Consider the following 50,609-nt stretch of genomic DNA (forward strand, 5'->3'; position numbering starts at 1 on the left):
AGGAGATTTGGGGAAGGGGGAGATGTTTTGGGTTTTTTTCTGGTGAGATTTCTAGGTCTAATTTAATTAGCATCCAGAATCTATTGTGGAGTATATTTGTGAATTAAGGAAGTGCAAACTTCTGCTTCTGAAGAAGAGCAAGTGAAGTGGTATTAAGAGATGGAAAAATGCTGCTTCAGTATGTTTTTGTCTTTTTACGTAGTTCTAAAATGAAAGGAAGGCTTGAACATAAACTTTGGAAGACATTTGTAATACTTTACGATGCTCTAAAAATCTGTCCTTTCATTCTGAGAGCAAATATTTCATCGAGAAGTTTATTCCCCTCACTTCTAATTTTTCCGAAGCAGGCCTTGCACACCAAGAAAAACAGTGTTCCCACACCAAGAAAAATGACCTTGTAAAATGCAGTAACAGAGCCACCAACAATATATGCCATAGCACATGAAGTCAGACTCTCCACTGCAGTCCTTGCAGCAGTATTACATTAGCCTGAAGCTCGGTAACTGCGCTTAAAACTTAGAGCCATGTAAGAAAACGTAATTTGAAAAGGAGCACAGCGCTGTAAACAGATTTTTTTTCCCTTTAATCGCCCTGCTCCTGTCCTTGCCCCCCTCCTCAGTGGGCATGTAAGCAATTACAGCGTGTCAGAAACGTTCCCTGAGCCCTACCAGGAGGAACACATTCTGCTGCTTACAAATGGTTGCACAGGAGTCTGCCCCTTATGGAGCTGAGCTCTTAGATTTTCCCTGAAGATCCACAGCTCAATGCCACGAGAGGCTCAGGAGTGGTGTGTGCTGTCTGCTGCCTTCTCTGCGGTGCATTTCAGTCTTTTCAGGGCCTGTGCGTTCTTGCTGACCCTCGTTCTGCGTTCAGGCAGTTTGCAAAACGATCTCCAGTCGGATACAGTGGCAGATTTCAGCTTTCTGGCTTCCCCGGTTAAGTAGGACTCAAGCTGTTTACTTTGGGAGAGTTTTAGACTGAGTTTTTTTTAAAGCTTATTTGAGCTCTGGAGCTTTACGTTTGGTTAGTTCTAATAGGAACCGATCGTCTAAGTCATCCTTGAAAAACTGTCGACTCCACGTTCTGCATTCCCGTTTTCCAGACTGGCCTTAGCCTGCGTGAGGTGCCAGTAAGTGGATGTACATCGTGTATCTAATACGAACACTAAATCCTTCTCTGCCTTAAGAGCAGTTCATGTGAATAACTCTCAGAGCAGGTGGCTTGTGAACGAGGCAGGCTGACTCTCTGCAACCCAAAATCTCCTTTGGTGAGGTGGTGCCTTGTCACAGCAGATCCTGTTCCCTGCTTTTTGACAGGGACAGTAAAACCTGCCTGGTCTCAGCAGGCTTTGCTGTGTAGGCTCTTAGTTAAAGCTCACCCTTTTTGGCACGTGTTCCTCCAGTTGTGCTCTAAGCTTTAGGAATGGCTTGGGCCATGTGCAGTTCATTCTCTCATCTCCCAGGGGAGAGAATTATGTGTGCTCTTTAGTGGTTTTGCTAGTGGGCTGTGGCTTGTTCCAGGATCGAGGGGGAGGGAAGAGTCATTAGCTTACGTGTGCTGCTGCTGCATGCATGGAAGCAAAGGATAAAACGGAAAACAAGGATGAAGGATTGAGACTGCTGCACTGAGCAGAGGACCATTTTCTGGCATCCATTGCTCCCAAGAGGGATTCTTTCACCTTTCCAGCCTGGCTTCAGAAAAACTCCAGAAAGTATTAATTAAACTTCATACCTACCACTTTAATTAATTTCCTAGCAAACTAAAGCATCCTTGGTGGAAAAAGAGCTACCACACCTTCAGGGTAGGATGTGACAAGCTTTCTAGTATCTCAGAGTACCGCAGTAATTCATACCAGGGATCCAAGAATATTGTATTTGGTTATGGCTGCAAGGAGCATTGTTAGGCAGGTACGAAAGGAACTTCCTGCATTAAATTTGACCAAGATGTTTGGATGAGGCATATTTTGCTGAGCATCTTTTCAGCTCAACAGCTAACAGTTACTGTACTGCTCATCTTGGTTCATCACTGATAAATACCTGGCATTAAATCACAGGGTGGCTCTCAACTTTGTAACTATAGCTCAGAGGAGATTTTTCCCAGTGCTTTATAATGAAGAGCGTATTTGAGTTAGTTATTTATGATTTGAGCAAGATTTAGGGTCGTTTCCCTTTATGGTATTGTGCTATTTGTATGCAAAAAAAGAAGAGTGGGTGTTGTTCTAAATTATAAATTCTGGGCCATCATGGTGTTCTCATGTCCATTCCCATGGGCCTGGAGCCAGCCACAAACCACAGTGACAACTAGAGGGAGAGAGATCCCAGAGACATTCCTCCTTTTGCCTTTCCCTTCTCTCAGTCCATCCTTACCTGTGCTCTGGGGCTGTGTGTGAAGGGAGTGGTTAAAGGGAAACCTGCTAACAGGGGTTCTGAGCCCTGTGGGGAACAGGGGACTGACTCATGGCCATGCAAGGAGTGCTGAGTTTGAGTCTGGTCCCTGGGAAAGTAACCCAGGAAAGCTGTGATGACCACCCTTGATGACAGTGAGAGTAGAGAGGCTGGGCATGGGTATGCAGAGGTCCTGGATGGAGCTGGGTTGGTACTTTGCACATTGGTTCATCTAACTTGGACAGTCAGCACTAGTTCTGGAGTAGCTTTTATTTTGTAGACTTTGTTGATTGTGTAGAGAAGTTTATTCTCCATAGAATGACACAATTGGTCCATCACAGCTATAACAGTGATACAACCACATTGCTGCTGGCCCTTTGCTCTTACTCGATTGGCACAACCTCCTCCAGTTTTGGCTGTCAACCCTTAGGTTCAGTCAACCTTCCCAGCCCCTTTCCTTTCCTAATTCCAGCTGTCCACAGAAAACAGGAAGCCTAGAGCTGAAGCTCTGCTGTTTGTTTTTACGACCCCAGCAATTTCATCATCTTTGTACTGTCTGGTGCTGGTCACTGTGTACTCCCTTGTGATTTTTAACATACACCTTATGACCTGCTAATAGGTAACTGAGCCCCAGGACTTAAAGGTTCAGCATACTAAGCTTTTCCACACCTTGCCCTGCTGTGGAATTCCTTTGCTGGGGGGAGACATCTGTTTAACCAATCCAGGTTGCATCGAATATAAATCGGGAACCACGGTTTGAATTCAGCATTGTTCTTTTGTCTCTGCTCATATCTACGGCACCTGTGTATTAGTAATCAATGCTGAACTGTCCCAAAATGGTGAAAAACCTCTTCAAAGAAAACAAGGAACAGTGAAAGGATGATTGATTAGGTGAAAACTGAGGGGCTGTGCTGTGTTTCACATCTGAAAACTTCGCAGAAAGTGAAGCGCAGAAGACAGTGGGATTGATAATGATGCAGATGATGCAGGCTTTGCCTGCCACTTACATACACTAGGCATGTTTGAAAAGCTTTCTAAAATCACATGTGACAGACAGTCTTTGGTACTTATTCCAGGGGGAAGGAAAAATCAGTTGGAAAGCCTCTTCTTTAAGATGCACAGATTTGTAAATATTCAGGCTTTAGGATTTCTCATTTGTTTCCCTTCATCACGTAGAAGTGCACAAAATGCATGGTGGGAAGTTATTTTGCCATACTTTTCTTATGCTGACATTTTTCTGTGCCACTTTAAAATCTTGAAATGCACTCATACCTCAGACATAAATGCAGACAATCGAGATGTTCCCTTACACAAGCATAAACTCAGAAACTGAAGCAATTTAGTTTTTCTCTGTGCTTGCATCCTGAAAGTGTAGTGATAGACTAGACTTGGCAGGTTCAGCTGTCAGAGTTGGTTGCTTTGTGCTCTTCTGTGTGTTTTGCCAGTCCTCCTTGCAAATGTGGTATTACCCACTTGTGCCTCATTTGTTCTGTTCACAGTGTTGGTTAGTGCTTGTTTTGCCCTTTTGTTACAGTTCTTATCTTGCTGTCTGCTTTAAGGCTACACTAATTAGAAGCTCTTTGGATTGACTGAAATACGTTCTCCATAAAGGATGACTTTTTAAAAGTGTTGTTTTTTCAGTGGCATTGAGCCTTTTTCTTATTTCATTTTTAAAATCTCGACCCAGGCTTATTGAGGTTGAGATTCCAGTGTTGTGGTGTAGCTCGTGAACAATGTGTAGTGTAAAAAGGGTCTCCAGCCTGAATGGAGGCTGTAGGCACTGTCACAAGTGAATAATGGAGTGAAACTTTTAAAGAGAAAAATACAAAGTGCTTTAGTAAGAGGCAGAAGAAAGCATTAAATGATGCAGTGGTTATTCCTGTTGCACTTTAAGACCATTGTGCCTATTTTACAAGTTTTGAAGACAGTAAATGCCAGGCTAAATTCATAGTAGAGATGAATAACATTTCCAAGAAGTAGCGTAGTGAGCTCATTGATACATCAGCAAGAGTAGAATGTTTCCAGTGCTGGTATTTCCATGTACTTTTGATTCGAAATACCAGAAAAAGAAAGAAAACAAAGTAAAATGTAACTTATTATTGTAATAAGGGATGGCTCACCACAGTGGTCGGTTGTGTGGCACTGTAATGCTTGGTTAGAGGAGCTGGTGTGGGCGGTACTGGTAAGCAGTTCCTTTATCCTTTTGTCCTTGTTTTTCAGTGCTTGGAGAACTCATGGCCGTGGGTCATATCTTTTTCATTCCTCTCTTCTAGCAGTCAGCAAGATGAAAGCAGGCCTGGAGTTGTTCACCCCAAAGCTTTTGATGTTATGGAGGTGTTCCTAAAGATGGGAGAGGAAAATCAGAGGTGAAATCTTTCTCTCAGCTCTCTTGGTGCAGTTAGTGCGTGTTGAAAGGAGAAGCTCAAACATCCCTTGACTTTTACTCTGCCGTGTTAGACCTGCAATCTCAGCGTGCTTAAATTGACCTCGCTCCACTGACTTCCACAAAATCAGTGCCCTGTGCTGGCTTCATATCCAAAATCCTCTTGAATGTGAATCTTTCACAGCTCCATTTTTCTATAGAACTGATAGGCACTTACTAGAGGGGACCTCCATCCCTAAAGGCAAGCTGGGCTTTGGCATGTGGCTTTCTTCTGACTGCGTAAATTAATTTCCATCTGTTATGTTTCATTGTTGGTTTCATACCCACTAAGCAATCCTGGACTGTTTGTTCCGCAGTAGTTGCTCTTCCTTGGGCATTTAACATTTCCTCTTTGCCTGCATGGCTGTTGAGATCAGTATTTGAGTACTCAAACCATTTAGTACTGTGTAAATATCTGTAGAACCCACCCAAATAGTGTATCCCAAAAGTGGATTCCTCCCTTTCTAAGGAGCAGTTGGAGCCTGTGTTGTCCATGGGCCAGGTTTAACTTCCAGAAAGATTCCTTTGCATTCCCATTATGTTGGGCACTCAGGTACTGAACAACTAAAACACTTTTTCTCCTGCGTGCCCAGGAATGCTGAGTAGGAGGTGAGGTCCTTGCAGCAGACGAGCTTTGCTGTAGGAGGTGATGGAAAGAGGAGGTGATTGAAGACAGAGCATATTGTAACAGAAAGAGCAGGGAAGAGGACTTTTTTTTTTAAGCTAGTGCTTCAAAAATTGGTTACACAGCTTTGGTATCTTTATTGCCTTAGAACTAACCCAGCAACAGCGGCGTTTGCTGTGAGGAAACCATAATTACTCCACTGGAACCAGCTGCTGAAGTTTACTATGGGTGTTACAAAACATAAATTTGCCTGGTTTTACCTGCCACGAACATCAGTGCAGGATCTTAAAATCAGTACGGGATTGGTCTAGATATAACATTAGTAACCAGCTATTTACTAATGTCTGTTTGCACAAATTACCCAAATAAATGAAAAGGATTAATAGTTAAAAAAAAAAAAAAAAAAAAAAAAAAAAAAAAAAAAAAAAAAAAAAAAAAAAAAAAAAAAAAAAAAAAAAAAAAAAAAAAAAAAAAAACCAACACCAACCATAGCTACTTAACGTGGATTCTGTAACACCCCACTAGACTCACCTCCTACATCATGTGAGTTGCTTATACACTGTTTAATTTCATAGCCAGAAATTAATTAGCCTCTATTTAGCAATGCAACAGCAATAAAACTGTCCCTGACTTTAATGTCTACAGGTACAACCCTCATCTCTGAGAGTGTCTCTGGAAGTTACCTCAGTAATCAGACTGGAGTTTTTAAGATGCCACGTGTATATCGGCGTTTTGTGCTGCTGATTTTAAGATTCTCTGGGCTGAAGAAGTCTGTAAAGGTTCACTGCACAGAGCAGGCTGTAACAAAGCAGTTAACGATTCTTGTGACATGAATGCTGCCATTTCAGTTTATCTGAATGACACTGGCATTCTGAATTAAATATATCACTTTTTATTAGCTGGTTGGGTTGAGGTTTTTTTTTTTTAAACCAGCTCAGTATTAGGCATGGATCTGCATCTTAGCTAAACTATAACCCAGCCAGCCCATACCTTTTGCCCCAAGGAGTGCCCGGGGTTTTTCTAAACACGTAACCACAGTGATATTTTTATAAAGGAATGTTCACCTCATGGGATTTTTTTGAAGGTGTTCTATTTTTTTTTTCCAAGTTACAGCTTCACTTTATTGTACATGATGTCCAATAAAAAAGATATATGTCTGCGATTGGACTTTGAAAAAGGGCCATGGTGCCTATTCCATTTAAAGGGAATGAAGTCAAGCAGTAAATTTGCTGGTCGCCCTTTTCATATTGACTGTATCTCGGCCAGCAGTTGGTCTTTGATGTTGTAACAATAGAGCAAAGACAGAGGAGGAGGAGGATTAGGACCTCCATAATATAAAAACAAGCCTGCATTCATCATGATTTTTATAGAGCACAGCCCCTGTCTATTGGAGGTTTGCAGTATGGACTTAATGGTCTGCAGAAGAGTGCGGCAATTCTAACATTTGCAGGTGGTTTACAATTCATCCATCATTACTCCTACCATCTCTTCTTAATTCAGTTTGTTTAGGTGTTCAGCATTTAACTTTTCCTATGTTCTTATTCCTTCCTACGATAGGAAAACAGATGTTTGTCAGGACAGAGCTTCTGGAGTATCGTTTTCCATTACAGGGATTGATTGTTGTGTTATTTATGAATGGCTGGCTGCAGCTGGCCAGTGGAGTATCTATTCCCCACCTTGTGCTTTAGAGTCCAAGCTTTTATTGGGAAAGAACAGAGGGGTGAATATGTATATGTCAAACATTTTGAATATAGAACTCAGAAGGGACCTAGGACAGCCACACTGTGCCTGTGTCTTCAGGCGAGCCGGAACAATAGTGCTAAAGGTTTCAAATGAGCTGTTTAGCCTGATAGAGCCCTGGAGCTTTTGATATGCAGTTAAATGGTAGCAGCACTAGCTCCTGATCCAAACATGCAGGAGGAAAATGCTCATCCACTTCCTGAAAATGTTTAAGGTGCTGAGTTGCTCTGAGTGCCGGTGGGAGCAGGTAGGCTTTGAATTGTGAGCAGAGCTTGGAAAGGGCAGAGTAACCTATGGTGTGCTGTTGTAGCCATGTGTGTAGCGTAGCAGACATGGAAGGCAGGATGAATGGAGTGTTCCCAGGGATGCAGAGATGGTGGCAGCAACAAGCCTGTTGCAAGGGGATTCATGTCAAGCCCAGAGGCAGCTCTCAGGAAACCATCCAGGGATGCATCAGGTGAAATTGCTTTACTGCACCCAGTTCCACTGGCTCTTGCTTAAGGCATGATCCTGAAGTGTCCCAACAAGGCAAAACACCTGGAATCTTGTCTACCAGACTCCAAAGACACCTGACCCAAGGAAGGGAAGGAGTGTGTGTTGGGCAAGCCAATCTGTAGTTCACTTGACAATGCTGTACTTGATTTAGGGTTGGATCCTGTGCCTTCTGGGTGTTCAGATTAGACCTGTGAGTCCAAACTCACTGCTTGCCAGCTGAGCTGCACTAGCTCCTTAGATGTCTTATCCCACCTTCATCCCACACAAAATGTGAGGTGACTTGATCAGCAAGTCAGCACTGAGCAAACGATCCCTGCCCAGAGCTCTCACCAGGCTGACAGTGTTCTGTCCTCAGCCATGGTATTGCTGGTCACCTAAGGCACAGCTCGTCAGTGAGGAGTTGTTTTTTCAGTTAACATCTACCATGATGGCCATTAGAAAGGCAACATCTGGTGCAGAAAATGCACACGTGCTGTTTGTGTGCTCTGCTCTGTGTCTCCTTCATCGAACCCAGATACAGCAGTGTCTGAGCTGTTTCTGCCTTCCCCAGCTGATGAAAGCAAACCACGTAAGGCTCAGCCGGTATAAGGTGGGAGTTCTGGCTAGTTAGAGGCATCACCTAGTGTTTAAAAGGGTTTGCCCTTGAGAGATCAATAGCTCTGAAAAAGCTGCTGAAATCCTTCAGTGGCAGTGAATTTGATTCCTGCTCTTCTTTGATCTGGCATTCATGGCTCTGCAAATAATGCAGATCAGAGCTGCCTTTCTCACCTACCCATCCCTCTTTCTTCTTCTCCCGTCTGTCTCCTAAGAGGATCATTTTTTCATGTTCTTAGACTCTGGCTGTCTTAACATCAAGATAAAATGAACTAATTATCTGCATAACATCAGAGTAAGGGCCAGATTAATACCACCTCTCTGATTTTTTTTCCTTTATCCTATATAAGTATTCCCACAATAACATACAAGAGGAGTATGCAGCTGAAATCATGTGTTTGCACACACATGGACTAAGTGGGAAGAAAGAACTGCATATACCAGTTCCCTGATATGCACTACTGCCATTTGTGAAAGGAGCCACAATTACATTGTAGTCAGGTTATAAACCCCATAATACTCCCATGACAATTATTGCAGTTGCTTGTAAGAGCTGTATGAGAAGAAAATATATGTATTTATCTCTCTAATAGAGTTAAGTAGCTGGAAGTGAGTTCCGTGCCACAGCCTACCAGGAATTGCTCCTCCAACCTGCTCTGCAGTGTTTCTGCTGTATGTGCTTTGGGATCTCTCTTTCTACAGAGCTGCTCTCCCTCCCTGGGATCTGGCATGTTCACCACCTCTGTACCTCACCAGAGGAGGTGAGGAGATCTCCAGCCTGAGCTGCTTATCTTTCCTCTCCTACCTTGCTGTTGTGTCAGGCTGCTGGGACTAATCTAGAGATGCATTTGGCCTGCTCCATGCAGTTTATTGTCAGTGGCGTCTGGGTGGCTTCAGGCACATGCTAAGATTATAACAAGTTTGAAAAATAAAACCATTTATCCTAAAAATAGCTCAGAACTAACTAGTGATCATGGGGCGGAGGGGGAGACAGAAATGAAGATATTTTCATTTCACGTAAGTGTCAGATTCAAAAGCATCTGCCTTGTTCGGTGCATGTATGGTATTCATTTCCTGTCTGCAGTCGATTGGAATGCCCCCCGAGTCGTTTGAAATTGAAAATCGAGTCAGGCTTCTTTAATCAGCTCTAGGAAATAGCCCTCTCCCTTACTGTTCTAAGAAAATTTATATATACATGCATAGAATTCATAATGCAGAGAGCCCGCGCTTCTCTCCAGGGCAAATCCTTTCTCCCCTCCCAGACAGGGAAGGGTCTTCACGTTATCTCACCACGGTGTGCTGCCTGTCTAATCCCTTGCTCTTCTTCCCCGTCATGTCACTGGAGGGAGGCCTTTCTCCTGAGTATCTGTTTCCTCTGGTTTCCTGATGTGTCACTCGGGCAGTTCAGGGAGATGTAGAGAGAGGGCACAACGTCCACTGCCGGTGGCTTGATACGAAACCAAGGCAAGTGGCGCACTGCATGTGCAGATGCCATTTGTGCTTAATGACTTCCAGTTGCTCTTGTATCACTCCCCAAAGTTTTCTGTTTAAATGGAGAGGGTAAAACTGGACACTTGAAAGAATATCTCGCTGCAGGAGCAGAGGTGAGCGGTTCTGAGGCTGCCGCTCAGATTTCTGCTGCCCTTTAGCTGCAAACTCCTGGGTGCAGCGAGTGTTGTGAGGCACAGAGTTGGTGCATGGATATTGAATGTAAACAAACACTGCCTTTCCTCTGCCTTCACCCCCTCACTTCCATCCCAAGGAAAGTGCATATTGGTGGGGAAGGCAGCTAAGGGAGGGTCAGGTAAATTATCTCGCAGCAAGTCGATGGGGTGGGTGTGTGTTTTGAGCATCAAGACTCAAGGGATTTGCCTTTTTTCAGGCATAGAAGTAACTGCCAGAAGCACAGGAAACATCGTGTTTTTGGAATATAACACTTGTCTGCTTTCTTACTTTCCCATTATTAGCTTTTGCTTATGTGATGAAGTCATCATGTAACTCTTAGTCCACAGGGACTAAACACTTTCTAGTGTCTAAAAACATCTGCCAGTTAACACAGCCAGAGTCACAGACACTTTTGAAAGCATAGGGTGGATATTCAGTGGCATATGAGAGGGAGGCACGGAGGCTGGGAATAGCTGTTTCTTGGAAACTAACAAGCTGAAGGCAACTTTGGAAATTGAAAAGGCTTCAAGTAAGGTTACTCTTTCAGCTAGGGAGAGATGAAAACTTCATTTATTAGAGCTGGTTCACCTAGTGAAATCCTAGCCGTAGTGATTTAGTGAATAAACTTGCAAGAGGACATAGTTTAAAACCCAGGAAGATAATTTCAGATGTATGTTTGTTCTCTTTCATTTACACCGACTTTGTGTGTGCTGGCCTGCAAAGCCTGACCAAAGAGTTGCGTACAAAAAGTGTTAGTATTCTGCATTTCCTTTGCAGTTTCAATTGCAGCTTATGGCAGATTTTGCCATTCTCTTGGAACATGCTCTGTAAATTATTACGCAGATTTCAAATGATGGGTGAGATTAGACTAGTTCAATTAAATTCAGCCAGAGTATAAAAGAATTCTCCTTAAAGGTTTTTTATACCACTGATTTTATGCAAGTGTTTAATAAAGCCTAAAAGGAATTAGAACTTTCAAACAATTTGCATTTTGGCACCGCAGGTTATTGGAGTGGAATAGTTGGGTGCTCTTTAGTTGTACATTTGCCTGTTCAGCCACTAAATCAATGTGTCTGGTTTTGGAGAGCTCAGGCCAGGCAGTGATCACAGGGAGGACCTTCAGGGTCGTGAAGAACAACTAAATGTTTACCACCAGCTAAGGCAACTGAAAATATCTGTTAACTACAAGCAAAACTTGGCACTGAACATCTGTCAAAGCCCTACACAATTTAATTCTGTGTGCTTGGCTGTCCCCTGGATGGCTGAGTATCTGGTGAAGAACAAAGCACTAGTGTGCACTACATTAAAAATTTACTAAAGGGCCTCTGTTTTTTCCAGCAGACATTGAGCTGTAATCACCACCAAGTCTCTATTATCAAAGTGTTTATACAAACTGGCAGTTCTTCACCTCCAAGCTGAACCATACTGTTTGTATTTTCCAGCTGAATGAAAACATGAAATACAAGCAAACAACACAGCATAAAAAAGAGCTGTGATGTGAAATGTGTGTCCACAACATGTAGCAAAAGGTTGCCAGATCTGAGTATACTATGGTTGGTTTTCTCCCTGAGCTTGGAGGAAAAAATGTTGTCTGCCAGAGCAGTTCGGATGTGGACCCGCTGTTTATTAGCTGTGTGGAGGAGACAGGGAGTTTGGGGAGAGGAACTCCCAGGCAGAGTCTGAACGAGGGATGGACCAAAGCTTGGTGACTGCAAGTCAATAAACAGGCTCAGTGGGGGAGGAATGGTGTTAGAGCTGCTCTGGCACTCGAGATGGATCAGTTCAGAAGGTTCAACAAGGCAATTCAAGCCTTTTCCTCCACCCCGGAGGGTCCTGACTTAGTGCTGGCCACGTGCCTCGGAAGAGCTGCCTGGGACTTCCCAGGCCTTGGATGTGAGGGGACCTCGACACTACAGCCTCTAAACACACATCCTGGCTGCACACCCAGTGCTCAGGATTTTCTGTATAGCTACGAGGGCTGGAAGTTTTCAGTGTGAAACCCCTAAAATTCAAAAGCTGTGATTCTGTCATAAACTTGCCCAGCTGCTTTGGGATTCTTGTTCTGCTGGATGCAGCTCCTGAGAGCTATTTCAGCAGAAAACCAGCTATGGTGGCCTGGGTGTGTCCTGGGGCAGCCCAAGCCCCTCACTGGATACGCTGCTCAAACCGTGACTGCAGATCGGCATGTCTACCCTGAATTTCTGCTGTCTCAATTGCAGCAGTATTTGTGACTCCATCCTGTTCTCCTCAGAAACAAAATCACTTCAAGAGCCACCACAGCTAATGTGTCCCACAGCATTGAGCTCTGGGATGACTGGGCTTGGTCTTTCCATGGCCACTTAGTCACAAAGGCAGATGTACTGCAAGTTAAAACTGGATACACTGACATTTTACTGACTTTGCTGGATTAAATAGAGAATTGTTAAAAATTAGACCATGAATAACAGAATATTATCATTATTATTATTATTATTATTATTATTATTATTATTACTACTACTACTACCAACTGTAACCAGTGATTCATTTTCTATTTGCACAATGTTTAAAGCAGATGCTCTGTTTTGGAGCCCCTTAGTGAAAGCAGTTGTGTGCATGCAAGCCATTGTAGCCTGGTTTAAATTATTTATGAGCAGTGATTATCTAAAACGTGCTATTAATTATTGAAACAATTAGTCTGTGCAGTTCTCTAAAGATAAATAAGGCCTTTCACTTCATTGCCATATATGAGTGAGGGGCAAGCACATTTTAAGGAAAAATGAGGATGTCTTAGCTGGGTGGTTGATGTGACACCCCTCTGGTCTGACTTCTGTCTGACTGCCTGGACTGTACGTGGCATTAATCATAAGAGAAATCTTTGTGTATCTCTGATAATTCTTCCCAGCTTTTAACCTCTCTGCCTGCTCCTCCAACACTGTCCTGATACCTCCTCCTGGTAGGTTCTGTGCTATTTACACTCATGATAGAAAAATAAATAAATAAATAAATAAATAAATAAATAAATAAATAAATAAACCCCAGGAATTAGATCACCCAAGTTCATTACAGATCCTGGATGTGTGGAGGTGGGAGTCTCGTGTAGTGTCCCGGTGTGTTACTCGGCCTCCCCAGGCCGGTTAATTTTAAAGTGATCATTTAGCACTAACCTGGAAACACACGACAGCCTTCGAAATGAAAACAATCTGTTTAGGCAGGTGGGAAATGAAACCGGTCCTAATGGCTGTAATGGTTTTCTGTGAAGGCCCCAGGCCTCATTTTGTCTCTGATAGCAATATAATCTTTTATAGCGTCTGTGAAGTTTCCTAATAAATAAATGTTCCTTGTTGCTGGTGGTTGAAGATGCTGTACAGGTGCATCATGAAAGTGCACTGACAGACCGTTGGGTTTCAGTTCAAAACCTCTTGTCAAGATCATTTTACAAGATATTTCAAAGGAGTATACAAGAAATAAAAAAAGCAATGTAGCTGCAGCGGGGATTTAGTAATAGATTCCCTTGCTGTCTGGGAGCTGTTAGCATATAAGTTGCATCAGTTTTCCCAAATTCTTTCAACTCCATAATTAGCAGTGCTTGCAAATGCGCCCTTAGTTTGGCAAGTGGGGAGGGAATGAAGGAAGGTAACAAATATAAAGGACAGAGAAAGAGCAGCTGCTTCAGAATATTTTCTGTGGCTACAGTAATTTCTTACTTATTCTCTGTCTCGGTTGTTTTTCCAGAACTGGAGATGGGATTAAACTTAAGAAAGAGAGAATTCATTACTTGCTCAAATTGCAGAAAAATTCCCTTTTTCCCTAGTTTGGTATTTTTACAAGTTCTCATTTCTGCTTAGTTTCTCTGTGGGAAGAGGAACAGTACAGTTCCCTGCAGCTCATGTCTGTCGTGACAGAGGGAGAAACAACACGTGAAGGCCAAGGGGGGAGTTAAAATACCCACTAGATTACTGAAGAGTTAAACTGCAGTATCAGGCAGAACATTTCTCCTGCATTGTCTCTTGGTGCCTTCAACCATGATGCCAGTGGTGGATGCCGTCGTGCAAGCCCCTCCTGGATCACCAACATGTGAAATTATCCTCACAAAATCCCTGGGAATTGCTCTTCTTCCGTGGTTTGCAGATGGACACAAAGTGCATATCACTGACCTATTGCCCTCCCTTTTTCAGTGATGGGTGTTGCCAGGTGTGTTATTTTGTAATGCAAAATTTCTCTCAAGGGTTTAATTCAGTGCCTTGTCAAACAACTATGGATAATATGTTCCTGCCCTTATATACTGTCCACTCTCGGAACACTCAAAAATCCTAAGCTGGTTTTGGATCAGGAACTTCTATAATCATCTGATTCCGTGGGGCTGCAGAACTGTAGCTGACAGCCAGCATGAGTAACCTCTTAAAATCATCTTAATGGAAAGTATAGAAGTTGTGAATAATCCCGTTAAATGAAGGAAAGAAAGTGTTTCATCTTAAAATATTTAGAGCAGATGCATCATTTGAGTAAGAAACCAGTGTGCCTGAATTAGAAATGTCATAACGTCAAAGAAACTGAGTCAGTAGTTCAGAATGAAGTGACACAGCTTTTAAAGGAAGGCAAGCAACACTGCTTTCCAAAAAGCATCAGAAATACAAATTGTGTACACCTAAAAACAAATAGTGTGAAATATAAACATGGGAAATAACGCAGAAATAAGAAGAGAAGAACATCCCCCCCTGAAAACCAACAACCTAAATTAAAGTTCATCTATTGGCTTTGGAACACAAACACTGTTTTCTTCCGAAAGGGTGCCGGCACTGCAGTAAGGACACACTTTTTCCTGCTAGATGGGTCTTGGAAGAGCCTTTGCTGAGCTAATGCAGTAGAGCAGAGTGAGCATATTCTTCTCTTCGTATGCAGTTCAAGCTCACTTTTATCTTTTCTTACCAGAAATGTACATTTCTAGTATTACTGCAAATCAGCTTAGACACTAAAGCAAGAAGCAGCTACCTAAAAAACAGGCAGTCTGTCTCATTTTAGACATGGCCTTTCACTCCTGGTCCTGTGAGCAGGGAACTGGAGCAATCACACACACTGAGCATTCCCCTTTGCCTGTGTTGCAACACGACACAGGAGCCCCAAGGAGGAATAGCTTGAGCTCGTCCTAGTGCAAAAGAAGGACAAGAGATAACACTGCCTGTGCACCTAACGTGGAAATGGGGTCTTTGGGTCCAGAGTCCACCCTGAGCAAGCAGAGTGGTCCATCCTCCCTTCCCTGCAACAGCCTTTGGGATAGAGCAGTTATCTTGTCCTCTCTCTATTTTCCTTTTTAGCATTGAACCCCATCTCATTCAGGCTTTAATTAATGACAGTCCCTGCCCCAAGCAGCTTGGTAGTGGGCCCGATCAGCCTGATGTCATTACTTCACCATGACAATTTCCTAACTAACTCCATGTGATATTCCATCTGTCTGACACTATTAAAAACTTTTTATATAGCCTTTATTATTGTAGTTGCTGAGCTCCCCACGAACATCACAGTGAGGAAGGGAAGTGCTGTTATCCCCTCAGAGGCACAGACAGAGCATGACCTGTCAGGATCCCACAGCAAGTCTTATCAGGGAATTAAATACAGGTCTTTAAGTCCTCCATCAGCTCGAGCTGCATGGTATGTTAATGTGGAGAATCAGGATGCTCTCGAAGCGGCAAGCAAATAGGGAAAGTATGAAATTGTATGTGAGAATTTTATTATTTTTTAATAAAATCTTACTTTATTTTTAATAAAGGCAAGATTATGGGCATGATACCCCAGTAAAAGCAGTTAAGCATCTTTTTTTTTTTTTTTTCTTCCTGACTGAAGTAATTTAATAACAGCACAATCACACCTTGTTGTTAGTCAGACGTGACTGAGAAGCCACCAGGAAGTTTATGGTGAGATTCTATTTGAAAAATATGAAGTTAAAGCACATCTGAGTTGTCTTAGTGACCCTCAATTTTGTTTCCCAGAGCTTGCTGCCGTGCAGTCTGCTTTATATTGAATAATGGGTGGGCCACCAAAGGCAACTGAAAGTGCTTCCTGGTGTTCAGCAAAGAGAAGGGTCTACGTTTTAGCCCTCAAATAATGCAGATTGGCAGGAGCACATACATTTTTAGCACTGCACACATACACCAAGTCAGAACAATGTTTATGCATCTGTGTTGTAGACAGATATATCAAATTACCCTTTTGGGTATGACAATACCAAGACAACATTAATTCTGCTGAATCTGATTTTTGGACTCCACAAATGGAGTGCAACAAGGAGGGGACAGGAGAACCACCTTTGTTGTTGCTTGAGACAGTTTCACTTAGTCCCAGATTAACTCTTAAATCTTAGTTTATTTAACTCACTGAATATTTTTCTGTAATGGGCACAGATTATATTGTAAAATCTCTTTAAAGGTCAATTTAGAACCTTCTAAGCAAATAAACACAAAATAAAAGGCATTGGAGCTGTTATCTATCTGAGAGCTTAGCTAAAGGTATGCTATGGCTTAATTTGAACCAGGAGAGCTGGATGGAGATTGCATTTAACCAGAAACGCTGGCAAAAATATGCCTCAGTAGAGCCAGAACCACATGTGGCCATTCCACTTTAATTGTGCTTGTTTTAAAAGATAGGTCTTTAACATTTACCCTCTCCATGCTTGCTGTCTCTTTATGAACTGAAAATAAAAACTCCCCAGGCAGTCATACTAAGACCTCAAGCCTGAAACTTTTCAGCTGAGTCAAAACCAAAACCTGTGCTGAGTCTACCCCGTGCCTTGCTTTTTTTTTTTTTTTTTTTTTTACCCATAAGAACATTGGACTTCTCTGCTGTTTTTTTTCCTCCAAGTCCCCAGGCCGGTCCTAACCCAGGGAGGCCGTGTTTTGATACTAAATGTGTCTCCTTGGTGAGGTCAAAGGCAGTGGCAGCAGCGCTACTGGTGCGGGGGCAGCCTGCTGTAATGTACTACAAAACACCAAAGTACGCTCAACAATAACAAAAGCATTAACCGCTGACCCACAGCTCGCTGAAATTCAATCCCACCATTAGGCAAACATGAAAATGAGGTCCCAGAGGAAGGAAGGTTCAGATGTTCAAGACCAGAGATATTGGGTGAGGAACACAGGCGACGAGATGGAAGTTGCTGCAGACTGAGGGGAGAGAAGGGGAGGTTGCCAGCTCAGCGGTAGGATCTTTTAATACCATAAATTTCAACATGGACTGGGCAGTCAGTGTTTTTGCTTCACTTTGGAACAAAGCAAACTAAAAATGATTTATAAGAAGGATATCTTTCACCATTTTTAGGGACACATTTAATGGGACACAGTTTGATTTCCCAGGGGTCGATTCAGAGCTTCATGTTTCTACATTCGTTTGAAGTCTGGTGTTTGTGCCAATGTGTGGGTGCTCACACCAAAGCTGGAATGGTTCAGGAAGTTGGAAGAGCTAAACCTCCAAGTGTGACTCAGTTTTATATCATGTCAGATGGTCACAGATTTCTGTCCCAGCAGTGAGCAGTGGGTCTGGGTGCTGCAGGGCTGAGCCAGCAGACAGATGGGGGCACTGGCAGGACTGACAGTTGTCATCATAATGTGTTGCTTTTCTTCCCCAGAACACACTGAGTGCAGATGACCATTCTCCTGAAGACAGCTTCACCCTGAACCCCGAGGACCACAGGGAATACCCCGATCTCCAGGCTGCCCACCGGCCGTTCCCTAAGCAGCGATTCCGGCAGGAGAACGGGCACACGTCCCTGCAGAGAGACGGACCCAGATCTTTCCTCCTGGACCTCCCAAACTTCCCCGACCTGTCAAAAGCAGACATCAACGGGCAGAATCCCAACATTCAGGTACAAATTTATGTTAACACATCTGACTTTTTTTATGTCTTGCATGAAGTTATTTTACTAAACCAAGACAACTTTCAGCCTGGCTTCCGTGGCACGCTGTCAGAATAATCTGCCTCTACCAACAGCACCGAGAGGAAATGTATAGGGTATAATATAATATCATGTAGCATAGTATTAGATATAAAATATATATATAAAACATATCTACTGTATACTTTTTGTCTCCAAGTCAGTGCACATATTTCATTTTTTTTTCTGAATTTCTCCTTAGATAGTGTTGATTGCGTAAGTGTGGGGATCAGTGTAGACCTGTTTATGATGCCAAGCCCATCTTTGTGATTGCCGTTTTGGAGCATATTAACTTCATTGCTAATAGATGGGTATTTTAATTTCTATCTTAGAAATTTCTATCTAGATTTATTGTTGTAAAATTTGTTTGTGAACAGTTAGTTCCTCTTTTGCTATGCTTTTATAAAATGGAAACATCTCCAAAGGTTGTAAGAGAATAAATCTTTCAGTCTCAGCTCAAAATGTGCTGTATGGAACCGAGACTTAATTTCTGCAGCAGCTGCTTGGAGTTAAAAAAAAAGGTTGTCTGCAAGAAACTTTGTTATATGTTATTCCTCAAACTTTTCTTGGGTTTGGAACAGCCTCTTACAAGCCACTTACATCTTGAAACTTCAAGGATTGGAAAGAGGAAAAAATGAGTGATTTGTTTTTAATTCAGAGCCTTAAAGCAAAATTGGCATTAATAAGCAGTCCTTTTTAACCAAAACAATAAATTCAAATGTTGTTCTGCCTAAGATGTGCTTATAAAAACAATACACTAATAGATCTGGTTTTCTGGTTAAATTAATTCCTGGCTTCTTACAGTCCCCCAGCCCACAAAATTACCATGCTTTTGATACGTCTAAGAAGTACGTATGTAAAGATGTAATAGATCTGCTGGTGAGAGGCCAACATGCTCAGAGGGCTGGAGCACCTCTCCTGTGAGGACAGGCTGGGAGAGCTGGGGCTGGGAGAAAGTTCCAAGGAAACCTTAGAGCCCCTTCCAGTACCTAAAGGGGCTACAAGAGAGCTGGAGAGGGACTTTTTACAAGGACGTGGAGTCAGAGGACAAGGGGGAATGGTTTTAAACTGACAGAGGGTGAGTTTAGTTTAGTTTTAGGAAGAATTTCTTTACTGTGAGGATGGTGAGGCCCCTGGCACAGGTTGGCCAGGGAAGGTGGGGATGTCCCATCACTGGAAGCGTTCAAAGGCAGCTTGGATGGGGCTTTGAGCCACCTGTTCTGGTGGGAGGTGTCCCTGCCCATGGCAAGGGTTTGGAACAAGATGATCTTTAAGGTCTCTTCCAACCCAAACCATTCCATCATTCTGAGATTGGGTGAGAACAAGCTGCCACTCCACTGCATTCACCACAGATGACTTGCAGCATTTAGAAACCTCACAGATTTGGGTCAAGTGTGGGTCTGATACTTGGGGGGCCAAGGTAGGAAACACGTTCAACATGTGGTGACTGAACAGTTCTCTCACACTAGGTAGGAAAACCCTTTCAGAAAGCCTTAGGAAGGGAAGGTTGGGAAGCTATAAGGGCCACAGATTGTGGCATGAGGTAAATAATGTACATCATTGTTTGAACAGAATGTAAACCAGAGAAGGACAGGAAGAAACAAAAACCTTCTCTGATTGGTAACAGCATACTGTGTTTAGACCCAGGGAATAGATAAAAGAGATGGAAACAGTTCCCTGGCTTGTCTTTGTAGTAACTGCTGCTGCTGTGACCTCTTTTTCCACCACCTGATCTTGGAAATGTGTCAGCAACTCTGTCAGCAGTTTTGCTGGACTCTGAGAATTGGGAAGACTAGTCCTGTAAACTGGAAAACATTGGGCAACTTTGATCCCAGAGCTCTTGTGCACAAGGATGAGCTCTTTCAGAAACAGATTCCCTAAGTCCTGCATTATATTTTTACTCTGCATTTATTCTGTTTGCTTAGGTGTGTAAATAGGGATATACAAAGTTTCTGGTTGACAGTCCTGCAGTAGGTCAAGCCTCATGGAAATAAAACTCCTATTAAATCCTTGCAGAGTCAGAGAAAGTTTATTTCTTTGCCTAAAGGCCATAAAAGGTGGCCTATTCTTTTAGGAAAGGAAGGGTTATAGTGAACTCTTGCTCTTTACCATATTGACCTGAACAGAAATAGTGACACTTGTTGACTTGTAAATTTCTCATCAGCTGTTTGGCAGGTGAGAGCAGAATAGATGTTCACTTGTCTTTTTGCACAGTGGCTTCAGACTGTGGAAGTTACAATCCTGGGAGTGTTGATTTAAAAGTCCTCCTGGGACCGGGAGGTTGGAAAGGAGAAAAAAAAACCAGCCCATGTGTTAAGATGGCACAATTGCCACATTTTCTTTTCAAAGACTCACAACCTCTTTTCCCTTCTCCTGGGCTATAAACTTTCCTAGACCAAAAATAACATTTTTTGAAGGAAATTATACCTGGAAATTTTAAATACCTAGTAAAGAGACATAAAATTCAGATGAAAAACCAGGTGGAAAAGATACTGCAGTGAGTTCCCTTTGTGGCCATTCCTTATCTGGTTCCTGTGAGATGGCACTTGCTCTATGATGCCCTGCTGTGTGCCCTCTCAGGGAGGAAGTGATGAATATCAGAACACCATCCCAGGAATTCAGAAAGCTTCCATGCCCCCCAGGTACTGCTGTATTTATCAGACGATAAATAATCAAATGTAAGTACAACAGACAAGAAAACCCTTTAGAAACAACAGCCAGAGCTGCAGTAATTCAAATGCAATTTGATTCTTTGCATGCAAGACCAAGACAACACTTACTGGCCTTCCTGTGGTGTTCCAGCCTTGTAAAACCTCCCCTCTTTTCAAGTGGCATTTTGGGCTTTAGCGTTGCTTCCACGCTGATTGTTTGAGAGTAACCGCAGTAGCTGCTGTTGAGCAAAGTCTGGCTCTTTGGTTTGGGGTATTTTGTTTGCTGCTTTTTTGTCATTTTAACAGCTCTTGTCAATGCCTGGAAGACCTCTGGATGAGAATGTGATTACAAGAACTGATCACGCGTTTTCTTCGGATTTCCTTTCACAAGTGGAAAATCCCTTTTTGTCTTGGTTTGCACTCCTTTGATGACCTTGTAATTGGGCAGGGTTATTATTCAGAGTGAGAATTGTTCTTACCCCTGAGTAGCAGAATGATGTCACGTGGGAGGTGTATAGGAACCTGCCTATTTTCCATTTCTGATGGGTTTCTCTTGTCTGTTCCAACCAGCCTTCTACAACATCTGCTCTTTGCAGCTGACCCTCTGTTTGAAGCCAGATGTTTCAACTTGCAAGTGAACTTTTGCTCTTGTACCCTCCCTCTTTTTCTTTTTCCTGCTGGTTTCCCAGGCTTGTGGACTGTAACAAGTGCAGGTAGTGATGTGCTGCTCTCTGTTGCCCCACTGCTTTGCTGCTTCCCCAGCAGTGCTCAACGCCATGACAAATGAGCAGAAAAGGGAAAACTTACAGAACCATAGAATGGTTGGGGTTAGAAAGGAGCTTAAAGATCTGCAGATTTCAAATCAGCTCTTCATTTCCCTCACCTCCACCTAGACTGCGTGTCACTTTTCACACATTTTATTAGATGTGGGTTTTAGGTATCATTTTATATTTGAAGCTTGCTGGTTTCACTGCATTAGAAAGCAACACCCTCTTGGTATTATCACCAAAGACTCAGTAGTATCTGACCAGTTAGTCCCATCTCTAATTTAGCACAGGAGGAACTGGAAGGCTCCAGTAGTGCTTGTTTCTTGTGATTCCTGTAAGGCTTAATAATTTGAGGTAGTAGCAAAGCACTGGAAGCACTTTTTGATGTAACCTTCAGGAACTAGCTAGTCCCTCTGGCAAGCTGCAGAGATTAGTGTAGGCAGAGCAGGGGGCCAGAAGGCCACAGTTAAATACCAGAAATTGGTATTGAAAGTGGTTTAACTGTTGCTACCTCTGTGCAGTTTTCTTAATGTCATGGTGTATGTAATAAGAGCTCACTGCAGAGTGCAAAATTCAGAGCTCTCAGGAGTTTGGTTTGGCCCATCAGAGATTACAAATTGGATTGACAACATTACAATATAAATTTCGGGGTTTGAGCCACCTTGTCCTCTTTGCTCCTAGAAGATTTTGAGGGCCATTCACTTTCCATCGAGTCCTGAAAACTGTTCTAAGTGACATGACACAACCAAAAGTAAATTGGTGTCACTACTGATAGCATTTTAATTGGAGTTGTTAAGTGGTGTAATGCTAATTTTACCATTTTAATCCCTTATCATGAACTCATTTCTCTTCTGTTATAGTTACCTTGTTGCTGACTTGCACAGATTCATCTTTACAGAGTGGCAAGTTCTGCATTAAAAATATGCATCAATTGCATGAAAGACACAAAGGTCAGAAATATCATAGCATCCACAGCTTGCACAATATTGTAAATGTAGTTTTTCTTGAAACACAATCTTCCAGTTGCTTAGGGCAATGTTTACACCAATAAAGTGAATTCAAAAACATTGTCTCAGTAAACAGGATGAACACAGAACTCTTTGTGCGCTCCAACAGGCGGGGATAATATTTATCTTCTGTATATTTTTGGCCAGGAGAAAATTGGATGTTGGTGTCTGACGACATCTGTGCTTGATACACTTGTTTCATTAGAAATTGACTGCAAATTTGTTGGTCTGACATACCTACGCCAATTGCTTTTAACAGTTTTTGGAGGAATGTCCTTAATTCATAGCTTATACAACCATAAAAAAAAAGTGGCTTCATTTTAGGTTGGAATACTTCTGGGGATGATTGTGGATTTATACAAGAACTGTGTTACCACAGACATTTTGGGAAGCTGGAGGGAAAATAAAATCTTTACAGTTTTGATAATCACTGAAAGAAGAAATCAGTCTTTGAAACCGTCTCCAAGATAGAAATACTAAACCAGACCCTTTTTTTACTTTTTAAGAGGGACATGTTTTTGTTGGAATAGCTATAGAGCGTGAAAACTTTTCCAGAGCTGCTCTAAATGCCCGTTTTTTATTATTCTAGTTCTAGATCTGATTCCCTTTTTTCCTTCATGTAAACAGCCTCCAGTATAGGAACTGATCAAACAAGTTCCATGTTTGAGGACCATGTATATGTACAAGGAGATATAGATAGATATATATAGATATGTAGATATATATATATACACACACAAGTACAGTCATAGACTAATGGTGTTAAGTCTATCCCTAAGTACTGGGAAGAATTCAATGAATGCTCATTTTTTCCAAATTTTAGACTGGGAGCAATTGTTCTCCTAAAGCAGCAGCCTCTTCTCACACCTCTGCCCTAACTTTTAGGTCCTGTGATGGAGGGATTACTGGGATTAGGCACTGATTTCCTCCCTGCCTCTGGCAGGTCCATAAAGTTAAATGGAGCTGGGCAGGGCACAGCCAAGTCCCTGCAAAGACTGCAACAGAGCTGACTGAAGCTGCCTCCTCATTTCTGACAGTGGCAGTTCAGACAATCCCAGGATTCTCCACAGAGTTTCTTTCACTCCATGGTTTTTATGCCACATATTAAGCAAACACTTTGGTAACCAAAGCTTAAAGCAGCAGAGAGAGGGACATAGGTGTGTGTCAGGCTACCACATTGCTATTTTGGAGTTTTAAATAGGCTGTGTGTTGGAAAACTCATTTTAAAGGCCTTTGCAATAAGCTTCCTTAGTGGTAAAAACAGACTGAAGGGGATATCTGATTGCACAGGTATGTCTTGAAAGTAAATTAGTGACAGTGCTGGTGAAAGTCTGACAGTGCTGGAGGTGTGTGTGTTCCATCTGCCTTTCCTCACCAGTGTTAGCACCAAGCTCAACAGGAGTTTCTCTAGCCCTACAAACCCTCTTTTCCTTAAACTGGCTTGGCATCATTCATCAGTATTTAAAATCAAATCCCTGTGGTTCTTCAAGCTGTACCTGGCTGAAATAATGCGAGTTCATGCTGATTGACTGTCACACAGCTGCAGATTAGCAGAGCAAATGGAATGATTATCATTGTTTTTTATCAGAGGGTTTGGTTTGAGGTTTTTTGTTTTGTTTGGCCTTTCCACTTTTTGCTGAGTCATTGCTTACAGAGTTGGTGTGGTCTTAAAAAATACTTGCTACCAAAGTTCTGGAGTCGTGCTAATTTTCAGGTGGGGAGCACCAAAGCCCCACTACTGGCCAGTGTTTGCCGCTCAGTAACGTGATTTCCTTTCACTTATTGTGAAAACTCTGTTTTGCTTGGACAGATGCAACAGTTTTGAATCCCTGACCTAACCCTGATGTTTTCAAAGTTATGAAATCCGTTTTAATTCTTGGTCTGTAGAAACTGAGGTTTAATGAAGTAATCATGCCGATTCCATGCACAGCCTGGGAGTGAAATCCCTCTTGTGTAAAGATGCTGTTGGGCTGACAACTGCACTTTCCCTTGCTCTTGCCCCCTGTCTCCCAGTGGACCTTCATAGTAGCCTCCAAGTTGTTTCATTTCAATGGCTTTGTCTGCGGTCAAATGCAAAGCGTGAAATAGGTCCAAAATCTCCTTTCTCCAAGCAAAGGATGTGTGGGCATTGTCTGTGCCTGCAGCTGCAAAGACATGGCAGCACTGCTGCTTTGCTTCCTATGTCCCACTCCTCTGTAGGCTTCAGGTGGCTGTGATCTTTTCTTTCTTTTTCTTGTGTCTTGTGATTTTACTAACAGCAGTTGTATAAAACTAACTTTTTATCCACGATGCACATCCACAGAGCCACATAAATGACTTTTTTTAGCATAATAGTACGTTATTCTGGTTTTTCTGGGTATGTACAACGTGACTTTGAAAGACTGCTTTGCAGCTCTATAAAACATTGAGAATGCCTCTATTAAACTTTATAGACATATCTGATAGTCACTTCTCCTTGTTTAGCCAGTCCAGTGTAATCACTGAACCATGAAACATCAGAGCATTTTATGATCTATCTGTGGCCAAGGTTTCTGATGGCTAGTCCCTGCTTCTACCTAAATAGCCACCTATGTGCACACAGTGCTCACAATTGCACATTGTTCAGCACAGAAAAGAATTTCACAGTTGCACATTGTTCGGCACAGAAAGGCAACAATCAAGGGTTGCTCCTACACAGAATCATATTTACATTCGTGATGTCTGTGAGGGAATGGGGCAGCAAACTTTGAATTTTGGCTTTGGGCTTCTGTAGAAACCATAAGCAGGTTGACCATAACAGGCCATTATACTCTCCAGCATGAAAAAAGGACCTACTTCACAGGGCTTTGCAGCAAGTCCATGGTTGAAGGAGCTGCTGGTTCCCATAATTGCCTCAGAGCGTGGTTTCATGTAGCGGTAACGGCTGGGCTGCTGCCAGAGGGCAAGACAGATGCAAACCCAGAGGTACTCCAGGCTCTGCATCTTCACCTTCACACTCATGGGCTTGCTTAGCCCTGTCTTGAGTCAGTCCAAGTCCTTGGAATGGCTTCTGCACTCTCATGTGCTCTGTGCTTTCCTCAAATTCAGGCGCAGCATAATTAAGAGTACAGATTTAGGTTTTCTTTTTCCTCCTCATGTATGTTCAGCTCTAAACGTCTTTCCCCCATAAGGCAGAAAACTGCTGCAAAGGTGTTGGGCACAGCATGGGTTATTATTTTGTGCAGGATTTTTCCTGGCCTTTGTTCCAAGCTCCGATTCAGCAGAGGTAGCAGAAGGAACCACTCAGCCGCCGCGTATCTCTGGGCTCAGTAATCCCCAGATGGTTTTCAACATGTGAGCCTGAGGGTGTCGCACAGCCCCTCTGCAAGGCAGCACCAGGCATTTGCCTTTGCTGTATAGAGAGTTTCCCCCTGACCAGGAGGAGGTACTGACAGCCAGGCCGGTCTGTGTCGAACCCCACAGGTTACCATTGAAGTGGTGGATGGCCCCGACAGCGAGACAGACAAGGACCTGCAGAAGGAGAGCGGCAAGCCCAGCTGGCCAGTGCCGTCACCTGACTGGAGGAGCTGGTGGCAAAGGTCCTCCACCTTGACTCGCATGAGCAGCGGTGACCAGGACTACAAGTACGACAGCACTACCGAGGACAGCAACTTCCTCAACCCTCTCGGTGGGTGGGATGGTCGTGCGCCCGGGCACCGGACGTTCGAGTCCAAGGAGCAGCCAGAGTATGGTGAGTTTGCGTTCCAGGCCTCTCACGGGCACCTTGGGATTGTAAAAATGAGCTCGGGGGAAATGAGAATGGTGAGGCAGCGCTGAGAGCAGGCCAAGCAAAATAGGATTTTTCAACATGTGGCTTTTGTTCATCAGCTTTTAAAGTACAAATCTGTGCAGATGCACAAGCTGTACTGTGGTAGCTGCATTCCACTAGTAAGTCTATAATCTTGCAAATCATACCAGTTATCCCAGAAGAGGGGCTTTTTTTAGTCCAAAGTGTGCTTTTTTTTTTTTTAAAAGCAAAGGAAACAAGGTTTCGTATTTATTTTTAGAGTAAGTACAAATTTAGAATCGTGCGGTGGTTTGGGAACCAAAATACAACTAGTGGATAAATAAGCAGGATCTAAAACATGGTAGTATTTGGTGGATGCACAAATAAGATGAATTATGTTGGTGCATGTGTGGGGAGTGGCATGTGCAGCAGGAACATTGTGTATTTGCGTGTGTAATTCTCTTCCAGATGTGTCACGGCGAAAACAATTGTTTTCAGCTTGTTGTATGAAACAGTTGCAGAAACTAGAAACAGAGAGGAGCTACAGCTATTCACTGCCCTGATGGGCTGTAACCATCCACACGGGAATGACTCAAGGGAGGTGAGCTAAACTGTGCTCACAGGAAGCTCAGAGCCCCTTGGATTTAAGTTGAATATAAATACAGACAACTTTTAGTCAGAACAAGGTTTCAAAACCACAGTGCTTTTAACCCTGGCACTTTTTGTGTTCTCCAGAGTGGCTGTCATGCACTGATTCAGTCTTATTTTTCCCATGATTTGGTTAACTTTAAGTCCTAGAGCCTTAAAAATCAAAAGAACCTTTTTTTTTTGGAATGGTCTCTTTAAACACATACATATGTATTAAATTTTGTGGCCAAAAGATTGAAGTCTATCCCTTCTTTTTGCACCTACATTTATTTGTGGGCTGGCTTTATTGCCAAGAATTCGTATCTTAGGTACTTATTCATTTAACTTAAATAAAATTGCTTTCACAAGTAATTGTGGTAGGAAAAAAAATACTAAGAATTACAAAGGCAAAAATAGGAAGAACAGGTTGAGCTCCAGCTGAAAACCTAATGTGATACATTCAATACTGCAGTGTAAACACTAAGTAGATAGGTCTAAAACTTATCCTAGAGCTCTCTGCTGCACACCAGAGCATCCTATTAATTGGGAACACTCCTGGCCTTCCGACTAACCTAAAATGCCATGTGCCATTGGCCTTGTCCAGGAGGATGTAGAAGCAGATCCTGTCCCTGTGGGGATTCGAAGCTCATTCTTCCCATTGACCTGCTCACACCTTTCATGGCTCTCCCTCCTCCTGCCCTGCCAAAAATCCCTGCCCACTCTGCTTGCCCTTCTTGGGCCTCCCAGCCTCTTGGACAGGCATTGCACCTGCTCACCTGCCCTATGCCTTGCCAGCCGCACGAAGAAAAAACTCCTGGAAGTTGGAAAAGAGCTGGGAAGGAGAGCAGGGCCAGGGCCAGAGGGCAGATCACATTTTCCTCAGACATCTGATGCCTTTTCAGACTGTTGCAGTGCCTGCCTGTTGGCAAATCCCAGAACTGTGGGTCTTACACATCGATGCTGACCACGGTCCTCATCCCACCCTAGACACTGTGGTGGCTTCCCAGTTGTCAGCCATGTAAGAAAGGGAGGAGAAACACATAGAGGTCCCTGCCACGAGGAACTCACATCTCAGGCAGCTTGCTACGAGCGAGATATATAACCTTCCCATACTCCTGGCAATAAATGTTTAATAGCACCCCACAGAGTTGTCGTCAGTCATTACATATGGTACAAATCAAGTTACGTGTTCTACTAACCAGCTCAGGAAGCCCACAGACAGCAGGGCTGTTGAGGGAAGCAGGAATGGCGTGTAGCACAGGGGCCAGGGAAGGCAGGGATCTGTCCCTGGGTCTTGTGCAGCTTAGGTACTCTCACCTATAGCTGTGGAGCAGGGCTGGCTCAAAGCCACCAAACCAGATTTTGCTTTGCTGCCAGTGCTGGCGTAACCCCAAGGAGCTACAGCCACAAGTTATGATCACAGGGTCAGTTAAATATCTCCTGTAGGTCACAGAGGAAACCATCAGGCCAAATGTTCCTTCCTCAGCTGGGGAGGCAAGAAAACTGGGAAGTGTTCATGGGCTGTGTTTGGTGGCCTTTACCAGGTGGGACGTGCAGCAGCAAACAGAGCAGACTAGTGCTGAGGGATTTGAATACTTACAGGGGCACCGAGCCGTGGTGGTGCAGACTTGGTATCCTGTGCCTTTGGCTTTCTACCAGAAGAAAATGAAGTCATGTGTCATTTTCAGAAGATGCCTGCTAGTAAAGAGTTAGATTTGCTTAAACAGTTAGATTTGGTGTTGTTTAATAATTCACATGAAACACTACAAATTGCACGTTGCCCTCAGTGCAAAACGTGTATGTGGTTCCCTGTGCTCAAAGCATATTCCTGAAATATGTTCCCTGTTCAAGGCACCGAAAAGCAAAATTGCAATTTTCACGCATGACCCCCAGCTTCCCATAGCCCAACACGCAGCTTGCCCTAAAAATTAATTAACTGATTACTGTTGTGCTCTTTCTGTGTGTTCTGAAAAGACAAAAACCAAGAAAACTTAATTTATCCCTTGCCTGATTAGTCTGTGGTCAGCAAACGTATTCCTATATATGCAGGGAAATTATGCGAGTAGACGGTTAGTTCACGACCCAGCTTTGCAGCTGAGGATTCTCAGCTGCCAAAAGGTCAAGAGAGAAAGGAAATATTTTTTCAAATAATGTTGCATGCGTTTCCCTGAGGAGCATCAAGTGTGAAAACCATTTAAACAGCAGGCTTGCGCCTGGCGCTCGGCCCGAGCTTCAGGTAGAGACATCTGGATCCCATTCTTGTTTTGCCTTCTTAATAAAAAACACTAACACAGTAGTTTTTGGGCGGTAGGAGTTTTGTTTCTTCATTTCCTTCCTCATCTTTGTTCTTGCCCAGATTACATTGACGGGGAGGGCGACTGGAGCCCGTGGTCCCCGTGCAGCGTCACCTGCGGGAGCGGGAACCAGAAGCGGACGCGGTCCTGCGGATACGCCTGCACGGCCACCGAGTCCCGGACCTGTGACAGGCCCAACTGCCCAGGTGTGCTCGTGTTCGCTGCTGTCAGGGGGTAGTGTGGGGAGAGGTGATCTCAGAGCTCCTGGAAAAGACCAGGGCCTGTTTGTTCCCTGGTAAGGTAGGAGTTCCGGTGGGAAAAGGCACGGTGCTTTTCAACGCCGTTTATGAAATGGCAGGTCCTTTCAGAGCAATAATGTGCTGGTAGATGCAGTCCACTATCCCCTGGAACATAAAAGGCAAGTACAGGTTTTCTTTAGGTCGTTTTTGTGCACAGGCATTTTTTATTCCAAAGGGTGCCATTTACTCTCTTGAAACAAATTTGAATTCATTTTAGAATTTCACACCAGCTGTGCTGTTACCTCAGCGAGCTCCTGTTTTGCTGTGCAGTGAACGGGAATGCCTGCATGGTGAGCAGGGATGAAGGAATGTTTAGTTCTGGCTTGAATATATTCAGAAAATATGGCTCCTACCCATCCACAGGCATTGACATTTAAGGTGTCCTTCCTATCCCGCAGTCTTTACTTTGGCAAAAGCAGGGCTGAGCACTCAAACCGACATCATAAGAGTTTAAAGCTGCTGCGGAAAACCTTCCCGTGCTGTTCTTTAAATGCTGCTGTGTGTTTGGCTTTAGACCAGTTTGTCATGCAGTAGCTGCCACAACGCATGGGACGGGTGCAAGTTCATGACTTCCCAAGATCAGAGAGCAGTGAAAGCAAGCCGTGGTGGTTTGCATTACACTGGGTTTACTTAATGACTCAGAAAGGCAGAAATTCTTAAACTGGAGGTCAGGCCTTTTTTTTAATGGGAAATGTCAGAAGTAAATGTCAGAAGTGCTGGAGAGGAGACTTAGGAGGCTCGGTGAGAGAGTTGGAGAGAAGTTTCTCACTCGCAGATAGATGTGTGTCTCCATTGCAAGGCAGTGGCTGCTAGGCAGTTCAGGAGAAAATTGTTTCTGGATGCCCTTCATACATCCTAAAACCTCAATAATAAGGGGTTAATACCAGAAGAAAGCATGTAGCCCCCAGTTATATTCTCCAGTATTTATTACCAGCTAGCATCAAACAGTGGCAAAGTTGAAAGAATACATTATGTCGTATAACAGACCTCCAACAATCAGCAAGAAAAATATATTCACTCTTTGAGGCTGTGCTGACATTTTTAAAATTACAAGGGCAAAGCTCAACTTCTGCTGTTTATAATTCCAGCAGTGAATTACTGCCTTGTAATGGGTTCTTGGGTATCTATTATTCTGCATCTAGTGCTGCAGTTAAGGCAAAACCCTATGATAATTTTATTGAAAAGTGGCCTGAGGCTGTTTTGAAGCTTTGCAAGCCACTATTATGGCCCAGTTCAGGACATCAGGAGAAAGTTCATTGGCAAGGAGATGGATGGTGAATAGACTGCATTATTAACTATATAGTTATCCTCTATTAAAGATCTTTCTCCTCTCTTTAGAGGTCTTTAATTCAATGGAGAGGAAAAAAAAAAATAACCCAAACCTGTTCAAATGCTTCTTTGGGGAGATATTTGTTTTAAGGCTACATGGCACAGAAACATTGGGGAAACATTAGGCTGGTCTACAGGCTGGACTAAAGCAGCAACAAAAGGATGTTTACTTTGGCAAGATCAGTTAATACATTTTTCTGGCAATCTCTCTCTCTCTCTACTGATAGCAAACACTTAACTGAAGGTTGCTGGAAGATCCTGATATGTTAAGATCCTGATATTTTATTAGATAGCTATAAGTGGTGGGGATGGAATTGCTTGGAGAGATTAGTGTCATCTGCCCACACCTTTCAACTCCCTGGCAGTGGGAGAGGCCAGCAATCACCAGTCATCTTGTAACAGCATCATTCCTCCTTGTAATTCCTGAAAAAACTGTTTCCTACTTACAGAGATGAACTTATCCACCCGCCTCCAGGCATGTCACTCTGATTTACCTTCCTAACAAACACCACAGACTCCTTGGTCCTTATACTCCCCTCCAGCAGCAGCTTCAGATTGCTTGCACCTTGCAGAGCCTGGGGAAGGAGGGGATGGTGAGGAGGCAGCGGATTCCATTGTGTTTTGGCAGGAAAATGCCTCTAAACACCTCTAACCCTTGTTTGTCTTAGGGATTGAAGACACTTTCCGGACAGCTGCCACCGAGGTGAGCCTGCTTGCAGGGAGCGAAGACTTCAACGCCACCAAACTGTTTGAAGTTGGTAAGCAGCCTAGTCAATCTTTCAGTAATAGATAAGAGACTTCCTTAGTTTTTTCTTGGGACCAAGATATCGAGTTTAACCATTAAAAATGTCGGTAATAACAGCTATTTATTATCTTGCTTGTGTTTGTGACCTGCACCTTAGTTTGCTTCAGTCATTGAATCTTTCTCCTCTTAAGTCTTAGCAAATTCCTGTGCTCGTTTCATTCTAAAATGGTTATTCTCTGTCCTAATTCAGAAAAGAGCTGTAAGGCTTCACATTAATAGAGGGGGAAAAAAAAATCAAACACTCTTTAGCATTTTGCTGAAATAGCCTTGAATGGAAGATGCTATAAAAGCATTTTAGATACAGCTGTCACATAAAAAAAAAAAAAAAAAAGGCAGTGACTTTTATGAGCATGCATAGCTTTTATAGCTGTGTGTGCTGCAGAGGGGGTAGCCAGAGCAATTTTACAGTGCATGGCTTGGTTCTGATCTGTCTAAAACTCAGCCCAACCTCTGTACTGTTCTGATTTCATCCCTCCAATGAATCCACAGTGTGGCCACTCAGAGACACTGAATGCTGGGCTAACTGAATAAATAGTGTAACCCGGCACCTCCCTCCTATGGTGGCACAGCACAATAGTTAATGACAGCCAGGATAGGACTCTTTAAGGAGATAGAAAAACAGGACACAGATCACTAAGTAAATATTTTGCAAGAATGTTTGCTGTTAGAGTTTGAGGTCCCAGTTAGACCTGCTGCTGCAGAGCCCTGTTAAATAAGTGTGGAGCAAGATGAGCAGGGGGGTTTTGACAGCCCATAGCATGATACAGACACCCTAAATAATGTCTTATGTAGGAGATGTTCAACTGGATTCTCCCAAGACTCTTGCAAAATAATGAAGTGCCAGTATTAAATATGCTACTGCTCTATAAATCTCTTTAATCCCAGCTCTGGTGCCATTAAATCCAGCGACTCTGATGTTATGTCACATATGCCCTTTTAGAATCTGAATCACTTTTGGCTGCATTTGCCAGCTGTCAGTCTCCATGTTTGAACTACAGATGCTTGAAATACCCCTTTGGGAAAATGGAGACCCCAGTAGAAAAAAGTATTTGTAAATTTAAAAAAAAAAAAAAAAAAAGGGACTCAATTAGAGATTAAAACGAACTTCAGAAAAAGCAATCCAGGCCTTGCCTGGCATCTTGGAATCTCTAGTGTCATGAGAAACTTAATCCTTCAACATCTGACGCTTACTAGGTGAGTGTGTTCTGACTGGGGGTTTCAGCTGGAGACTGGCACCAAATCACTGTGATTTCCCTGTTCCTGTTGCTTCTTAACCCAGGATAGTGTCTCTTGTGCTGCATGGGGATATCAGCAGCACAATTAGAATGTGCCAGGTAGAAGAAGTGTCACAGATTCTGAGTGGCCTGGTCCTGCACTGTAACTCAAGACTAGCATTGCCTGAGGCCCTAAAGTCGGTGCAGGTGTGATTTCTTTACCTGACAAGACGGCACATTAACACATTGCAGGCAGGGCAGCAAACTGAGGCTGCCCATCCTTTCTAAAGCAAAGCACTGGTGCTGAACAGTTAGGCTTTACTGATTTGTTATCACTGATCACACCAACTGGGATGCTGCATAATTGTATCTTAAGTTTCCCTTTCCTGCCCTTAACCAGATACCGATAGCTGTGAAAGATGGATGAGCTGCAAGAGCGAGTTCCTGAAGAAATATATGCACAAAGTGGTCAATGACCTTCCCAGCTGCCCATGCTCCTACCCCAGAGAAGTTGCTTACAGCACTGCTGAGATCTACGACCGACTTAAGAGGAAAAACTTTCGCTGGAAGGATGCAAGTGGTCCCAAGGAAAAACTGGAGATCTACAAGCCCACGGCACGGTACTGCATCCGTTCCATGCTCTCTCTGGAAAGCACCACGCTGGCAGCACAGCACTGCTGCTACGATGACAACATGCAGCTGATCACCAGAGGGAAGGGGGCAGGCACACCAAACCTGATCAGCATTGAATTCTCGGCAGAACTCCATTACAAAGTGGACATTCTGCCTTGGATCATATGCAAAGGGGACTGGAGCCGCTACAACGAGGCCCGGCCCCCCAACAACGGGCAGAAGTGCACAGAAAACCCCTCAGACGAGGACTACTACAAGCAATTTCAGGAGGCAAGGGAATACTGAGGAAGGTTTTCCTCCTCAGAGAACTCAGACACAAAGTAGCATTCGTTTCCTGGATGCCAAAGAACTGGTGGTGGCTGCTGCGCTGGCTCCTTGACAGGGGTTGATGAGTTCCTTTCTAATGAATGTATATAGTTGTAATATAATACATAACTATTTTTCACAGTGTGTGTAATTTATAAACACATATCTCTCTATCTCACACACACCTATTTTTACATACAGACATACATAAATCTTGTCCTGGTAGGATTTTGTACTGCAGTAACGTTCATGTAATAACGTGCATTTCATTTTATTTCCCAACTGTAACATAATGGGGGGTTGGGGGGGGTGGGCAGCTGCCTTCACCATCAGGCCCCAAGGCCCCAGCTGAGGAGGCACATATTTAAAAATTGTTATAAACAATAGGATTGAAGAATGTACTTTTCCATATGGGAATGGTTTACAAGATTAATGCACCTACAGCATCAATTTTCTCTATAATTGATTTCATGACTGGTCATATCTAAGAAGGGAAGAATTTTTTTTTTTTTTTGGAGGGGTAATAGTCAAAAGTGAATACAAGAATTCCTGGCAATTTTTTTTCTTGGAATTCTTCCCGTTACCTTCCAGCTCAGGTCTTTGCAGTCCATCTGGGGTAGGCTTGCAGGAAGATGTAGCTGTGCTTTTCCTGAAGGTCCTGATGCTGTGGAGTCCCAAACAACCCACTCTTGGAGCCATCTCAGATATGGAGCTGCAGCTGTCAGGGCTTACATCTCGTGCTGGGGAGCAGATCTTCAGGGCAGCTACCTGTAAACTGAGCACGCTGTAAGTCTTTGGAGGAGTGAGGCCAGAGAAGTAATCTGTGTCAAAGGAAAGAAAAAAAAAAAAAATCACAACTCCTTCCTAGTTTTTAATATGAAGAATGTTTGGATCTGCCAGTTTCTTTCTTTTAAGAAAAGAAAGAAGTTTATTTTTTTAAAGGACAGGAAAAGTGGAATCCACACATCTCTGGAATAAAGCATGCAACCAGCCCTTTTCCCCCATTTTTCTTATGCTGAGTGCACAGTGTCCTACAGAAGTAGCTATTCTTTAAGGAAGCTCTCTGGGAGGAACTATGGGTGAGGTAAAATGTCTTAATTTTTTAAAAAAGCTAGCATTATTTTTGTAAAGTATTTATTGAATTGTAACAATAACTCACATGTGGGATATGTCTCTAACGTGAAAGGTTTCTGTAGATGGAACTTGACTGCCAAGAATACGACTGTTGTTAGGCAAAGGTTTTAATTCCAAATTTTTATAAAGTACATACATACATAATCCTGTCATTAAGCAGCTCATTCCTGCGTTCTTATGAAAGATAAAAATTACACCATGGGTAAATAAATACTTACAGTTCCATCCTGCAAAAGACTGCCTTGCTGCAAGTCAGTGTCTTCATTTGGAAGCCTAAGGCTCAGTGTTAGCAGAGAAATGCCTGGTTTTGGGCTCTGTGGTCTGACACACACGTGTGTCCTGCATGTGGAACCTCACACAGCGGCAGAGCTGACCGGCATCGCAGTCAGCCTGAGCTGGAAGACTCAAGACAATTCCTTCTGCTGTGTATGGACACACAGAGCTGATATTTAAGGTCCCTCCCAACCCAAACCATGCTAGGGTTCTGTGAGATGCTGCAGATCTTTGGCTCTGTTGGCATTTCGGGTCCAGTCGATTGCAACCCCACGGACAGGCATGGGGTGCCCCCAGCACTAACACAGGCACAACAACCCTGCCGAGTCTGGGCAGGGTCAGGTCTGCCCAGGTAGTCCAAATCAAGGAATTTAAAAGTTGCCGGGGCCTCTAAGCAAAGCTACTGCACATCTGCAACATCAACTGGTCTGCTGAGGCAACCTCAGCAGCTGGAAACGTTGGCCAAGTCATCGGAGCTTCCCGACACAGACTTGGGTCGGAGGTGGGGGGGAGACATGGATGTGTTCTAGCACAAGCTGGTAGTAACTAAACATGGTTAGTTGAGCAAGAGGGTAAACATGGGGATCACCCCTTAATTTTTATAGAAACCAGATTTTGTAAATTCTTGCAAGGTCATAAGAAGGCTCCACCAGCAAGTGGAGCCAGTTAAATTGACAGCAGATGGATGAAAGGCACAAGGAACTCCAGGATCAGTCACTTCATAGGGAAGGCAGGTATTATCTGCAACATGGGGGAGAGAGCTCTGCTCCTTACTTCGCTTTGGAGCACGCTGGGGGAACAACATTCTCGGGTTTCTCTGGGAGGGAGATGAGAGGACAATCACAATTCTCGAACTATAAAACGCATCCCTCACTTTGTGGAGTAGAAAATTATGCTGCTATTGAGAAATGCTACTCCACTGTTAACACAGAACATAACACATAAAGTGCCAGGGAAGAGGAAAAATTAGTCTAATAAATGAAATGACGCACAAAGTCTTACCGCTTGCCATTTGCCAAGGCTGGAAACTCCGAGGCAGCCTAATAATCTCTGATAGGACCCACCAGGTGTTTCATAGGATGACTTCTGGAGCACAGATCTAGAGTATCCACATTTCTGCAGTCTTAAGCAATGGTCTTAATTAAAAACGAAGTCTGTCCTACTTTATAATAAGTTATGATCCATTCAGGGCTGGGCTACTTTTTTGCTTCTTCATTTTATCTCCTTCCCAACGATCAGAATTGTAGCTGGAATGACTTTGTATAGTAGAGCTTAGCAAGGTGCTGGAGTTTACCAGGGCCAAATTTTGCTCAGTCTCTTAAACACAGAGCTGTTCATACTGGAGCAAGACCTGAGGAAGGGTTTGTGGCTTCCAGGCACAGGTCAGTGTTTAGGAGAAGGTGCTGTTGTGTTTCCAAATTACCAAAGAATGGGCATATTGGAACACTCAACCAAAGATATGAGGGCGTTGAAACAAGCAGAACTGAACAGGGAAACTGAAACAGGGAATCAGTCAAGCCATCCAACTTATTTTTAACCCCCAGTCAATCAGCAGATACAGATTACGGCACGGCTTCAGAGTCGGGTTGGTGGGAACGCCTTAAGTTGGCACAGCTGCTGTGAAGGATGTGTGGAGCAGTGCCCCAAGGCAGCCATAAATGGATTGGATCGTACCTTTGATGGTTAAAAGGATGAGTGGGCCTGGCTTCACATTGCCTGGACAGCTGCTGAGCAGCAAAATTCCACTGCCATAACCCGCAGCGAGGCACATGGGTTATAGGACAATATAGCGAAAACCAGAACCATACACACAGCCCTCAATCCCCACAGCCCTGCACCAGTCACCAGCTGCACTTCCCCCCCTCCCGCTGTGCAAACTGGTTAGCACTGTCAACACAAGGCATTCTTTGGAAAAATGCTGGGGAGCTCGTGGGGCTCTGCCTGTTCCAGACACAGCGTTCTGTGCTGAGGTGGTTGGGGTGGTTGCACCTGACACTTCCAGCTGGGTGGGGTCAGGCCAGTCGAAGGCAGGAAAGGGGGAAAGCTGCCTTTTCCTGTTCAAGAATCTGCCCCTGCCAGGACACAAAGAGCCTCAATGCCTCAGTCTCTTACCGGTGGTGGTGAGCACAGGCACTGAGGGAGTGCTGGTGATGGTCCTGGGAGCTGCTGCTGCTGAGGAGCTGCTGGTGTTCCCCGAGGCCTTCCCTTGCTTCCCTTCCTGTGGTCTCCATCAGGGCACCCCTGGACCTGCCCAGCAGCCAGTTTGGTTCACAGCACCCTGGCTTACTCTCAGCAGTATTCATCCCTCCCTGGAGAAAGTTACTCACCTTCAGGCTGGACAGACTATGCAGGAACCTGGAGATCACCGTTCCTAGCATGGACAAGACACTGGCAGGGCAGGGGAGCCTGTTCATAACCCATCCAGACACAGCTACTCTGCAGGCTCCAAGGCACCCACACAACCATCAGATGCCACATCAGGGGCAGTGCCACGGCAAGGCTCTCTCTAATCCAGAAGAGGAAACCTGCAAAAACGGACATGGGCAAGCTCGGATTTCTTTGTGCTCACTGCGTGCACCTGCACAGCCATGTCCCTCCCCTCCAAAAACACAAAACCCAGCGTGCTGAGGACGGAGGGCATCAGCAGCAAGACCACCAGCAAGCACCGGAATTAAGATGCCACTTTTCCCAGGAAGCTGGAGTGAGTGCGTGTTGCCGCCTGGCTGCGTGGCATTTCTGTGCCAGCTGAGACAAGCATGTGTTTTTCTATCACCAGCTTCCCCCCCTTCCCTTCCCTTTGTAACTTTTAATGGAAAAATGTGTGGGCAGTTTCCATTATGCCTGTGCTGTTTCAGACAAATTAAGGGGTTGGCTAAGAAATCGCTGGTTTCATATTTCATACCAAATACACACACATGCATATATTTATAAGTCCATGTAAATTAATTTAGGATATCCTCCAGTCATGCGCTGTATGGTGGTGTCTGCAGGAAGGGTCCCACAGCACAGCACTTCCCCGCTGCCTGCACAGGGCCATGAGGCTATTTTTGCACTTGCACAGAGAGGGAGAAGGGCCAGGAGGCTGAAATGGCAGCAGTCATTCTTCAGTTCTGCCTTTTACTTTCTGAGTGGCAGGTTTATTCATTTTTCCTTTTCAGCTGCACTGCTAAAGCCACAGACGCCTTTTATGGCTGTGCTAATTTTCTATCAGTTTATGGAGTTATAAATTTTTCCCTTATTTATTCTCTATCACAAGAAGGATCTGGGGGCAGGGGGGAATTTTCAAACATACAGAGAAGGTTTTCATTCAGTAAGCTGCACAATTTATAAGGGGCTCAGAATGTTATGTTCTGGAAGTGATAGCAGTATTACACAGGGCAAACTGGCCAAACCTAACACAACTAAGTGTGGGTGGCTCTAGTCTTCGGAGGAGTCCTTAGATAATATTTCCTTTTTAAAACTGAGCAAACAATATTACATGTGTTAAATGTCAGAGCTTACTGTTTATGATGGGCCTGACCAATGCTTCACTTCGAGTGGAACAGCGCTTCACTCCGGATTTCAGGAGGGCTCTGGTATGACTGTGAAACATGCCTGAAGCAAGGGACAGCATCTGCACACCATGGTGGTAGATGCAGGATGTGAGTCAGAAAGTTTGGGGAGCAGAGAAGGTTTGGGAACAAGCTGCCACTCCAGGCACCATCTTCCATGCTGGCTCCTGCCTCTGCACAGCTGTGCTTAACTCATTTGCTGTGCTTAGCCCATTTCTTTGTCCCCTGCAGCCATTCCCCTTCCCCGCTTCCCAGGGGCAGTGGATGTTGCTCAGCCACAAATCTGGCCTTGGAAAATCTCCACCTGCCTGAGTAGGGCTCCCTGAGTCAGGTGAGGAGACAGGATAGGTACTGGACCATCCAGACACGTGGCTCCTTGTGCCTTGCTGTGCCTGGCAGCCTTTACCATCAGGCAGTCAATGGGGAGCACTTCCAAACCATGGCACAGCCTGGCTTTGGCCATCCAACAGCACAGCTCCATCTCATGTGCAATTGTCCCAGCTGTTCCAGAGCATCCAGCAAGTGACAGCTTGGAGACACAGCAAGGTCTGCCACTGCCTCTGAATACCCTCAGTTCAGGGCATCAGTTCTCCTACTCAGCCCTCATCTTACAGCCTGCCTGGGAAACAGCCAGAAAAAGAGTGTGGAAACAGGAGGAGGTTCTCTGGGTTGAAAGGATGCAGTAACAAGAATGGTCAGTTCTGGGAGGAAAGAACTGAGTTGGAAAGCAGCCTCATTAAGGGTCATTAAAATTGAAATCAGCGTGTGGGTAACGATATCCTGAAGGAGGATGGTCTCGGAGAGGGGCAAGTCAGAAGGAACAACGCAGATCTTGAAAAGGAGCCGAGCAAAGAAAACACAGCACCTCCATCCCCAGCAGGCTAAGGACTTCCCTTGCCTGGCCATCCACTCACAGACCCATTCCCCAGCTGTTTCACCACCACTAGGTCCACAACGCCAGAAAAGCCAAATTAAAAGGTACAGCCTGTAGGTGTGAAGGGGAGGAAAGATTCCTGAGCCTGTTTTCCTGAACAAAGCACACACTGGCCACAAGCTCACAGAGCCCGCGGCACAGGGGTGGCTGCACCACAGCTTTGAGCTGCCCGCTAGAGGCCGATGGCAGTGGTTAACCTTGACAAATAACTGTGTTTTGCCCTTGCCCATAGCGGCACAGCCGCCAGCACTCCTGTAATTTAGTGTGGCTTTTGCTCAGAGGGTTCAACCCCCTTCCCCTCACCCCCAAATCAACCACGCAAAGGGCAGTGGTTTTGCCCCCTCCCGGCACCACCGACGGCACAGCGGAGCGTTGGCTTGGGTTTCTCTTCCCACAAGGAAAGGGAGGCCTGGCCTCACCTTCCCAGCACACAGACAGGAGGGACGGAGCCACCGGGGCTGCAGAGGCTGGAGGTGGGGGAGGAAGCTGACTCAGCCTCAAACACAACCTCATCCATCCCCGCTGGTTTGGGTGGCCTGGTTGGAAATGCAGAGTTGTTTTTGCACAGAGAGGGACTGTCCCCAGTCCCTGAGCCAAAGGGGAAGCAGCGGCTTGCTCCATCTCTGAGGGTCACCAGCGCTGATGGGGAGCAGGAAGGTGGGAAGCCCCAATCTGAATCTCAGCCCTGGGATGGAAACAGCACCCAGGCAGTCACACGGGGAGCTGGGCTCACCCACACCACAGGGCCACATGGACAGAGAGCTCAGCTTTGATGTCTAAGTTGCTGCTGGGGGTGTTTGGTCTGCAAACAAACCTTAGAAAGGAGGTGTCACCAGATAACTCTGGCTTTAGAAGATCTGCAAGGCCCATAGGACTATCTACTCCATCTGGCAGTTCTACTGTGAGCTGTCAAAGCATGTTTAAACAGAGCTTCAATGGGGAACAGCAAATTTGATAAAAACAGTGAGATTTTTTTCCTCCTGACAATATCCAGCTGTTTCTCCCACAGATTTGCCTTCTGCAAAGTTTTCCATCACTTTCAGCAGGTGTACAGCTGCTCTGCAACCTCTTCAAAGCCAGAGCCTTCCAGAGAGTTCACAGAATCATAGATGTCATAGAATCCATAGAGTCACAAAATGGTTTGGGTTGGAAGGGACCTTAAAGATCATCTAATTCCACATACCATCCTATGGGCATGGACATCTTCCATCAGACCAGGCTGCTCAGAGCTCCATCCAGCCTGGTCTTGAGAGGTTCATTGTCTGGCAGCAAAACACAGGAGGGAAGCAGCACCACTATCACCCCCCCACAGCTCAATAACATCTACCACATCACTACACCCCCACAACTGCCAGGAGCTGCTAGGCCCTTCCTTGTGCCAACACTCCCAGCTTTCCTTCCCATGGGCTGAGATTTTCAGGTCAAGCCACGTCTGGACTTCAGTGAAAACATTTGAAAGGGGACAAATGACAGCCTCCCCATCCTACCACTAAATTTCGCTGTGTCAGCTTTGCACAAACACGGTTGCACATGGCAATGGTTCCGCTTCATCCCTGAGCTCTCAGGTCTGGCAGCACAGCTCGGTACCCCTGACAATGGCCACTGCAGTGCCCTGACTTACCCTGAGACACTTCTCATGCCAGATTTTTCTTTTTAATGGGAAGAGGCAAATCCAGACCTCCTGTATGAAGACAATTTGTCTGTTTTGGATAAGTTCCAGCACGAGGAGGGTACTTTATACATATGGGCTCTCTTTCATGTTTGATTGCTGGACTAAGATCACATTGTTGTCCAGCTTAAGGGGGGAGAAAAAAAAAAGAGCAAAACCCACACAAATCAGGAAAGCATTAGGTAAACTTAGCTCAGAATACATCTTCTGACCAAATGGAGGGCGATGCTTTTTTCGTATAATTAGACCGTCTGCAGGAAGTCAAAAAGAACAAATTGTGATGCTGTCAGTGCTGTGGGAGCTGTGCAGTCCCCGGGAGATGATCACATCTTCCCCACAGCATTAGTTGTCATCCCTGGGCAGGTTGTGAAGGGAGCATGTGGTTTAAAAAAGTCCGTCACTGAGCTGCAGCTCCCAATGCCATTCCTCAGTCATAGAACAATCACAGGATGGTTTGGGTTGGAAGGGACTTTAGAGATGATCTAATTGCAGTCCCCCTGCCACAGGCAGGGATGGCACCCCCAGACCAGGTTTCTCGGGGCCCCATCCAACCTGGCCAGTCAATGAAGAGACATGCACTCATGAAGACGACATGCAAAAACAAACCCTGGCTGATAAAAAAGTTTGTCTTTGAATGCTGTCTTCAGATTTGCACAAGGTGAGCAAAATGCTGGGTTTGGCAGTAGAGAGAAGTGGCACAGCCAGAGTGAGAGCGGGTGGGATGAGTGTGACTGGACCACACACTGGAGGGAAAGAATCTCTGTGCCAACACGTGGTAGCAAATAGTAAATGATGCTGTCCTTCAGATAAGGACAATAACCTTGTCCTTAATGGGAATGGCACAAACACAAAGGCAGCAATGGGAACCTGGGCCTGACACATTTCTGCTCGGTGCCTCCTGTGCCAAGCAGTGGGGGTACAAAAGGCCAGAGCCTTCACCCTCCAAAGCCAATGGCAAGTCTCAAATCATCCCAGCCTGTTGTTTCGGGAATCAGCTCTTTACCAAGAAGAAACAAGCAAACATTTTTCCATCCTCTTCTCTTCCTAGACGTTAAGCAAGAGTAACTTGTAAATTGCTTCCAGCAACTTCGAGACAACAAGGGAACAAACAACTATCAACAGGCATTACACTCATTGCTTCACACGAAAACAGTTATGAGGCTGAAGGGATCCTGACAGGCAATTGGAAAGCAGTCCTTTTTATGCTAAATTTACTGTATTTTAGTCCAATTTTCCATGATTTAAAATGTGCGATGCAATAAAGAGCTGGAATGCCTTCTTTTGTCGTAATATTTCACACCCAAGGCCTCAGAGCACTTTTGTGAATCAAACTCTGCCACAGTTTTGCAAAGCAAATGGTTTAGGAAGCAATGAACTGGAAATAGAGGGCAGTTTCCAGAGCTGTTGGTGGTCACAGAGGAGCCCTATAACAAAACCAAAGCAATATCTGGCCTCCCCTCCCTGGTGCTGCGCCCTCCTTGGGCAGATGTCTGCTGTCAACACACCAGTCCCCTTCACCTGGAGCTCCTCACCTGCGTGTCCACACTGCACTGTGCCCTGGCAATGAAAGAAATTTGGAAAGAAAGGGGAGACGGGCTCACTGAGGGAGGAAAACCCAGGAAATGGCCAATTTGCAGTACTCCATATTCTCCCTGGGAATAAAACAGCATGAGCTCTCTTGGCACCACTGCTAAGCAGACCATAGCTAACTGGGACCATTTGAGGGTCCCACTTCAATTCCCAAGGACAAGCAGCCCCACTGCCAAAGCCAGCTGTAACCGGTGCTGTAGACAAAGAGCTCAAAGCCCGAGCAGACAGGAAGGCTCTGCTGTTTTTTGGGGATCCCACATGAACACATAAAGGGGAAGCTTTTAACGCTTCCATGCAGAGGAACTCGCCCACAGCCACAGGCAACGGGGATTCAAATCCACCAGGGTACTGGCACTCACCAAAAGGCTTCGGGGGGCTACAAGCTGCTACAGCTCAACTAGACCCAGACAGCAAAGCCCCTCCTGAGAGCATTCACTGAATCCTAGAATCATTAAGGTTGGAAAAGACCTCTAAGATCGTAAGTTCAACCCTTGACTGAGTACAACCACCAAACTGTACCCTCCACCACGGGCAGGACTTCCAGACAAAATGGAGCTGGGGCCTTGACACTAACACAGCCCTTGTGTTAAACCCAAAATCAATGATCTATTGATGCTTCTTATGAGCCACAATCAGGCCCTACACACCCTTGGGTGGGACAGGAAGGTTTGGGCAGCAGGGTTTGCAATGCTCTCTGTACTCAGAACATTTCTATGCCACATTGCAAATCCTCTATAAGTCCTTCTTGGAGATCTCAGCTCAACAAATATTCATTACCTAATTTTCCTGTAGTTTTAAATCATGAAAATTAATATTATCCTCATGATTTTTAGGGAAACTCACAGCGTCAAGAGAATTAACCTGGCTGTGGCAAAACTGGGACATGACTGTAAATCCCTTTTCCCATAGGTCTCCATCTTACTTCTTGAGGCTTAAGCACTACCATGGAAAATCACTGAAACATAAGTGGTTTTAATGCTGGTATTTCCTAAGATTTCAGTGATTATGTCTCATATCCACCAGTAGTTTAGACAGAAACTGAGCAGCTACCAGGTTGTATGAGACAGAAAAAAGCCTGTGCCCATATTAAACACTGTCCACACCTCAGACCAGCACACAACCAAATCCTCTGTGCCTCAAAGAGCAGGGAATGGAGTGGACACAGCCGGTGCAGGCATTTGCTCTCAGCAGCTCTCGGGAATGCACCGCTCGTGGATGATACAGCATCCTGCATCCAGGAGGGCTTTGTTCTCTGTGGGGTGAAACCTCAGCCTTCAGTTTATTAAATGCAACTGCAGAAGCCAGAAGGGTGAGTCACAAAGCCAGTTGTGTAAGCACACAAATGATGAAAGCACAGTGCCTTCACAGGGGATTGCTGGGGTCTGGCAAAGCCCTTGGGATGGGCACAGGTTGGGCCACAGCCCTATCCATCACTACCCACCTGGTGCCACACAGGGCTCAGGCAGACAGTCTGTGCCCCCAGCCCCTTCTAAAAGATAACCTGGGAAATGGGAAAGGGAGGAGAAGAAGGGTGAGTGCCTCTAAAGCTCCCCCAACAGAAGCTGCTGGCACAGGACACCCTCCCAGCGCAGCCCGCAGACGGCACTGACAGCGGGATGTGGAGCGTACGGAAGCAAAGGCTGCAGCATGTCCTGGCTCCAGCTGGGCAGCGTTTTCCTGACCCTTCTGCCTGGCAGGCTCCAAAACCCTCACTGGGGTTAAACACCTGCCCGACCAGTGGAGCTGCAGCAGGACAGGTGGCCCCTCGCCAGCACAGGATCCTGCCTCTCCTCTGCACTGACCCTGATCGAACGGCTTATGCTTGGAAAAACAAGGAGCAGCATGAGGGGAGAGGAAAGGGGGAGCAAACACCTGCAGGTGCTGCTGCTGCTGCTGTGGCAGAGACGTCTCGGCCTCAGAGAGGAACCTGCTCGTATCCCCACAGGATCTGGAAGGAAAACAAAGGCTACAGTTCAAAACCAACTCCAGGGACAGCTGTGCCTTCACGCTGCCATCGCTCCCAAGTTTCCACCCCACGGCTGTGAGTGCCTTTGGTGGGGTAGATAGACCCCAAGGAAAGCAACCAGGGGTCAGATCCCCTTTGTTCTCCTCCCTCAGACTGTCTCTTTTCCTTACCCCCTGCCTCCAGCCAGATGTGCTCACTGTCTCTCTCCTGCCAGCCTCTGTGTTCGCCCTGGTGTTAATTCAGCAATTCAATTCAGGAAGCTGATCCAGCTGAAATCCTCAGCAAGGAAAAAAAGAAAAAAAAAAAAAGTTTCCAACCAGAATATAAGCACTGCCTTTGAACACAAAAAAACCTTCCTAATTTATTTAGAAAAAAACATAGAAGAAAGAAAGTGACTGAAGTGTCTTCATAAAAATCTCCTTTTAAGTCAAAGAGAAGTGCCATGAAAATACCGACCTTCTAACACTGTAAATTGAGTTGGAGAGGAGATGGTGCCTTTACTGAAAGAGGCAGGCTGTATGGAATTCATCACTGGTTTACTCTTTTAAAATAAATAGGCTGGCTAAGTTATGATGTGACCTACTTAATTTGTTGTCTTGAAACTTGACGAGCATCTAAGATTTGTTTCCAAAGCCTGGAAAAGGACAGAGAGGGGAAAAAAAATGCAGGCACCATATCCAAATCCCTGTGTTGAGGTGTTGCCTCCTTCCAGACACTAAACTAGGAAATGGCACCACAACAGGGGTCAGTGGCTGCTGCAGTGCTGCCAATGACAGGAAAACTGGGTTCCAGTGGCCCTCACAAGGAGGTCTGGTGCTTTGTCCTGCCTTAAAGCAGGTCAAACCCTGTTTCTAGCAGATTTGTTGCATATACATTGAGGAGTTTCCGCTGATGGAGGTTTTACTCCACATCTGAGCAAGCCTTCTTCCTCACCAGTAGGATTCCTCCCTCTCTGCTTCCAAGGCCACGTACCCTTTTCTAACAGACGGAACCAGAGAGCAATGCCTTCCATCTCTCCTTGCAGACATCCTCGATGGAGCTGGGGGTTATCTCTGCTCCAAGCCCTTACTCTTGTCCTCAGAAGAAATGTTCCTCATTTCTTCTCACTTCCCACAGAATGTGGTGCCCAATCCCACGGGGGTTTCTCTGCCAGGGTGCACTTTTGTGGATACATTTTTATCCCAGTGTACCTCGGCTCCAACACACTCCTGCACTTGTTCCAGGTTCAGTGCATACCTCAGGGCACACCTACCTGGTGCCAACACACCCTTTGGAAAACTCTCCATAACTCACCCAGAATCCATTTTCCTCTGTTAATTTTTTTTTTTTTCATAACCTAACACTATATAGGCTGCCACCTCCAAACCAAAAAAACCCCAAAGGCAATAACACTGTATGACTCCATCAAAAATCCCAAATCTCCTTGCTCCTTTCCAGGTGAAACCTTGAAAAAGCTCCCTGGACACCACCAGAAGCACAGCACCAAAAAAATGTAGCTCCAGGGCTCCAGGAAACCAAACGTTTGGCAAGTAGACCTTGGTGCTTTAATTAAAAATCTTTGAGGGGTTTAAAAGTGTTTGGGTGTTTTGGGGTTTTATCTGTAGGGGAGAGAAATCAATTACATCTACCTGGGTGTATTTATAGCAACTTAATCTTCTTTGAGCCCTCATATCTTCTGCAATTCGGTAAGATTGTGGCCCTTTAATAAGCTGAAGTATTCAGATCCTTATGACAATCTGGCACTGGAATTGTTTGCTTTAGCATTGCAGATTGCACAAGAGACATGAAAGGTTTCAGCGTAGCTGGAAAGTCACTTTTGATGAAATCACCCATCGCTCCAGGGGCTGCATTCTTTACAATTTGTGCATACTGATGATATGTGTCCTCAGATGCGTTTTGGCAACCCTGTGCCATTTTCAGAAATCCATCTGGGGCTCAGGAACAAAGCGAACGCACACGAACACGAGGAAGGCAGAGCTGGCACAGCTACCGGGTGGAATTTCTTTAAGGAAGCTGAATCGCTTGTTCATTTTGCTGGCAGGAAAAGATAGGAAAATGAGTGTTCCTGTTCTTGATGAACTTTGCGATATTGTTAAATCCTTCAGACAACATATAACTCATGGCGAAGCTGCGGCAGAATTCCTTTGCACTTATCCACACCGTGGCTCTCCCTCAAAACACAGACCTCTGCCTTCGTTTCATACACAAAAATTGCCCAGATGAACAATAGCTCTAACTTTAGAGAAAAATCAGAACACTTGCCTCTGCGTTTTTCGCCTCACCCCTGCCAAAATTTATTAGCATTCCATCAGCTGCACAGTTTTCTTGCACTAAAAGAGAACAAATACAGAAGCAGATTCCACGCCGTGATACGGATCGGCAGGCGACTTCTGAAGAGAGTTTTCCAGGTAATGCCTTGAGCTTTGCCATGGAAACTCCAAAGGGGATGATGTACCCACACCTGGCTCTGCCCCTCAGCACCAACAGCACCCAGCAGCCCTCCCAGGGCAGCGTGAGGGTGCATCCCTGAGCTTGGAGAAGAATGAGGAGGTGGCACATAATGGAGCTCTGATCACCAACCCAGCCTAAATCTCCCTCATAGGTGCTGGACAATATCTGAGTTCCACCGGCTGTGGATTTAGCCCAGGACTGCAAATCCTAAGTAATACTCATCCCAGCTTTGCATTTCTCCTGGAAAAGAGCCGTGAATCACTGAAGTGGAGCCTTGCAGAGGAAATCCTCAGCCACAACAAAAAGATTTCATGCTTTATCTCCCCCTCTCAAGTATTTTAGCAGACAGACGGAGGATTTTCCTCCCAGTGACAACAATAACTACGCTCATTGAAGAAAAATATGTGGAACAGGAAGACCTGCATTCCTTGTGTGAAAAATAAGAGTGGTCTGTGCCAGCTGCATTTTTCAGGAACAGCTCATCCACATGAAGAAATGGCTGCTGCGATAGCGTAGGACCAGCGGTAACGTGCTCCATAACTGACAGATGGCAAAAGCAGGGAGAAAAACATGGCTTGGTCTTTGTTTATTCCAAAGTTTCCATTATTAATATCCCTCTTCGATCCACATCTGAATGACTTGCGTCTTCCCTGCTCCCACTGCTTCGTGTAGCAATTGTGCCTTATTCCTAAATGTACCATTCCCAATAGCTTTGTTATTTTGTGTTTTAGAGTCTTCTTGAAATCACCCTGATGTCTTGGGTTCTTCAGGGCAGGGATTTGGAAAGCTTGAAGTCGTTTAAGTGTGTGCTAAACTTCATCTGTCCCTAAATTAATTCACCTTGCCCAAGGGATGTGGCTTAAATGCAGTCTGGTAGTCCAGACAAGACCTCTATTGGATTTGATGATGATGAACATTATTAATAATAAATATAATTATTTATAATTATTACTTTTAAGAGAAAATTAAAAGAGGGCAATAAGGAGCTGGGAATATTTTCTAATCTCTTCTAGAGGGGAAAAGACTGACAAGAACACCAGCCTCACATATGAGGTAAGGAATGCCCAAATTTTACAAAATCAGGTAGTTAAAAAGCAAGGAGAACACATTTCACACTCTCTACCTGACCACTTCAGAGCAGAAGCCCACGGATGTTTCCCAGTTCCAGACCTGCTGGTGGCACTGGTGCTTCTCTCCCATCCAGTGGTTTTGCTCAGGTCATCCATGGCTGTGACAGCGAAGGGCAGCACCTCCTTCAAACAAGGGTGCCGTGACTCGTTCCCATCCTGTTGGATCTGCGGGACACACAGGGCAAAACCAAAGGCAGAAGAAGAGAGAAGAGACATCCACGTGAAAAATGTTGGGATGCAACAGAGGAGTGGCAGCACAGGGGCTGTGCACATCATCCCGTGGCTGGGATCACGGAGGAGGCATCCGGCGCCAGCTGAAGGAGCAGGGGCTGAGCCGTGCCAGTCTCACCCTGCACAAACACTCAGCTCCCTTTCAGCCATTAAAATGAATGAAGAGCAAGACTGTTTGGATAAACACCAGCCAAAAGAAACCTTGGAGGCAGTTAGAAAGCTACTGCTTCATACAATATAGACCATGTTTCCAAACACAAATATTACACTTGGCAGAGCCGCTCCTTTGCTTCATGCGTTATGTTGCACTTTTTGTTATGTTTAAGTTTGTGCAAGAGGTATAAATAGCTGGGCTGGTATTAAATGAGCTTTTCATTTTTTTTCTTCTCCTTTTTTTTTTTTTCCCTTTTTTTTTTTTTTTTCAAAATATCAAAATGGTCCCAGCTCTTCGTGGAACAAACCCACACTATATTCTTGTGCCTGAATTTTTGTTGCTAATAACAGAAAGCACCATGCAACTGAAAAACAATGTTGGACAGCCAGACGTGAAAAATACATCTTTCCTGTATGAAGTCATTTTTTGCAGAGAGCTGTCTGGAGGAGGGCATCTGGATCACCAGATAATTTACATGTGTGCAAACATGCTTAGTGGGCTCAAAAAAACAATCAGTCTCAGCCCCCATGTCCCAGCTGAGGGAGACTGAGTGAGACAGAAGGACCTAGTTTTGGTTTTTGGTCACAGCTGCTTTGGTTGATGCTGTATTCCCCAAAAGCAGAGATAACAGGCAGTCCTGATTATGGACCTACAGACACAAGATGACACTTTCTACTCCAGCTCCTGTAGCAAACCCCAGTGACCATTCTGGCTTCTCCACCTCATCATGAGAAGATACCACAACTTGGAGAACACAAAGTCACCCCAAGCCCATTTCAGTTGAATTCAGGCAGAGACACACCTGGGGTTAGAGAGGAAATTCTTCAGTGAGAGCGAGCGAGTTGCTCTAGGTGGTTATTCATCCCAAACTCAAACACAACCACACACTAATCACCAGAACGTGATATGTTGGAGGCCAAAAGGCACTTTTATTTGTTCTTCGATAAATCTGAGTGTGCACAAACACGAGAGCACAGCAGGGCCCTCACCAGCCAGATCCCCCCCTCAGAGATCCCAGCCACGGCCAGGACCTGACACTGTTTCTTTATCAACACGATGCCAACATCTACCTGGTTTAACCAATTCCTACCTGAAGGGATAAAAAAGTTACTTTTCAAGATGGATATATACTGAACTACCCAACAAGCATGCCAAACGAAATGACTAAGACAAATCAGGGAGAGGAGTGCAAATACACCATTAGTTTAGTGCTGCAGCTTCAGACAGGACAAAGGGCTGTCTATTCCCACTGAAAGCAATATTTATTTCCATTTTTAAAATTACTAAATATTCCCAAGTGTTTTTGAAATGTTACAAGGCCACCACACCAATAGAGCAGATATCACCTGAAAACAGGAGATCAGTGCTTGATGATTAAACTTTCTGCAGCCCACAGATGTTGGAACAGCGTTAAGTCAAATGCAGTAGATTAACACTCAGGCTACAAAATGAAACACAAAGCCATTTTCTCCTCTAAGACCTCATGTTTTCGCTGATGGCCAGACCCTCTCATCAGGAGCAGATGAGTGTGGATTGCAGTATGTCTTTATAAATAGCTCATTGACTATTCTTCTAGTTATTTCCCCTTGTACCAATATAGGGAAAAATATCGGTCACCACTGATTCAGTGGCTGATGGAACAGAGTAAGAACTACTTTTAAAACCCCACAGAAATGTTGGTAATTTTAGCTCCTGACATCACTCTCATGGAGTTGTTGAGCACTTCAGGAAGTGTCTGACCAGTAATAGCCATCCTACAGCACTGTGGCCAATCTCAAGTGAAAGGCCTCCACTCACCTCATAATCGATGGCTCTTGAACTCATTTTCAGTTCACATTTTTGGCTGTGAGCAGCAGCCTGGTTTTCAGCCAACATGATAATCCCCAGAAAACATACTTAGAAAGAGCTGAGTTAGCCTTACCCAGCTCCGTACTCATTTTCCACAAAACCAGCACCTCCCAAAACAAAGATGTGGGGCAAAGCAAACACGCTGTGAACTAGGGAAGAGCCATCCCCTGCAT

General features: G+C 44.7%; 1 protein-coding gene and 1 long non-coding RNA gene across 2 annotated transcripts; both read left to right on the forward strand.

The window, feature by feature from the left end:
- Positions 1 to 17,513: 17,513 nt before the first annotated feature.
- ISM1 (isthmin 1) lies at positions 17,514 to 34,877 on the forward strand (the record flags this gene model as incomplete). Its single annotated transcript, XM_027883578.1, has 5 exons — positions 17,514 to 17,759; positions 25,695 to 25,962; positions 28,982 to 29,125; positions 31,216 to 31,305; positions 32,967 to 34,877. Coding segments are annotated over 5 exons (1,266 nt in total), but the record flags the coding sequence as incomplete, so codon positions are not given.
- Positions 34,878 to 41,576: 6,699 nt separating this feature from the next.
- LOC114057372 lies at positions 41,577 to 42,345 on the forward strand. Its single transcript, XR_003571201.1, has 2 exons — positions 41,577 to 41,724; positions 42,115 to 42,345. It is a non-coding gene; the product is annotated as an uncharacterized LOC114057372 (long non-coding RNA).
- The last annotated feature ends 8,264 nt before the right edge of the window (positions 42,346 to 50,609 follow it).

The sequence above is a fragment of the Empidonax traillii genome, unplaced genomic scaffold (genome assembly GCF_003031625.1).
Source record: "Empidonax traillii isolate 1590-97213 ecotype Southwest subspecies unplaced genomic scaffold, ASM303162v1 scaffold128:size1411021, whole genome shotgun sequence".
Lineage (NCBI taxonomy): Eukaryota > Metazoa > Chordata > Aves > Passeriformes > Tyrannidae > Empidonax > Empidonax traillii.